General features: G+C 25.9%; 2 protein-coding genes across 4 annotated transcripts; one reads left to right on the top strand and one right to left on the bottom strand.

Moving 5' to 3' along the window:
* Positions 1–26202: 26202 nt before the first annotated feature.
* Positions 26203–47624, top strand: LOC135923040 (vacuolar protein sorting-associated protein 16 homolog). Of its 2 annotated transcripts, none has more exons than XM_065457644.1 (9): positions 26203–26281; positions 31798–31989; positions 32471–32993; positions 36878–37178; positions 38168–39135; positions 39179–39811; positions 44262–44476; positions 46202–46379; positions 46423–47624. In XM_065457644.1, exons 1-9 carry the CDS (start codon positions 26235–26237, stop codon positions 46591–46593), a joined length of 3228 nt encoding a protein of 1075 aa, XP_065313716.1. In that variant the 5' UTR covers positions 26203–26234; the 3' UTR covers positions 46594–47624. The 2 variants fall into 2 exon arrangements, with proteins under 2 accessions (XP_065313716.1, XP_065313717.1); XM_065457645.1 differs by lacking the exon at positions 26203–26281 and adding an exon at positions 26605–26705.
* LOC135923039 (cohesin subunit SA-2-like) lies at positions 46669–66283 on the bottom strand. 2 transcript variants are annotated; one of them, XM_065457642.1, is made up of 26 exons: positions 66175–66283; positions 66072–66135; positions 62362–62502; positions 62146–62319; positions 61900–62101; positions 61703–61854; positions 61588–61661; positions 61422–61545; positions 61278–61376; positions 57568–57720; positions 56750–56902; positions 51450–51564; positions 50955–51064; positions 50784–50873; positions 50651–50740; positions 50399–50602; positions 49943–50353; positions 49776–49880; positions 49534–49731; positions 49098–49420; positions 48904–49053; positions 48621–48856; positions 48447–48540; positions 48259–48372; positions 46779–46869; positions 46669–46734 (listed from the first exon to the last, which is right to left on the bottom strand). In XM_065457642.1, exons 1-26 carry the CDS (start codon positions 66246–66248, stop codon positions 46729–46731), a joined length of 3747 nt encoding a protein of 1248 aa, XP_065313714.1. In that variant the 5' UTR covers positions 66249–66283; the 3' UTR covers positions 46669–46728. The 2 variants fall into 2 exon arrangements, with proteins under 2 accessions (XP_065313714.1, XP_065313715.1); XM_065457643.1 differs by lacking the exons at positions 46669–46734; positions 46779–46869 and adding an exon at positions 47919–48162.
* Positions 66284–72089: the final 5806 nt, after the last annotated feature.

Raw genomic sequence — 72089 nt, 5'->3', positions numbered from 1 at the left:
CAGATGCAACTACATTTGCGGAAATAGTATACATCTATATGTAGTTCAACATTCACAGAGCTATATCATCACAATGTGGGTCGAATCTTTTTCTCTTGATATTTAACGACTCCAATATAAGTGCAAACATTACTTGTGGCAGAACAAAAATGAGCACAAGTGTTTTAGTACCTGAATCCTATAGGTCAATTCTAGATGATTTGAAAGATGGGCATCCATATGCAATTCTAACAGATTCATCTAATAAGGGAAATATTAAAACATTTCCTTCGATCCTTCGCTATTTCAACAAGAATAAGAACATTTCAATAAAACTGTTAAAAAATTTTCCCCGGATAGTGAAAAATCCAACGATGTAGCTAGCCACATAATGGTAAATATAGCTGATTCAGGGTTATCAATGATTTGCATGTCAGCTCTCTGCGCTGATAATGTCTCTGTAAATTTTGACCAAAACCAAAGTTACCGAATAGAGGCAGCACAATAATGAATTAATACCAAATGGCTGTATATGCGATATACTTAGACCTGTGCGCCCTACGCCGAAAACGCCGCCGTTTAAGAAAATCACGCCGACGTGCCACCGATTTTTATATCGACGGCGCATGGCCCGCACAGAAATTTCTTCCTACTCTTTTATTCTAATAATTGGTCAACATCACTCTTGTAATTTTTTAATGTCAATCAGGATTTCGATGAATTTTTATTTTCTACTATTTTAAAATCATAATTATATCGACGTCATTATAGAATTCAATCAATCAACAATCTAAAATTCCAAAAGCTGCCATTATTTACATATTTTTAAAATGGATGCATCTACTTTAATAATTCTATAAATAATTTTAGTATCCTAACTCTGGATAATAAAAAATCCATAGTCTGGAAATTTTTTTCAAAAGAATTATAGAAATTATTACTGCTCTAAGATATAAAACTCAGAGGTTGAATTTGAATTCGAGAAATATCAAAGAAAATGCCTAAGTAAATAGATTTGACATTAGACATGTTAGATCTTTGTAATCTGCAAGTAATAATATATAAGTGTATTCTTTTATTTTTTATTTATATTTATCAAGGTATTGGCTTCTCTTTTAGATCCAAGATTTTAAAAATTGACAATTGTGTCAAAGTATTTAATAGAGTAAGATTGCTCAGCTTCAGAATTTATAATAAAACATTTTAAACTTATAGAGAATGATGATATTCAGGTAGTAAATATAGCTAATGATGATGAAAATGAATTATTAAATTCAAGTTATCAGTGGCGTCCTTAGGAGGAGGTGCGCAGGGGCTCGAGCCCCCTGAAAAGTTTGAATAGCCCCCTGAAGCAAATTTTTTTTTAATGGCTCCTTAATATCCCCTTGAACTAAAAATAATTTTTTTGATAGCCCCCTAAATGATTTCTTTTATAATTCCATTAAGTAATATATAGATTTAATTTTATTATTTCGAAATTAATAAGACTAATTAAATTTATATTAAATGAATACTATTTTATTTATTAGATGATTAATACATATAAATTATATTTTCACTATGTCAGCTTGCAATCAAATTCTGTATTAAAAATATAATATCAATAACTCACTAAATATTAATTTAGCTTTAACAGTTAGAGTTTAATTGATTTTTATTATTTAAATTATTATATAACCCTAATTAAATATATATAATCATATATTATTTGAATTAACAAATTTAATATTGTAATTAGCCTAGTTCAAAATGACTAATAAACTGTACATTTATTTTTAAATTATATTATCATACCTATTCCTAAAAATATTTTCAAGGTCCAAATAAGTATAAGAGATTTCTTTATAAAAAGTTAGTAGACATATATTTTATAATCATCTATATACAGTTGCTTATAAAAAATTATAAAATGCCACTTTTTTAGAGGTATTAGACAGTTATAAAATATATTACAGTTAATATTATAATAAATTTTACTAATAAATGGTTTTGATAATAAACATGGTAACAATTTGCATTCAAGTATTTAACGCCATCTATTTAGTTATAAATAAATTTAAAAATTAAACATTTTATTATTCATCCTGCAATATATGTAATAAATTTAATATCTTTTTGTTGCATGTTCGCTTAAATTGTTATATTATCTTTTTATTCAATGAAATTAACATGTATATATTGAACAAGAATAAATACTATAGAATAAATTGTGTGAGATTGTATTGCATAATTAAGGAGGAATATTGAACAAGAATAAATACTATAGAATAAATTGTGTGTGTTTGTATTGCATAATTAAGGAAAAATATTGAACAAGATGTGGTCTTTTTATTTGATAATATAGTTATACAAAAGAAAACAAGTGGTATTCTAAATGAAAATATATATCAATATATATATGTTTTATCGCCTAGAGATGTATTTATTTACATGTTAATTTCATTGAATAAAAAGATAATATAACAATTTAAGCGAACATGCAACATGCACCACCTCCAAAAAAATATATAAAAGTCTTGAAAACACAACATGGTACAAAAAATGGGGAAGGAAAGAACTCGTTTGGCATGCGGGAGGTAATTCTTATAATGTTAAATGAGTGATAGGGTTAATATTTAATGTTGCAATAATGGTTTCATTATTTAAATGATACCCTATACTTACATTAAGATTAACAAGGAATTATATAAAAAATAATATATATATGGGGATAGTAGGAACTACAATTGGAAAGGGGGAATTATTGTCATTATTATTTCCTAATATTGGAATATAATAAACAATTACAATTGGAAAGGGGAATTATTGTCATTATTTCCTTTTTTTGGAATATAATAAACAATTACATTTGGGAGGGGAATTATTGTCATTATTTCCTTATTTTATAATATAATAAACAATTACAATTGGGAAGGGGGAATTATTGTCATTATTAACTTTTTTTTTGGAATATAATAAACAATTACATTTTGGGAGGGGAATTATTGTCATTATTTCCTTATTTTGGAATATAATAAACAATTACATTTGGGAAGGGGGAATTATTGTCATTATTTGCTTATTTTGGAATATAATAAACAATTACATTTGGGAAGGGGGAATTATTGTCATTATTTCCTTATTTTGTGTTGCATGTGCGCTATTATTTCTTAATATATTATTTAATCGATATTACTTTTTACGCTTAATAATATATTATTGTATTTTTATATACGAAGCCTTTAGCCACAATTTATTTACCATAAATTGATTTACGATAGATATATATATTGAGATTTTATGAAAACGTTTTCAATTGTATCACTTGTTTTTCTTATATTCGATGCTATTTATATATAATAAAATATATTGTTTTTCTTTTGTAAATTAAATTAAATATTTAAAAACGTATAAATTCTCATTCATTAGCCTATATTACATTCTTTGCGACCATTCTACTTCAAATTATTCTAAACTGAACATTTTTCTCCCAGTTCAATATGGTGGAAGATAATAATGATGTAAACATCACGCGTATTTTGGAGTTGTTCAATACAAAACCGGACACACTTGAGTCTTCCAGAGAGTATTTCGATAGACTGAAAGGGTATGGTTTGGGGCTCAATCCAGAATTTTTGTCGGTGCTTTTTATGTTGAATTGTCTTAATGAAAAACTAAAAAAAAGGTTGATTGAAGAAAATACTACAGAGATTAATATTATAGAGGACATTGTGGTTTCAATCGTTGGAGTTTAATAATAATAAAACATATGTAGAGAAAGATTCTTGGAGAAGAGAGGATAGTACCGATTGGCAAGGCGATTCGTCTTGGAAAGATAACAAGCAGACTTTTAAGGCCAACACCAACAACAACAATTATAACAACAGCAGCAACAACAACAACAGCAGCAACAACAACAACAACAACAACAACAACGGCAGCAGCAGCAACAACAACAACAGCAATTACAACAATTTCAAAAAGACGGAGATGATACAAACCCCTTATAATTTAAGGCCAAGAAATAAAATTAATTTTATTAATGATATTATGATTGACCTTCAAGTTAATAATTATGATTTTTCTTTTATGATAGATACTGGTTCTCCGGTGTCATTCTTGCACATTAAAGAGTTTGAGCTTACGAAGGATGAAGTTGTGAATTATATAGAGATAATAGATAGGGTTGTAACTTTTTATAATCCGTTATCTTTTCGAATAGGATTCGGTTGATTGTTCAATGACAATGACCTTGATTATAACCTTAAATTCTACCTTAATTTTAAAAGAATTATTTTGAGAATTAACTTTACGCAACTCCGTTTTTGTCTAAGTGAGCATCAATCAATTATGGCGTGGGGATTTTGTCACTGAGAGGATCAGTAATGTCATTTAATATTTAAATTTTCTAAGGTTAAAATTATTCATTTAGACTATAATGGTTCTTTAATTATAGTTGTTTTCTATGATAATGCGCTTTTCTTATATTTTTTTTTATCACCATCTCCAAATTTTATCATATATTTTAATGATTGTTTTTTTGTTGTTTATGCATTATATTAATTTTATTCCAAATATATTTATTGTTTATTGGACACATATAGTGTGAATTGTACCTATCGATAGTGTAATTTATACCTTTTGTAAGGGTAATTACATAAAAAACTATAATGTACAACTATGGTGCCAATTTCCCTTCCCAATTATAATTGTTTATTATATTCCAAAAAAAAAGAAATAATGAAAATATTATATTCCAAAAAAAGGAAATAATGACAATAATTCCCCTTCCCTATTACAATTGTTTATTATATTCCAAAAAAAAGAAATAATGACAATAATTCCCCTTCCCAATTGTAGTTACTACTATCCCCATATATATATGATTTGTTATATAATTCCTTGTTAATCTTAATGTAAGTATAGGGTATTATTTTGATATCATTATTGTAACATTAAATTTTAACATTATTACGCGTGTAACATTATAAGATTTACCTCCCGCATGTCAAGCGAGCGTTTATTCCCTATAAATTGTAGTTTCTTTCAGTTTTCATTTCAATATTCATTTTTTATATATTTTTTTGGAGGGAGTGCATATTGCATGTGCGGTATTATTTCTTAATATAATTTCTTAATATATTATTTAATCGATATTACTTTTTACGCTTAATAATATATTATTGTATTTTTATATACGAAGCCTTTAGCCACAATTTATTTACCATAAATTGATTTACAATAGATATATATATTGAGATTTTATGAAAACGTTTTCAATTGTATCACTTGTTTTTCTTATATTCGATGCTATTTATATATAATAAAATATATTGTTTTTCTTTTGTAAATTAAATTAAATATTCAAAAACGTATAAATTCTCATTCATTAGCCTATATTACATTCTTTGCGACCATTCTACTTCAAATTATTCTAAATTGAACCTTTTTTCCCCCAGTTCAATATTTTGGAATATAATAAACAATTACAATTGGGAAGGGGGAATTATTGTCATTATTAACAATGTAACTTATTAATCATAAACTAGGAAAAATGGAATATGTATGATGCTTTAATATTTGTAACCAACAATATAAAAGTAAAAAAATATAATGCAATATATTCCTATTGATAATTTCTAATGTGATCAATATGAACAAAGAGAAACTTATCATCTACCTGAATTTCCCAAATGACGTTACTAATTCTCCCAACGACAATCCCCACACGCCATTCTTGATTGGAGCCCACTTTAATAAAGACAGAGTTGCCTAATGTTAATTCTCTGAAATTAATTCTTTTTACATTGGGTCTATTATCACAGTCATCGTCTTTTAAAAAACTCCATTTCCATCTTAACTCCCTTCCGAATAATCTAAAAACAGGTGATGACTTAGTAACCGCATGTTTCGGGTTGCGATAATTTAACAACACATCATCCAAAATGTCATCCCAGCCTCCTAATTTATATATCATATTTTTTGCTAATCGTACAGCTCTTTCAGCCATACCATTTGACGCAGGATGGTCTGCAGGAGTATATATATGTAGAATTCCCTTTTCTTTTAAAAAGTTATTAAAATCAACAGACCTAAAAGCTGGTCCATTATCTGATACCAATTCTACTGGATACCCAAATCTGGAAAAAAGATTAATTAATACCATAATGGTGGTAGTCGCATTAATGTTTTTCACCTTAATAATCTCTAACCAGCGAGAGTACCCATCAATAATTACTAATCCATAAAAATTTTTAATAGGTCCAAAAAAATCAATATAGACTCGGTACCAGGGTTTGTTAGGTTGTACCCAATAATTTTGTTTAAATTTTGGGTTAGGCGCATTGATCATGCACATATTACATCTAAAAATCATTTCTTTAATATCTTTATTGACTCCTGGCCCCCAAAAATATCTTTCCATAGTATCTAACATCCTACACAATCCAATATGTCCCTCATGTAACACACTAAGAAACTTTTTTCTTAACCTTTGAGGAATAATAACTTGTTCGCCCTTAAAAATACAATCATTCTTAATATTCAACAACTTACCGAATGCCTTGTAATCTTTAATCAGCGTATCATTTTCACCTTTTTCCAACACAATTTTTTTTAACTTGGATTAATTCTGAATCTAAAAAGGTTTCTCCTTTAATCAATTCTAAATTTTTAATTATTCTTACATCCTTCATATCATTATTAACATTAACAAAACAAGATATCTCTTAATTAACCTTGATAATCCATCAGGAATGATTTGATCCTTACCCCTCCTATAATTAATGTCAAAATCAAAACCGGCTAAACAAAAAGCCGATTTCTGTAATCTTGGAGACATATTGTAAAGCTTAACAGGATCTACTCCAAACAAATTCACCAGTGGTTAATGGTCCGAAAAAATTTTAAATCATATACCTACTACATATTCTTTCCATTTTTTTACTGCCAAAACAACAGACAATCCTTCTTTTTCAATAATTGAATATCTTTTTTCAGCTCCAGCCCATGCCTTAAATTGGCCTTTCTAAACCATCTTCTTCTCCCTGAAATAAGACTGCACCCATGCCTTTATTGGACGCATCCGTTGAAATAAACAATTCCTTATTTCTATCATAATGTGCAAGAATTGGTGCATTACACAATTTTTCTCTAATTTCGTAAAAACTAGTTCTTTCATTGATTCCCCAACAAAATTTATTATCCCTTTTAAGTAAATCATATAAATTAGCTGCTAATTTAGAAAAATCTCTTATAAATCTAGAATAATAATTCATAAGACCCAACCAAGAATGTAATTCATCCTTATTCTTAAGTTCGGTCATTGTACTTATAGGATCAATTTTTTCTTTGATTGGCAGTATGCCTTTGTCACTTATTAAATAACCTAAATATTTTATACTCTCTTTGTAAAACTCACTTTTTTTTATATTTCCAATCAGCCCAAATTCCAACATTCTTTCAAACACTCTTTTCAATTTATAAAAATGGTCTAACTTATCCTTACCAAAAATTAACAAATCATCTAAATAATAAATGACCCCCTTAATATCAGCAAATATTTCGTCCATAGTCTTCTGGAAATAAACAGTTGATACTGTAAGCCCAAAAGGTAGTCTATTAAATTGAAAAAGACCCTTGTGGGTGGAGACGGTCAGAAATTTGGAAGTTTCTTTAGATACAGGAATCTGCAGATACGCCGATGAGAAATCTATTTTTGAAAAAAACTTTCCATTACCTACTTTAGCAATTATGTCATTAATCCTTGGGAGCGGATATTCGGACCTTTCTAATTGTGGGTTTACAGTAACTCTAAAGTCAGCACAAACTCTCAACGTATTATCTTTATTTTAAACTAACACTAATGGAGTGGCCCATTGTGAAAATCTGACAGGCTTAATTACTCCCTGCTGGCGCCATTGCTCTATAGTGTTTTCTAATTCTTCTTCTAACTCGAAGGGCACTCTCCCGGCCTTCACAAATTTTGGCTTATTTCCAAATTTTTGACTTTTCCAATTCTATCCTTAAAAACACAATCAAATTTATTAATTAGTTTGTTGATGTCACAACTCTCTTCAAAATAACTTTTTTAGTAAATAACGATTGAATGACATAATTTTTATTATAAAATTTATCAGTATCTTTGAAAGGATTGTTAAAAGTTAAAAAATTTACCCTATCTCCTATCTCATTCTTATTAATAATGTTTACATCAACATTGAATTTGATTATGTCAAATTCTTTAATCCAGTCTTGACCACATAGCGGTGGTCCCTCCCCATCCAATACATACAAATTTAAATATTTAATTGTATTCAAATATTTAACCTTAATATTGACCTGACCAACGACTGTGATAGGAAAACCCTCATAAGAGAATAATTTTTTAGAACAATTTTTCAACTCAAATTCTTTATAATTCCCAAATTTTTCAAAATCTTTAATGGGCAAGGATGTCACCGGAGAACCCGTATCTATCAAAAAAAATTTTTTTAGATTATTAAGTTGCATATTAATCAGAAAATTATTAATAAAATTTATCTTATTCCTTGGCCTCAAATTATATGGCGTTTGTATCATATTTTGTTTTGTTGTTGTTGTTATTGTTGTAGTTGTTGGTGTTGGCCTTAAAATCGTGCTTGTTCTCTTTCCAAGACGAATAGCCTTGCCAATCGGCTCTATCCTCTCTTCTCCAAGAATCTTTCTCTACATATGTTTTATTATTATTAATCTCCAACGATTGAAATTTGACAACAATGTCCTCTATAATATTAAGCTCTGTAGTATTTTCTTCTATCAACCTTGTTTTTAGCTTTTCATTACGACAATTCAACATAAATTGCACCGACAAAAATTCAGGATTGAGCCCCGAACCATACCCTTTCAGTCTATTGAGATAATCTCTGGAAGACTCAAGTCTGTCCGGTTTTGTATTGAATAATTTAAATATGCGCGTAATCTTGTTTTTCAACTTTTTTTGTATTAAATCTTTCATCTGTTGATACGATAGGTTATCTATGTTGTCCATAATACTAAGAGTCATATCTTTGTCAATTGTTTCGAACAGTTTGTATTTCTTGGGAGCGAAGATATACCCAAAAACCTAGTTGGCATTCGTAGATTACCTAAGGAAAACGAATGCCTTAACAAATTAATTTTGAAATTTATTATAAAAAACAACATTCCTTTCAAAGCTATGGATAGTAAGGAGTTCCTAAATATATTTTCTTTCATATTCAAGCATGAGAAAATCTGGACAAGATAGACAGCTTGTAAATACATTGAAAAAATGTATAAAATTTCAAAATTACAACTCATAAAAAATTTAAAGAATATTAAAAGTAAATTGGCTATCACAACTGATATGTGGACATACATTAACTCATCGTCTTTTTGTGTAATTACATGCCACTATATCGATAAAAAGTGGAAAATGGAAAGTTGTCTTCTAGATTTAATTCAGCTACCATATCCTCATAGTGGTGAGGAGATATCACAATATATGTTAGAATCTCTCGATGAATTTGAGATCCAGGACAAGATTATCTCCATCACGCATGATAACGCACCAAACATAGTAAACGCTGCTGAAAAAATGATTACACTTTATCATGAAAAATATAAAGCAAGCTTATACAGCCACCGATGTTTAGCCCATATTATAAATTAGATAGTTAAAGAGGGGATTTCAGCCTTAGATAAAAAACTAAATAAAATAACTAATCTTGTAAAGAAGTTACATTCTTCACCAAAACTTTTACAAAGGTACTTGGAGCTCTCAGGAGGAACGAGGATTCCTTTAGATGTAGTAACTAGATGGAACTCTAAATATTTAATGATATCAACAGTAAACAAAGTAAGTTAAACATATTTTTTCATAATGTTTTTTATGTTCTTCTTTTGATAACCTTTTTGAGATATAACATTGCACTGTCTAATAATATATTTAATTTATCTAGAATTTAGATGCAATTAAAATCTAGGAAAAAAATGTATGACAGAGCCTTTCGATATAAGCGTTAGGGAGGAAAAATCTTTAAGTTGAAAATTTGTTAAAACCTTTTTATAAAATAACACTCGAAATATCATCAGATACTACTGCAATTGGAACCGCTGTTTTATTTATAGCAAAGATGGACAAAATTTTAGGGGAGCAAAAATCATCCAGATGATGATATTAAAAATGCGGCAAGTAAAATGTAGATAAAATGTGGAACGTATAAAAACTATCTGAGCACATTCGGCAATTATGTATCTACCATGTTAGATCCGAAAACTAAGATGAAATATATGCCTCATTTTGTAGCAAAGCAGGATTATAATGAAAAATTCAATTTATTATATAAAATCTACGGGTGGCCACACAAAGCAAATGTGTATGACTTCTCTCCAGATGATTTGGAAACACAGCCTTATTCGGTCTGTATGCATCACGAATTGAGAAGTAATTATAAATATTAGGTTATATTAATTTATAATTTTAGAGAAGCTTGTGAATTTCCAGATCTCACAAAAGATGAAATTATAGAATATGTCAAAGAACCGGTTGCACCAGCATCAACTAATATACTTCATTGGTAGGCCAAAAACAGCGATTTTTACCCAACCTTGTCGCTGATAGCTAAGGATTACCTTGCTCAACAAACCTCCAGCGTTCCAAGCAAAAGAGCATTCAGCAAGGCCGTTGATTTTTTGACCAAGAAGCGAAACAGGATGTCACCAACAACATATAAACATTGCATGTGCTTAAATAATTGGGATGTTTCAATATGAAATCATTATATATATATACATTTGTATCTTATTGATTCTATTATAAATCTTGATATTTGTATTATATAGTTATCAATAAATATTTAAAATATAAATAAATATTGTGTAATTTATATATTATTTTGAAGATATTTAGTAATAATTTATTTAATATAAGATGATAGGCCTCTTTTTATTAGATTTTACCTAAGGTTTTATAAATTTAAAATCAAAGATCAAAAACATTTTAATTTATGTTTCTCTATTTTAATAAATAATTTTTATGTAAAGTTAAAATAAAGCTTAACATTGTATTTATTTTAAAATTACCTCAGCTTAGAAAATTCTCAAATATCAAAAATTATGTCTAGCGTAATTTTTACGAGAATATTAAATATAGAATTACTATTCACTCAAATAAATAAGACATTTGAATAACTAAAAAATCTACGCGAATGAATTTTTTATTAATTAAATTTTTATAAATAAAACAATAAAATATGTTACTTTTTTTATTATAATAACTAAATAAAAATATAAAATAAAAAATACAAATCTATTTATTTTAAAAGTACCATGAAAACAAATAATATATTATTAAAAAGAGGAAAAGGGAGTGTTTCGAAGAAGCAAAAAATAAATTCAAATTATATTAATTATTGAAAAAAAAATTTCAGGCATAAATTATTTTCGAGGGATAAAAAATTATCCTGATAAAAAAAGGTCTACATTAAAACCAATGTAAAAAAATCGCCAATATACATCACAGTATGAATAGGTTTTAAGCAGTAACACCCTCCTCCCCCCTTTCGCGATTTTTATAATAAACATCTTGTTGGTATAAAGTGTATCGCTATATTATATTAATTAAATCACGATCTTCCCCATTCCCAATAATTTATTCGTTCTATAGTAGACATAAGTATATAACTCGTGTTCACTACTCAAGTTGGAAGTCTAAAGTAAAAAATAAAAAAAACAAAACAAATGTTTTATTAATTAATAATAACTAATTTCAAATCCTCTTCCTCTGGTCGACGACTCAAGTTCATAGAACTATTCGTCCGCTAGTCGACGACTCAAGTTCATAGAACTATTCGTCCTCTAATCGACTCAAGTATATTATATTTCGTATAAATAACGACTCAAATTGGAAATCTAAAGTTAAAAATAAAAAACAAATGTTTTATTAATAATAACTAATTTAAAATCTTCGTCCTTTAGTACTCAAGTTCATGGAACTATTCGTCCACTAGTCGACGACTCGTTCATAGAACTATTCGTCCTCTAGTCGACTAAATTCATAGAACTATTCGTCCTCTAGTCGACTAAGTTCATAGAACCATTTGTCCTATAGTCGACTAAGTTCATAGAACTATTCGTCCTCTAGTCGACTCAAGTTGATAGACCTGAGTTCACAACTCTAGTCAGTTTTCGGCTAAGTCGACTAGACTTAGTCGATTAACAACATTAGTACTATCTGTGGATGTCGAAATAATTGTGATGAAATGTTTTAACGAATTTAGTTCATCAATTAAAAGAGTTAACTAATTAAAAGAGTTAGTGAAGTGGTCTGACTTTAAATGGTGTGAGTTGTTGCGATATGTACCTACCAGGTGGTTATCATTAATACCTGCCAATGTAGAATTAAAATTTTACGAACTCTTAAAAAAATATTACCTAAATAAAAATTTTAAAAGCTATCCTAAAATTTTTAAAAATTTTTTTGAAGATGAAATGGCAGAAGTTTATTTGGGATAAGTTTCACATGTAGGAAATCTACTTCATGCAGTTAATATTCAGTTGCAATCAGAATATTCTTTATTAAAAAAGATTCACAAAATTATGCTACAACTCTGTTCATCTCTACAGTTAAAAATTGATAATAAATTTTATGGCACTATTGCTAAAAAATATTATATTAAAATGTTCAAATACTATTCGAATTAATACATTTTTAAATGAAGCAGATATTTTTATTAAGACAATTTTAGAATATTTACAATCAAAATTTGATTTTAATAACTCTATTTACAAATATATAAATATTATGACCTAGGAACAGAAACCATCAATTGATGGTTTTTATAATTTAATAAATATATTAAAAATACCGAAAGACATTGATTTTGAGGAGATTGTAATTCTCTCTATTTTTTATGATTCGCCAAAATACTTAAAGTTAGATGGTCTAAAAGCAGAGGAGAAATGGGTAGAATTTTTTCGTAATAACGATAAATCCCCATGCTTGGAAAAAATATACGAGTATGCCTTCTCCTCACCTCATTCTAATGCTTCATCCGAGCGCATTTTTACCCTGATGAGGACTGCCTGGAAAGGAGAGAAATCGGATTGATTTAACAACATTAGAGGCCGAGCTAATGGTTAAACAAATATATAATATGTCATGCCAGGAATTTTATAAATATCTCAACGACGATAAACATTTAGTTCTATTATTTAAATCTCAAATAAAATAGAATTAAGTTTTAGCAATTGCACCATAAAATTTATTGTCAATTTTTAAGTAAAGATGAACACATCTGCAGCATAATTTTGTGAATCTTTGTTAAGATTCTTCTGATTACAACTACACATTAACAGTATGTAGCAGATTTCCTACACGTGAAATCATTCCTAGATATACCTCTGCCATTCATTATTGAAAAAAATTTTCAAAATATTAGGATAGTTTTTATAATCTTTATTTAAGAAATATTTTTTTAAAGGTTTATAAAATTTTAAAATTCTATCGATGGCGGGTATTAAGAATATATCGCAACCAAAATTGTGCTGCCTCGTAAATACATTCTGTTTTTACCAAATTCACTGAGGCATTATCAGATCAGAAAGCTGACATGCAATTTATTGATAATCTCGAATCTGTTATATTTACCATTATGGTTAGCTATGTCTCTAGATTTTTTACTATTTGAGGGAAAAAAATTTAATAGTTTTTTTGAAACAACCTTAATTTTGTTGAAATAGCGGAGGATCAAGGGAAATATTTTAATATTTCCCTTATTAGATGCATCTATTAGAATTGCATATGTATGCCCATCTTTCATATCGTCAAGAATTGACCTCCTGAATTTAGGTCCTAAAACATTGATGATAGCCTTGCTCATTTTTGTTCTACAAGTATAGTTTCCATTTATATTAGAGTCGTTAAATATTACGGGAAAAAGATTCTACCAACATTGTGATGATAAGTATCTCTGTGAATGTTGTACAACAAGATAAGTGATTACAATTGCCGCAACTGTATCTGCATCTGTATTATTTCTTATTTTTGGAGTACCTTATTATGTATTTAAACGTGATAAGTGATAATTAAGCGCCTATCCCTCTAATGTTATATACACACATGGTAGATTTCCAAGTGCGGTCGTTTTGCGGGACATTCGCATAAAAATTAAAATCGCTTTTTTAAATAAAATTTTATCTTGTTTACATTCTTTTATATTTAAAAAAGATCGTTGGTTTTTTTTTTATAAATTATTATATTTTAATAAATCAAGATGTGGGAGTGAAGCCCCCCATAAAATTTTTTTCAGTTGAGTCCCCTGAGATTGTAAAGGCTAGTGATGCCCCTGATGTATATATATGATTTTATAGGTATAAGAACCGATTGCTATGGATCATTCAATTTTAGAGAGCGAAGAAAAAATGCATTTGGGATATCTAACTCCCACGATAATTATTTTAATATTAAAACTTAAAAAATGGCTTTAAATAATTTCACGTTTTGTAAGCCTCTTATTAATTTAATCCTGGAAGGCATAGATAAACGGTATACAGTTCAAATAATGTTTACAATTTATATTTTGATTATCTCTTATTTTTAATAAATTCAAGCACATCTATGAAGATGGATATATACTAACCGCAATAATTCACCCACTATTTAAATTGGATTGGTCCTGGATAAAATTATAGGTCAACAAAGGAATAGTGCTAGAACTTATTTCCAGTCTGAGAACAGATCTTGATAAAGAAAAAGCAGACTTAATTCCTATATCCAACACACAACCAGAATATTTTTTGATAAAGATAAAAAAAATTTTGATGAGGAAGTAAATGAAGATCCTTGTGAAGTTGTTCTATTAAACTTTTTTCATAATTAAGATAATTCTTTAAATATTTGTAACAAATTCCTCGAATCAGAATTTTTATTTATTAAATTAATACAACTCTTCCATCCTCTGTGCTAATTGAACGTGTGTTTAGCATGACAAAGCCGTGTTGAGAACTAATCTTGTTTGTCTATAAATTTTTAAAATCGATTGTTGCTAAAAATAAATAAAAAATTGTTTCATAAAATGTTAACTTATATATAATATATATTATTTTTGTATAATTTTATTTATATTATAATTATATATATGAAAATTTTTTTATAAAAAATCTTATCTTATTATTTATTTTTTCTGTATAGTTTTATTTATATTATATATTGTAGGTTTTGTAGATAATATTTGGTTTTACAAGTAATAACCCGTAACTTTTTTGAATAGGCAGAAACGCGCATTCCTTTTTAAAAAGATAACGAGTAACGGTAACGCGTTCTTATTTTCAGACGTAACGAGTAATGATGTCGCGATATAAACTTTTAATATTATTCTTCTTTCTAAAAATTTGAACTATTTATTACCATTTTTAAAAACTTGAACTATTTATGACCCATTCTTGATTATCAATCCATCTTTAGCACATGTTTAATATCTAACTTTACTAATATTCTTTTTATTACATTTATCACTCCTTTTTTTTTTATATACAACATTATTCAAATATTTCACATTCATAATTTTCTTATCTTTTTTAATCATTGGCAGAATATGTTTCATATCCATAATTTTCATTTCATTTTTTAAAAAAATAAATATCAATATTATCACACTATTCCTCCTTTTCTTTCATTATATTAAAAAAAAATTTATTCATGTTAATTATAATCCCAAAATTTAAATATTAAGCAATCTTTTTTGTCCTGCTTAACGTGAGGTCTTTATTTCCTATGACGGATACCTATACGCCATTTAATGAGTTTTAAGGCTTACAAAATAAAATATATTATTAAAACTGGGTTAATAAAATTAATACCCTCACCATATCCAATGGTCATCAAAAAGAATTCCCAAAAGTAAACTCCCCCAAAATTTTTGTTCAAAAATACACTTATATCACAGTAATATATAATGGTTCATCCATTTATATATCACCAACTTCTAAAATAAACTTAAAAATAATAAACACTTTTAAGCTAATGTTTTACTTTATATCACTTATTTTTAATTTTCTCAATTAAGACAATTGAAGCCTTTTAAACCCACCATGCTTTCTATCTTATCTTTTAATTTTATCAATATTTAACTATTTATTGTAAAATAACTTTTATAAAATTTTTTTTTAAACAAACACACTTTATTGAATTTCAGCCCTCTTCTTTCTTTTTAAATGAGACCAACTTTTTTTTATATTTTTTACAACTCAAAATTAACTATTCTTAATAAATTTATACATTTAAAATTTAATTCTTTTAACTATACAAACTATTAATATTATAATATTAAAATAAAATATTAAACTATATAAAATATTACCATATCAGGGGCGTCGCTAGCCTTTACAATCTCAGGGGGCTCAACTAAAAATAATTTTACTGGGAACGAAGCCCCCCATACCCTCCATTTTGCGGGCCTTCGGCCGGGCTTTATATAATATATAATACTTTTTTAAAATTTATTCTGAATTCCATATTTTGTCATTTATTATATTTTGCATACAAAATAATCTATCATATAAATAATTAAAACCATAGGCTTAGCCAAAGGGGGGGGGGTCAAAGGGTAATTTATCACTTTTTGTGAATATCATTTTAAGCTAATAAAAAATATTCCCCTTAGTCCTCCTACCACTCGACCCCCAAAAATGTATGCATATATCTTAAACAATAATTTGAAAGAAAGAATGTAAAAGTTGATATTTTTTTATAAAACTATTCATCATAATTTATATATTTTTGGAAAAAGGCATTTATATATAAAAAATGTTTTTTAAGAAATGGAATATAAGCCATAGATAAGTTTTAAGACAAAAGTGAAATGTAATGTAATATAATTATTACTAATAGATCCATAAAATTACTAAATAATATAATATATCAAATATAGTTTTTTATAAAGTGTTTTTTATAAAGTGAGTAATTTTAATTTATTTATTATAATAAAAGTAAAATATCATTATAAAACTATTGATAAAATTAAATAAAAAAATTAAAGCACAATACAAACAGTGGAATATTATATGTCGTAGATTTACAGTATAACTAATTTTATCAATTATCATATGACAATCAATTGATTTTTTACCAATATAGCGAATTATATATTTTACAGAAAACTATAAATTATTGGACATTAGAAAATATCTTTTAAAGACATTGTGGGATTATATGAAGATTATTTTTTAATATCATTTATTATTTAAAAAAATAGATGTCGTTAAAGAATTGAATGCAAATTGTTTCTTATATTAATTATCAAAAGCAGGCGCGTACGCAGAAATTTGGTTTGGGGGGGGGGGGATAATAAATTTTTTTAAGAAATATTAGTTATTTAAAAATATTAAGCATAAATTTATTAGGACTAATAACTTTTTTAATACACAATTGTGAATTATAAAAAAATTATATATATAAACCGGCATTGAAAAACTATAAAATAAATGTGAATTATAAAATATAAAATATAACCACCAAATGATCACTTAAATGACCCCAAATTGAAATTTGAATATTTTTAGCCTAATTTATATATGAATAAAAAATTTAAACGTTGGAAATATAAATTAACACACAAAAAGTTTCTTAGGAATAATTGTATTTTGTATATTTTGAGCTAATTTTTTAATTATCACATCCTTGCTTGGCGTTAAATGCCTATGAATATTTAAAAAATCTAATCCATTCAAACTACTTTCAGAAGTTGTAGTGCATAAGTATGTTTTTCAGAGACTTGCAAGCCCGGTCCCCAGGCTGGACCGTATATTAATTTTTTTTTAAAAAATATCCGGGCCGAGCTGTATATTTTAAAACCAAATATTTGAAATCGTCATTATTAGCTATAAAAATCAAAAATAAATATAATGCCGGGCCTGAAAATTTAAAAAAAAAAATCCAGGCCGTGCCCTGCAAATGGTATCTCTGCAGGGCTCTGTTATTCTTCTTAAAAAAGAGAATGTTTTCTCATTAGTTTACTAATGGGAAGAGTTGCTAATATACATATATAACCATTTTAATACATTGGGAGTATAATCTAAAATTTGTTTGAAATAATGCAAAGCATCCATAGCATTTTTTGGGACTGTATCAACCATATTTATTCAGCTAATAAGGCATCATAAGATACTTTAACATCTTCATGATAAAAATTTAACAAATATTTTTTTTTTCTATCACCATCTGAAAAAGGTTGGGAAGACTTTTGTGGAAGTAATATCTACGGATTTGTAAGTGCTGCATTATGAATTAAAAACCATTTATTTATTTGGGTTATAAATGTATCTAAGAGAGGGGACATTTGTTTTATAATACTCTTCTACTGATCCTATATAATTTTGACGATGAGCTTGCTTGCTGCAAGTCGAGAGGGACAAATATTAAACACGTATACCTCTGCTTTTGACTCAACAATAACAGTAAAATATAAATCAATTAGCTCTAATTTCCTTGAGTTCTAATAAAATGCTCTGCGCTATTCTCATCTTCTTAATCAAGACAATGTCGTGTTTTTGAAAAGTATTACATAAAATAGTTATATAATTAAATAAAACATTCTAATGAGAAAAAAAATTTGTAATAAGTATTGAATCCAATAATTTTCTTGCTTCGAAATATTTATTTCAAGCCATTGTGATATTTCAGTAATAGCATTAATAATCGGCTCTTCTAACTTCATAAAAGCCCTTACTGCTTGATGAGAGACTAGATCTCGTTGGACAAGCTTGCAATAGCTTTCTCCCTTTTGGACAAGGAGCAAGGATAATTATTATTTGACTATAAATTTAGTAAATATTACGCCACTAAAATTTGAAAATAATAGGTAAATATTACGCCAAGGAAAACTTGATCGAAATTAATTGATGAAATAAAGTAGATGAATATGAAAAATAAATGTAATTAAATATCTATATGAGATAGGAATAAATATTGATAGATATATAAATTAATATTAACAATAATATTTTAAAAATATAATCCGGCATCTGCATTTTTTGGCTTTGGGAAGGGGGGAGGGTGATTTGTCTCCCTGCCCCCCCCCGATGGGTACGCGTCTGATCAAAAGCATTGGTTAGTAAAATTTATTAAAATTTAACTTATATCTCTAACTGTCAAATATGTCTGTAAAAGTGGAATTTTACCTAGTATTTTGTAACCAATTCTATATAATAGAGGAATATCAACTATATGTCTACTTACTTTTTATAAATAAATTTCTTATACTTGTTTGGAATAAATTATTACCATGCTTTTATATTAGTGTATATATATATATAATTTATTTAATTTTATATAATATAATAAAAATGTATTTCAAATTTGTTCCAGGCTTAAATTTTTTAATAAAAATAACCTCATCTCTTGTAAAAATATTTTATGACTATATATAGACCAAGGTATCCCAGCCAAAGGCAGGGTAAAAGCGGGCCGAAGGCCCACCCAAAATGGGGTCTGGGGGCAAAGATTCCAGTAATTTTTTAATCCCCCCTCCCCTTAGGAAAATCCTGGCTACACCTATGTTTATAATACATCATTCAAGGATGTATTATCTTCTAAATCTACAATGGAGGGCATTATTAAAACCTAGAATTTATATAATATAATTAAATAAATAAACTTGTATGCTCTAAATTTCATTCTAGATAAAATTTAGGAAATTGTTGAAATATAAAATATGGTGGAATGGAAGTTGGTAAAACATGATGTTGATAGATATTTGTGTATCGTGCTAGCGAGGAGCCACTTGTATAATAAATGGGTTATTTGTGATTAATATTTTTTTTGATTTTTTTGCGCATTCATTCTTTCAATTTTTATTTGTGATTAATATTTTTTTGTTTTTTTTTGCGCATTCATTCTTGTGATATATTATAAAAAAAATTGCTATTTTTAAAATTAGAAAAAATTATATTTTTTTTGTTTATTATTAATTAATTAAATAGATATATATATAAAGAAAAAAATAAATAAAATGATTATTGCGTTTTTAAATATTTTTTTAAAAAAATTCAGTCATACGTTTCTATTGGACTTTTAAAATAGTGAAAATATATCAAGTAAAGAACATATTTGACTTTGAAGAACAGTAATTGTAAACATATAATTTTTATATTAGTATTTAGTATTGGACTTTTAAAATAATTTTTTTAAAAAATAATATTTTAATATAATTTCAAAAATTTTATTTATTGCTTTTTAAGTAAAAAATTAATTTTTAAAAGGATCGGGATCGAATATTAAAAAAAAAATGAACTCGATCACGATCCTTAATTTAAGTCACCGGGAAAATTGACAAATTTAGGATCGAATCCAGGATCGGCGATCTCTTTATTCGATCCTTTAACAACTCTGTATATATCAAAATATAAATAAACAAAGGAAAAATCAAAACATATTCTTCCAAAAAATATTGAAAAAAGCCCATAAATATCAATTAAAAATTGACAGATACAACAGTATATCCGATTTACAGCAAGGTTTTGGTAGATCATATTTAAAATAATAGTAATAAAAAATTTGCAACAAAATTCTGATAGATAATATTTTCCACAAAAGATGATATTTTTTTAAAACATTGCGATTTGTCTAATATAAACATTAACCCTTATGGTTGTTGCATAGCTCCAACCTAGTGGCGTCGCTAAGGGGGGGGGCGCAGGGGCTCGAGCCCCCTGGAAAATTTGAATAGCCCCCTGAAGCAAAAATTTTTTTTAAATGGAATCTTAACCCCTTGAACTAAAATTAAATTTTTTGATTGCCCTCTGAAAGATTCCTTTTATAATTCTATTAAGTAAAATATAGATTTAATTTTATTATTTAATAATTAATAAGACTATCTAAATATTTATTAAATGAATACTATTTTAAATATTAGATTAAATTAAATACATATAAATTATATTTTTACTATGTCAGCTAGCAATCAAATTTTGTGTTAAAAATAGAATATAAATATCACTCACTAAATATTAATTTAGCATTAACAGTTGAAGCTTAATTGACTATTATTATTTAAATTATTTTATAACCCTAATTAAATAAATATAATCATTTATTAATTGAAAACTAAAAAATTTAATATTGTAATTAGCAGAGTTCAAAATGACTAATCAACTGTATATTTATTTTTAAATTTTATTATCATACCTATTCCTAAAAATATTTTCAAGGTCCAAATAAGTATAATAAAAAGTAAGTAAGTAGACATCATATATGTTTTTGGTAGACATATAGTTTATAATCCTCTATTATATACAGTTGTTTATAAAATATTAGATAAAATGCCACTTTTATAGACGTATTTGACAGTTATAGTATATTAAGAATTTTACTAATAAATGCTTTTGATAATAAATATAGTAACAATTTGCTTTCAAGTATTTTACGCCATTTATTTAGATATAAATAATTTTAAAAATTAAACATTTTATTATTCATCATACAATAGATGTAATAAATTTGATATCTTTTCTTTTCTTTTTTACGTTAGAAAAGCTATTTTTTTCTTTTTCAATAGTCTGTAAATGTTACTACTTAAAAGAAACGCATTACCGTTACTTGTTACATCTGAAAAATGGACGCGTTACCGTTATTCGTTTACTATTTTACAAAAGGAACACGCGTTACCGACTTTTCAAAAAAGTAACGGGCTACTCGTTACTTAAAAAAATTAAATGTTATATATAATGCAAAAAAATATTTATTTTTTTCCGACAATATATAATAAAATAAAACTATACAAAAAGAACATATAAGATAAGATCTTTTTATAATAAAATTTTCATATATAATTATAATATGAATAAAATTATACAAAAATAATATATTATAAGATAACATCTTTATGTAACAATTTTTTATTTATTTTTAACATTGATTTTCAAAATTTTGATCAGATAAACATGAGCGCTTAGTACTCAACACATCTTTCGCCGTGCTAAACACGTTCAATTGGTGCAGAGGATGGGAGAGTGGTGTTATATTTAATAAACAAAAATTTCAATTCGATGAATTTATTAAAAATATTTAAGGAAATATTTTTATTTTGAAAAAGCTTGAAAGATCATCTTCACAGAGATCTTCATTCATTTCATCATCAAAATTTTTTTATCATTATCTGAAAATATTCTAGTGTGTGTGTTGGATAAAGGAATCAAGCCTGTTCTTCTTTATCAGTATCTTTTCTCAAACTGGAAATAAGTTCCAGCATTCTTCCTTTATTGACCTCTAATTTTATCCAGGGCCAATCCAATTTAAATAGTGGGTGAATTATTGCCGATAGTATATAATCATCATCATAGATGTGTTTAAATCTAGTCAAAATATAAATTATAAGCAATATCTATGGCTTCCAGGATTGAATCAATAAGCGGCTTACAAAACTTAAAATTATTTAAAGCCAATTTTTTTAAGTTTTGATATTATAATGGTTATAATGGGAGTGAGATATCCCAAATGCATATTTTCTTCGCTCTCTAAAATTGAAAGAGCCGTAGCTATCGGTTCCATAACATATGAAATCATATATATATATATCATATTTTAATTAACACTAACCATACAATATTTATCTATGAACGACTTGTTGTTATCTGAAAATCTCTGTAATTCAGATTTGTCGCAAGATTCATTAAATTTTTGATAAATCACCTTAATAAGACTATTAATTTTACAGAGTTATAGAAAGAATTCCATCTTGTTATAACAGGTTTAATCAAATATCTTCCCATATTTTCCTAAAAATGGCTGCACAGTTAGATTGCCCATGTTTATTCCACAAAAGCTTTTATAATGGACATCGTTGAGTGCCTTTTCAGTGTCAATACATAAGATTTAAAGTGTGTGCTGAACAGGAATGATGCTTAGATAAGTATACAATACTATCATTAATATTTTGATCTTCAAATATATAAATAATGGCAGTAGAACTATTTCTTCATCCGAGTCCTCTCCTTCATATACTCTAATAAATTTTTAATAAATATTTTATATAACTTTTTTTACTTGAGGGTTTTTATATAATTTCTAGCATTATAATAAAATTACAATATGATTATAATATGTTCTTTTAGTATTAAAATTTTTATATGCAAAACTTAATTCTAATAAATTCTTAGTCATAATATTTATATGTTTTTTATAAAGGTATTGCATTTGCAATAAAAGTTATTTATATTTTGATAATATACTCATTTGTATTAGTTATAAATATAATTGTTAAATTATATATATTATTTTAAATACCATTAAGAGTAACATGAATACTTAAATTTTATTGTAATCTTATTTTTTAAAAAATATTTATGTATAATAAATTTTTAATTCTGTATAAAATTTATATATTTCAAATTTATTTTATTGTGTATAAAAAATAAATAAAAGTAATTTTATAACAATAAAATATGTTTTTTTTATTGATATTTTTTAAGAAAAAATATAAAGTAACGAGTAAAGTAACGTTTTGCGTTACCATTACTCAAAAATAACGCGTTACCGTTACTCGTTACCTTTAGATGAAGGTAACGAATGGCGTTCCTTTTCTTCAAAAAACAGTTTTGAGTTAAATTTTTAATACAAGTATTTTTGATATTTTTACAAACTACTATTATTTTAAGATATAATATACCAACTATAGGTGGTGCGATAATATATAAAATTTTGTTTCATCTTATCATTCTGCTCCTTATTTTATAGCTCAAGTATGTTTCATTTCTAATATGGCATCCTTGCCGTGTAAATAACTCAAGGCTTCAATATATTTGCAGAATTATTTCTTCCAAAGATTTTTAGTGTTTTTATTTTATCAATTTGTCCAACATAATAAATTCTGATATTAGTTTACATCGTGAGTGTCATGGCTATTACTGCAAATTAATCAGCATCTAATATTTGTGTTGCTATTGTAATTTAAGATTATTACTACAACGGCTGAGAGCATATGATTGCATATTTTAGATAAACAATAATGGTCAACTGTGTAGTCGTTTATATATTATATATCATTTAAAATGGATGATAATCTTTTAGAAATTTAATATCTCACAATAATTTTCTTGATTACTTATCTAGCTGCCATCATGTCATCTAAAAGGAAGCTCTAATTACTTAATAGTTTTTGATTTGGATTGGTCGTTTATACTCTCTTCTTCAAGAATTGTTGATTTGGTTTGGTTCTATAAATTTTTCCTTATTAGTCCATTCTATAAATGTGTAAAATAGTAACAGAGAGTTATATTAGTTTGATAACCTTTTCTCAATGTAAGTTGCTAAGAATTATATTATTGCATTATGTGGTTTTTAAAAACTATTATCAATTGAGGCATATGTATGAATTAATTAATCTTTTTTATCACTTGTATTTCTTTAGACGCAAATTTTTATATCAGCAATCGAATATATTTCATACTGTAATAAGTAGTGATGTTAAACGGCTCATTTTGAGCCGATTTCTAAAAAGACTAATAGAATACTTCATTCAGAAAAATATTATCTAAGCCTGAAGATTTTGCTCATAGAAGGAACAAAGGTCTAGACATATATTATCGGAATCTTGAGGCTTAGGCAATATTTTTCTGGCTAAACTAAAATATTGAGTTAGCCGTTCACTAGTAATAAGTATTAAAAAATTTTATTTTTAGAATTGTCTTGTATTGTTTTAATTATTTATATGCCAGTTTATTTTGTATGCATAATATAATAAATGAGAAAATTAAAATTCAGAATGTTCAGAGTTAACAAATTTAAAAAAAGTATAATATATTAACATAAAACCCGGTCGAAGGCCTGGTAAAAGATGGCCGAAGACCCGCAAATTAGTTTAGCCCCCTGAGATTGTAAAGGCTAGCGACGCCCCTGCTCCAAGCTAGCCCTAAAGCATTGGACATCTTAATATCTTAACTGCGTACTTTAGTAAACATGATAAGAACCTTATTGGCTACTTCGGGCTATTTCGAAGCAGTAATTAACCAAATACAGTGGGCTTAGTATCCAATATTTCTCCTCATCTAATACAAACACTAACCCTAATTTTTGTTGCACAGCTCTAAGCTTGCCCCTAATGCAGTCTTGAACTTAATATCAATTTTTAAGCTGAATCACGTAGTTTGGTAAAAAATAATATACCTATTGGCTGCTTCGTGTTGCTTCACGCTCTCGGGCAACCCTAAGTATTTTTAGATTTTACCAAATATAGTGGGTTTGGTATCTCATAAAATGAGTATATCTCCTCATTCAATATAAACACTAACACTTAACTTTGCATAGCTCCAAGCTAGCTCCTACTTTGGTCCTCAAACTTAATATATGTCCTTAACCTGAACTGCTTATTTTGTCTTATATAATGGCCTAACTTATAATCTATTATTGTGCAAACTAGTTAGGTTTATCGGTACGATTTGAGCCGATTTAAAAACGGCTAGCTCAATATTTTATCCAGAAAAATATCAACGCGAGCTTTGTTTTTGTTTATAAGATGGCAAAAAGTTTGGGTGGACATTTATTAGTGAAATCTCGAGGTTTTGACATTATTTTTTCTGGTTAAAAAATTGAGTTCGTCCTTCAAAAATTGGCTTATATTGAGCCGTTTAACAATACTATAGCCCGCATTTGGATAAAAGCTCATCGTGTCGAGAAATATTGAGCACTTTATTTGTTAGTTTGTTTTCATTTTTTTAAACTGTCTGCGATTCAAAATATATTTTACTGTAAATCAGATATACTATTATATTTTTATAATGTTTGTTAAGGAGATTTTTATTTTAATATTTTTGATTTCATATTGAAAGATTTTTTATTTTTTACAGCTTCAACCCATTTGAAAGATATATTTTGACCTGTTATTTATTGATAAATTGCTTAATAAGTGTTTTTTTTGGAGGTGGAGCCTTATTTGACAATATAATTGGAGGTCATCTTAGGGTTATGCAAACTAGTTAAATTTTCAAATATGTTTTTCCTGAAGAAATATCAATAATTAAAAATATTCTTCAGTTTAGAAATCTTAACTTGATGACAACTATAAATGATTCTAAAATTAAACGAATCATAAATAATTAAAACAAAAGATTTTTAAAATATTAAGTACATCTTAGAAAATAAATTAAAATACTTTTAAACATGTTGCATGGTTTTTAAAGATGATTGATTGAAACAGCCTGAGAGGTTTTTGAAATTCGCAAGTTCAACCCACAACCCATAAAACATATGTTCGATTTATTGCATTACGATCAAGCTTCATAATTTAATGGAAACAACGGATTGGATTCCTTTCAGTTCTGATTTTTACTATAAGTATTATATGATTATATTATCTTTCCCACATCAATATAATATAGTAAAGAAACCCAATTAGCTAAAAATTTTAAAACTCTATGATGATTAATGATCATAAAAATAAATTTATTGAAATTAGTATATGAAATATTTATTTAAATGTGATTTTTTTTCAGATATATGTTATAATAATTTTTTGTAAAATTGTAAGAATTTGGCATAGAAAATCTTGTAATATAATTTAAGAAATCCTTGATTTAATAAATACATTCAGAATTATATTTATATCTTTATTTTAAAAAGTTATATAATATTTAAGCATTTACATGTATTAACCTTGGTGAAAAACTTACTTTTGAAGTATATTTGCATTGTGCAATTTTGCATGACATGTTTATCATTTTAATTGGGCCAATGGTTGTTACATCTTTCAATTAATTCAGTAAATATTGCTCCAGTCCTTATGCTTTTCATAACCTTTTATCTTGTATCTATTTGGTCACATAAGATTTTTTGTAAAGACCCAATTTCTTTAAAATATTTTGTTTTTTCAGCATTTCATTAAAAAAATATGTATTGGATTTGGACATAGTTCTAAATATAAATTTTGGATTGGAATTGATCTTTAAAAAAATTATTGGACCAGTTGATAAATTTTCTAAAATAATTTCTCCAATTAGGTTGGACCTGAAAAATTAGGTTCAATGTAGGGCTTTAGTTTTAACCAATACCCTTTAATAAAAAAAGTCCTTCAACTGCTGCTAGAAGGTAATATAATTAAAATATTCATAACAAAGGCAGGTGAAAACATTAGATGAGGTTAAATTTTATTGGAGGCCTTTAGGTTCACATATTGTAGGTCTTTGGCTATATTATTATAAAAATAATTTTAGGTTTTCACTTTTTTAAAATATAATATGGTTTTTATAAAAATTTTGAATTATTTCATTAACTTCTACTAATTTTTCTTTCAACAAATTATTCTTATATTTATATATTTGTATACATTTTTGTGGAAACAGGGTGGGGATGTATGAGGGGGGGGGGGTTATTAGATTAAAATGATATTTACAAGAACAGACGATTTGCCACAGGGGGGGGCTTGGTTTAGAGGTCCGCAATAGGTAGATTTTTAGCCAATAAGCCTGGCCACTGTTTACTTTAAATTTTTTAACCTCCAACATACACTTATATATATATTTTTTTAAATTAACTCAATTGTCCACCCATTTATTTATAAATTTTCTTTAACCCTACCAACCTTATGTTTAAAAATTGTTTTAGGCTGGTTTGGCTCTTTATTTATTTATTTAAATGTATTTTTAGTTAAATATTATGCAATATTATGAAATAGAATTATTATTTTTAATAATTAAAGTCTGTTCTGCTCCAATGTTGAAATTTTTTAGATAACCCAACCACGTCCGCCCAAATTATGGGTAAGCATGGGTAGGAGAGCTAAATCCTACCCATTGCAGACCTTACCTTAGTTATATGTCTGATTAAAAAATATTTCTTTTATTGTTGCCTTTAGTATTAGAACTATTGTCCTTCCTTCTCCTTTTGTAATCTATTCAGAGGAATTGATAAGAGGAGATAATATTTGAGCATATTCTATAAAAAAAATCACTTTTTTAAACCTGCAAAATTGATTTGATTTTGAAATTATTATATTATCAATTGTTACAGCAATATCAGTCCAATTTGTGCTTACATAGATAGAATACATTAAGTGCTAGCTTTGACATTCTTGAGAAATGTGCGATCAGATTCTTTATTCTGAATTAAATAATGGACCATAGTAATATTTCGTATAAATTTACACTTTTCCATTTTCATTTGTTTTGGAAGAGTTGTCTTTTTTGCTTATTATATTTGTGTAAACAATTTCTACAGAAGTAATTTCAGGTCGAAACACATTGAACCATAGGTATTTTCTATTAAGAATTGTTTAATATAAAATTTTAAATTAGTATAAAATATGAAATTTGAAAAAAATTATATTTCCAAAAATGTATTCCGCCAAAATAGTCAAGGCAATATTTCAAAATTCCTCAAAATACACCTGTTAAGCTACTAACTTAGTTAACAGTAGCTTTTCATGTGGTATTTAGCCACTGCACAACTTTGCTTGTAAATATGATTTTTAGAATATTTGCAGATAATTCCATATCAAATTGATAATTTCTCTATTCTACCTTTTTTATTTTGATAAAATTTTGCACTCAAGATAATATCACTAGCAGGCATCGAATGCAAAATTTTAGCCTCCTAGTCCAAGTACCTAGATTGGTCAAATGACCTTTTTTAAAATATACAATTTAATAAATTGAGAAGCTAATAAATAATGATACTAAAATTAAGAACTAATGGTCATTTTTAGCTCTGCTAAAGACCTTTTATTAAATATTAAAGATTTTTTTTTATAATAATGGTTTATTTTTAGTTATGTGACAAATTACCCCAATGTGTTTTTCTACCTGAATGAGATCTTTTAAAAAATTAAAGGAGTATATTTTTTTTAAATAGATGATGCTTTCTTATAAAATAACTTTTTTTATTTAATGCATAAATAAAAGATTTATCAGTTAATATGAAAGATTTGGACCTATATTTGCCAAATCTAATATTATTTGGCAAATCTTAATTGGACCGTTTTTAAAAATCGCTCCAAATCGAGGTTTTAACAACACTAATTAAAAGATTACAAACATAAATTAAAAACTATGCATATCTCGGGATCGCCACAAGAAAAGCAGTAAATTTTTAATACATAACCATATTGGAATGTTAATATAACTTTAAAATAATTTATCAAATGAAAATATTTTAAAGAAAAGTCAGCATCGGCAAATGAAATAAGCCTATGTTGTGGATCGGTTTTTAACAATTTTTTGCCGATCCGATCCAGAACAAATTTTTTATCGGCTAATTCTAACGTTTCCTTATAATAATTTTGTTTTGTAATAAGTTTTAATTTTATATCGATATTCCAAGATGTTCATGCATAAGAAATTAGCTGCCAATCTAGTGCCAATTCTAAGATGTTCACATTTATAAACAGATCATTTTAATATCGGCAATGAAATCATCCTCTAGAACTTGCCAGTAACAAAATATCTCAACAAAAGACAAATATAAAAAAAATTAAGATTTCCTCAAGTCAACTAACTCTCCAAGAAGCATTTAAAGAGCAAACATGATCATAAACAAAATATATTAAAAAGATCAGAGAATATATTTTAGTTAATTTTCATAAAGAACCTCGCCTAAATAAAAAAATAAATATCTTCCATTGGAAAAATCAAAGTAATTGATAACCCAAATCATATAAATTGTCGGATAATATTTTAGCAGTGCCAGATACAACAGTAGCTTAGAGAGATGTTTCTCAAAAATAAGATTATTTCTCCATATAAAGATGTAATTTGACTAAGGTTAAAATTATAATTGTACAGTATTATACTATTATTTTAAGTAAATAACGTGCAATATTGAGTTAATTGATATTTATTTGTTATAATTTATAAATTCGATATTATTTATAATTTTGAAATTAATAATAAAATAAACGTTTTATGTATGTATTTTTGATGAATTTAAAAAAAAGTGCATCTCTATACAAAATTCGAATGTAAGTTTGTAATAGTTTAAACCGGGTTTTAGAGGTATTAGCCTAACCAATATTATTATTTTTTACGAACCGAATCTGAACTTTTAACTAATATTTTTACCTGAACCGATATTGGTTCAGTTTAGATCCTTACCAAAAAGGGTATATTTTACACAGGCCTAATTTTTTTAAAACTTTATTTGATAAAATTATTCAAGATGTAATGTATTATATTAAGACTATCTAGCCCCTCCTTAATTTGATAATAAATTAATCAGAAATTTATCCTTTATTTGTTGATAGAAAAATCAGAAATCTGCCTATCATATGAAATGTGAATCAGGAATTTACCATTATTTTGATGAAATAATTTAATATTATTTATAGTTCAAATTAAATTTTAAATTTATACTATAAATATTATATTGTAGTCAAAATTAATTTTTATTTGATACCCTTATCAAATTTTTATTTTTTAACCTACCCCTCTCCCGGACCTGATCCAATTCATTAAGACCAAGAGTGAATACTATTATTTTAATCAAAAGATATCTTAATTAGCTTCTATATGATACCCATGTCAATATTTTATGTTGATAAAAATATTCCTGACCCCCCCCCCTCCCTCAGACAACCTTTGGTTTAACCTTGCATAAGAGTATTCCTGCCGATTGGGAGAAGAAAATTATACTTGGGATATGCTAGAAAATATTAAGAATCGGGCGAGAGTAGATGATATGCATTCAATTTTATCGTAAAGAAAAACTTCAAGCAAAGAGAGAAGTTATATTGAGCATTTGTAGATATGTAGAAATACATAACAAGATGCCGCGTTTGGTCACCATAGTCAACTTTAAGAAAGTCAGGCCTGTGAAGATGGAATTGCGCGTTTGCATTAATGTTGACTCAAATAGGTTCGAAGCGTATCTTGAGATTATTAGTACTGGCTATCTTAAAACGGGTATCCAATTTTCGACATATAAGAATTAATCATTCGATTATATATATATTTTTAATAGTTCGAATATTCATTTTACATTTTATTGTTTTCAGAATTTTCATGCATGCACATTTTATCCAAAAACATAAAATTTTCCCGGTTAGAATTAAAATTTGAAATTCAAACTTTGTCTCTTTTTCTATTTATAATATTGTATTATTACAATAATTTTTGTAACCAAATAATTTTGTTTGTAAATAAATTTAAAAAAATATGAAATGTTTGCATCAAATCTGCACAGCACTGTAGTTACAAACCAGGTATATTGATATTCACATTAATTTTAAATATTTTATACACCTCTAATAATATATCATTTCAAAATCAATTATATAATTCACAGTTATTCTCATTAGTAGCGAATTTTTGTAATATTATCCACTGTAAGTCTAAAAAGGTATATTAATGATATCGATACTCGCAAGATACTTTGGAATTCTAAATAGAATAAGCCATCACTACAAAAGATATATATATATAAATAGATATATATATAAATAGATATATATATAAATAGATATATATATATATATATCTAAATCATGATTGTTATTAAAAAGATTTTGGGACTATACGCGTTTTTTCACCCCCTCCCCCCCCCACCCCCACAATGTCAATCCCCTTACCGAGGCTGAAACCAAATTTTTTTAAAAAGGATTTGAACTTTTTTATTTCCTTCTAAACTAATTCCTCTTTTTCTCCTATAACATTAAATTTTTTAAAAGTATTGCCAAAGAAGTGAAGGAATTTTTATATATTAGATAAAAAATAAAAATTGGAATTTTTAAATTTAATTATGGTTTCTTTTTGAGAACACAATTGTTAAATCCATAAGTATTGATATAATTAATTTTATATTAATGTAGTTTTTATACACGTCATTTTTATAAATAAATTTAAATAAAAAATTCCATTTAAAAGGAAAACTGAACATGGACGGATGTGTTGGTCTGATATGATGGATATATCAAATTACATAATAGCTGTTGCTCCATTTGGTGGTCCAATTGCTGTTATTCGAAACGATAAAAAAGTTTTAAAGTTTCAAATTTCTGGATTAAAGCCAAAGATTCATATATTTTCTTCTTTTGGTAAGGAAATTAGCACTATAAAGTATATCAATTTATTTTTTTTTCTTCTAAATAATTTTATATCACATTCAAGATATTAAATTAGAAGTAAGACTAAAGTGAGAGGTTTTGCTCTCAGAAAGATGAAACACTGAAAGGATGCATATACATATATGAGTTTTTATAAGGTCCTCATTTTTGCAAAAGTTTATGGGAATTACTATGGCAGTTTTGGAGGGTGATTAAAGTTGAATAGCATACATAAAATTTGAACTTTCATAAAATTAATTATCTTAAGATTAATTTGATAAGTATCACTATTTAATCTATAAAATTATCCCTTGTTCGAGACGTTTACCTAAATTTTTAATGTATTTTTTTTTCAATTTATTATAAACATTTATTACCTGTTCTTCGCTCAGTATCATATAAGCGCTGAAATGGAGACTTTCATAATTCACTAAGATTAGCAAATTTTAACTTAATTTTATTATTAATATAAATTTATTTTTATATGATGTAAGCTGGAATAATGGGCATTTAATTCATTTAGCCTGGTCGACACCTCATCCTGAAAATTTAATATGTATTCAAGATGATGGAATCGTGTTAGTTTATGATATTTTTGGAATTTTCAAAAAAAACTTTTGTTTATATGATATTCTTATTAACGACATAAAATTAAAGAAGGCATTGGCTTATGAAATTACTGATTGTCATATCATACATTATTCTGCTAAAGAAGTTATTAATTTATATAAGGAAGAATATCATTATACACCCGACACATCTACATATAAATTATTATCAGGTTTAGTTTTATTAATTAGAAACAAAAATCAAGTTCAAACGACTAATAATTATCAGATTTTATATCTGCCTAATATTCATGAACCTAACATTAAAATCAAGATATTTTGTGATGGGTTAAATATATTTCAATCAACAATGATAAACAAGAACTCATATATTATTAATGACTCTCATTCCCAATTTTTGGTTTGTGATTTAGAAAACAAACCTGTTTGGCATTTTTTCCTAAATCAAGTATTTTATTATTTAAATAATTAATAAGGTAAAGCGAACTCACAATCTGTACAATGTTCTATAAATTTTATAAATTACAGATAACCTTGTTAACTCAAGGTGAAATAAAATTATAAAGAAACTATAAAAAGGATCAATTCTTTATCTTTTCAACTTTATTAAATTTTCATTTAAGTAATCTTTCAAAATTAAGATAATATATTATCTATTCAAATAAAAAATTGCCTTACATGTGATGCTTAAAATACAATGCAATATTATTTATACATTAATCAGGGCTGCCGAATCAATTTTCTAAGTTCATAAATATATAGATTATATTATAAAAATATCATAGCGAGGATGAAACTTGGCATTTATCTATAATGACTTAGATATAAAATTAAGTTATTCGTTTCCTTACATTTTTTCTTAAAAAATGCAAAAAATTTATTTTATTATATATATTCTTTTTTTAAAAATTTTTAAATAATTTGAGCCGAGTTTTTAAGATCCACTATTAAACATTTTTATTTTATATTACATTTTGTTGTTGAATTTTATAGTCAAGATTGTATCTAATTAATATTGAATCAATCAAGGTATGTTATCTCTATTATAATTATTTTATTAAGAATATATGTGAATAGTTCCTTTTTTTAGATGAAGATAATTTAACGCTGACCTGGCCCCTGAAACATTTTTAAATAAAGAAAATCAAGGGTACTAAGTAAATACTTTATAAGTATCGATTGTGTACTAATTCAAATATTTCAACCTCGATGTCCAGCAGCTAAAATAAAAAAACATATGAAGGTAAAATTATGAATTAAGATTAAATTCTGATAAAGATATAAGAATTAACGAGGATCTGAATGAAGATTCATGTCAAAATGATCTAATAAAAAGTTATTTTGAAAATAAAGATTATTCTTTAAATATTTAATAAATTCCCCCAATTAAAAATTTTATTTATTAAATATAATACAATCCCCCCCCCCCCCCCATTCTCTTCGCCAATTGAACGTTTGTTTGACACAGCGAAAGCTGTGTTTGAGCACTTAGTTCTCTTGTTTATTTTATCAAAACTTGATAATCAATTGTTGTTAAAAATAAATATAAAATTATTACAAAAAGACTTATTTTATTTATAATATATTATTTTTTTTATCTATGGGGAGAAAAATGTTATTTTTTTTATAAGTAAGTTTCTTTTCCTTTTTTTGAATGGTGACTAACACGTTCACCTTTTCACAAAATAATGAGTAAGGCGTTTCTTTTTTGAAGTAACGTTTACAGCTCTACTTAGATTTTGACGGTTTTGATTTTTTATCGTACGGGAGGCAAAAATTTTATTATGAAATAAAAAAATTTTTAAAAAAAAATGAATATAAGCCCGCTCTGCTCATTTTGCCAGAAAATTGTTTTAACCCTCCTGCCTGGCCTGTAGTTTTAAAAATAATTTGAACGCGTTCCAATATTTATATATAATTTTATTTCGCCTGTTGCATATTTTTAATCTTTATATCAATAATATTTCTCGCATGATAACAGCCTATCACTTGAGACAGGGTATAATAATTTCACGCACTTTTATAAAATTATCATTATATAATTTAATACTTGAATTTTGAATACGTATACTTATACCTAAATTCCTTTTGTTGAAAATCTTATTAAAAGAATAAGATAAATGATTATTGCTCTAAGATATAAAACTGCAGAGGTTGAATTTAAGTTCGAGGAAACTCAAAGAATGCTTAAGTACAATCGATCTAGCATCAGATGCTTGATATTGAAGCACAGATCTTTGGCGATTCTAATGATGATAATAATAATGCCACATATAATAAAACGTTAAAATTAAATGTCCCAACTAAATGTATTTTAATTATGCTTGAATGCCTATCTGGGGAAATTAAATTATAATTAATAACGTTTTGAAAAGAATTGGGAAACACTATCTCAAACTATGAATCAGATCTAGAAGAAGAACTATTAGGTTTTCTTTTAATTTTAAAGAAACGGTTGAATTTCTATCTGCACAAAAAGGCCTATATTAAACTTGTTAATACTTTTTAGAAGTGAAATTGAAAAAATTTTAATGTTAATGATAATAGTTCAGAAATCATTTCCCTAAAGGAAAATATAAAAAAAGCGTTACGATTTCCTGTTTGTGATCTGCAAGTAATAATATATAAGTATGTTCATTTATTTAATTTATTTTTTACTTAAAAATAATCTGTGTTGGATTCTCCTTTAGACCTAAAATGTCAAAAATTAAAAATTGTGTCAATGTATATAATAGAACAAAATTATTCAGCGCTGGAATTTATTATAAAACATCTTAAATGTATGGAGTATGATGATATTAGATAGTAAATATCAGAGACCTGCAGAGGTACCATTTGCACGGTCCGGATTTTGTTAAAAAGAAATTCATGCCCGGCCCGATTTTTTTAAAATATTATATTTATTTTTAATTTTTATGGCTAATAATGACGATTTAAAATTAACGTCATACCCAGCTAGGCCCAGATGTATTAAAAAAATTAAAATACGACCCGGCCCGTGTACTCAGACCGGGCCTGCAGGTCTCTGGTACATATAACGATTGAGAATCATAAAAATATTAAATTCAAATTTGACAAAATTAGCAACTAAACATTATACAATAAGCAAATTATGTTTAAGTCATTTAGAACAGGAATATCATATTCTTATCAGAAAACGCCATAATCTAAATTTCTAGAGAGATAAGTGGATAACTTCCTAATTTTTAGCGGCGCTACATTTTTTCAAAAACACCTGGAGCGCCCGCCCCTCCTTCTTAAAATTGGGGAGCGGTAGCGGTAGCTAGATCCTTTTAGGACTGGAGTGGAGGAGCGCCGCTCCACCTTTAAATTTAATATATAAATTAAATTATTTTTTAAATATTAATAATATTTATTAATTAAAATTCAATAAAAAATGAAATTTTATTTATTTAATTTAAATTTATCCATTATTAAATGTTTATCCGAGTTTTATATTGGTTTTTCATCTAATCATTTTAAATATTAAACATCAAATTTTCCTTTATATTGAAAATTTTTTGGAAAATCTTGTAAGTCATATTAATATTCATTTTATGGATATATAATAAAAAATAGTTTTAGATATTATGGATTTAGAGATCATAGATGAAGAAATCGAATTTCCATTTCCATCATAGAAAAAATATTTTAAACTTCTAAAAGATGTTGATCCAAATGATCAAACAAATTTAAGGGCAAAATGTCTTTTGTGTTTAAATAAAACTATTTAATTTTCAAAAGTGAGCAGCTTCAATCTAAAAAAGCATCTAAATAAAAAATCTTTCTTTTAAATACAAATTAATTTGGAAGATTTTTTTGGATTCCATGAAAACTATTTTTGATAAATTCCCCGAAATAAAAAATATCTTTATAAAATATAATACCCTACTTCCCTCTAGTGCTTCTGTGGAGTGCCTATTTAGTATTGAAAAACATGTCTTAGGGGAGAGGCGTGGATGTTTGTTAGATTCTAATTTAGAAAATTTATTACTTTTAAAAGCTAATAAAAGCTTATAAATATTTTGATAGATCTTTTAATATAAATAAAGCTTTTTGATAAAAAAAATATGATTTTGTTTCGTATACCTTCTAAAAAAAATGAAAATCAAAGGAGCGGTTATGGAGTGGCACTCCATTACTTGGAGCGGGAGTTAGCTCCTTTTAAAAATGTAGTAGCGGGAACGGGAGCTAGCTCCTTTTGAGAATGTAGGAGCGGGAGCTAGCTATTTTTAAAAAGGAGCGTTAACAACTCTGATTACATTGTTTTTTTAATTAAGAATATTTTTTTGATATATATTTATATCATGTTTAAATTATTTATATTTTTAGGATAAAGAACCATTTATTTTGATTTTTAAAGATAAAGAACCGCATCTTTCAATTTATGAATCAAATGGCACTGAGCACAAATTTTTTATTACAAATTCAAAGCCTTTTACATATGTCAAAAAATGCTTGGTTTCTTTTGACTCATCTAATATTCTATTTTTAATGGACAATGATGTATTGTGGATTGGATCCTTAGAGAAAAGTTTTAACACGATTAGGATAATGAAATTGAGGGATATTGATTTAAATAATGATAAATACATCGAAAATACAATAAATTACTCAATCGTTTCGGAAGCAGGTATACGTCATAATAGAAAATTTAATTATTAATTAAAATTTTTAATTGTTTGAATATAATTCTTTGATTGTTTATATAAATTCGTGGTCTTCTTTGGTTTGAGAGATCAAAATTGCCACTATTACTTTTTAATTTCTATGTTATTTCTCTCAGTTTCAAATAAATAATTTAGTTAATTTAATAAAATCCATATATTGAAGGAACTCAACGATGAGTAAGGATGGAGCATAACTTCACATTTTAAGTTTGATAATTTCAAATCATAGCACTTTAAAATCGAAATCCTGAAAATTGTTTTTATCCATTAATATTTATCAGTTTCTAGTCTTAACTTAAAAAAATAATATTTTAACCATTTTACGCCATTTCTTCGATGTGTAAACAACCTTAACGTGCTCCCTAGCTTTATCTTTAATATCTGCCGAAATCCCCAAACTTTCACATGTTTCATTCTTAATAGAATTTGCTTGCAACTCAGAATTCTTGATATTCACTTTTCTTTATGGTTTAGCAATCTTAATATATAAATGCCTTCTTACAAATATCATATAGCCCATGGATTGTAATTTTAAAAAATTTCTTTTATTTAACAGCTTTTATCCTTTCACCTAGGTATTTAATATCTCACACGTCTATTCATGTTATAATGCCTAGCCCAGTAGTGTCACTTTACTTTACAATCTAGTGGGCTTAAAAGAAATTATTTTTAAAATGACCTTTTCTTAGCTAAATTTTCAAAATGACCTTTTTTGGCTTAAAAAATATTGGTTCTTGTTGCTATAGCACCATAAATATGATTATATTGTTTATTTCTTCTACCTAACTCATTGAATCTCCTCGAAAGTGCCTCAATTTCTGAAGCTGATTGTATGAAAAAACGCCAAAAATAAGTGTTCCATATTAGTAATAACTTACTGTAAAATTAATTACTTGATATAGTGTCTTTTCCATATAAATAAATTTTTTTACATAAATTAACATGAAATTAGCTCGAAAAATATTGATACCCGAGTTATGTTGGTGTGGAAATACAAGCATCGCCATTTTACTACCAAATTCACAACATTTACAAATTATAAGTTGGTTACCAACCAAAAATCCGAATTCGATTGAATTTCCGCAACAATCAATTAACATAAATTTGGAAGAATTAGTTTATCCAAATAATATCGAGATATTTAACAATGATAATGATGCGAGTCTTTATAGCGGGATAAAGTTTTTTTGTGAAATAGATGGTTGTCGTGTATTAACTCGTTATTCGAATTATTTAATACACCTTGTTCCTAAAAGTTTAGTCGAAATATATAAAATAGGGAGTGTATCTCCAGCCGCTTTTTTATTAGACTCATCTGAATCTTTCTATTCCTCATCGAAAAATAGGGAAATTAATTTTAAAATTCGTAGATCTGAAGAATATATCGGGGCAATATTAAAAAATTCTAACACAAAAGTCAATGAAAATCCTTTATCAAAAGCTATCATAACATGTATAACAGCAGCATTAGAAGAATATGATATTCGCCTACAGAAAAAAATATTAAAAGCTGCGTCATTTGGTCAGAAATTATTGCCATTTAGTTATAAATTTCGAAATAAAAATTTCTTGTTTTTATCAAATTTTGATCATAAAATTGCCAATTTTTTCTTTCATTCATGTAGATTAATAAGGGTTTTTAATTTGATCAAAAATCCCAACACTATTGGAATTCCATTAACTTATTCACAATTCAAATATATGTGTGATCCTACAATAAATCAAAATGAATTAAGCAATGATAATGAATCGATTGAAATGTTTAAAAATAAAACTAGCTTGGGAGTTGGAATAATTTTAGAAAGAATTATGGAACGTAAGCAGTTTTCAGTTAGCATTGAAATAGCTGAATTCATGTCGTCTGATTATTTATTTAATAATACGACGAGTTACATTCTGGGTAAATGGGCTTGTTATAAAGTATTATTTAATTAATAATCAATTTTCGAATATTTTTCTTTAGGCTAAACAGCTTCAATTGTCAGATATTGATTTGGCCAAGATCATTTCATCGAAATTAGGACCAACTCCTGGAATTCCTTATAGCAAAATTGCTCATCAAGCTTTGCAAGCAGGTCGACCTGAATTAGCACGTCTTTTGTCGGATTTTGAAAATAACATAAACGATAAAATTGAGTTACTTTTAGAAATAGGCGATTTCGATAGAGCTTTAAATCAAATTTGTTTATTCAAAAATGATGATACACCAAATCCACAAATATTGAATTTCAATATTATTGATCGCGTGTCAGACGCAGAACTTATTTATATAATATTTTTAAAAGCCATCAAATATTCTGATCATTTTTTAAGTTCCTCTCCAACTGCTTTAAATAAGCAAAATTTTCTAATGGGACTTATATTAAAAACTTCAATACCAATTAATAATATCTATGCAAAATTTTGTAAAGTCGTATATTTTAAACCCAAAATCAATCATCAAGTTAAGATTGGAGTATTTAGAATGAATTTCGATTTAAATATGCCATTATTGAAATTTTTTTCAAAGAAAGAAGACAACAATAAAATGGCCTTAAATTTATTATACGATTCTTTCAATGAAATGGACATGTTACAAAAAATTACCAAACTTAAGGTAATAAAAACTTTTTCATAATATATTAAATAATGAAAATTTTAACTGACGCATCATATATATCTTTTTTTAAACATTTGTTTTACCTCTGCAAAATATTATCTAACTTTAAGGTTCTCAATTTATAATCTTTTTAAATACCAATATAAAGTATTTTTATATCTTTTTTAAAATTTATGTTTATTTAAATTATTTTATTTAAAAACTCATAAAATTCTATATAATATCCCACTTTATATAAATTGGGCCATTGATGATTTTTTATCATTTAAATGTGAATAAGAATGAATTCATTACATGCATGTCAAATGAGTAAGAAATTGAGATTTTCTGCCGACCTCTTTTTTAATTTCGATAAAAATTAAATAATTAGTTAATTAAAAACTAGATAAATGTAAATATTAAAATTAGGGGTGTACCGATACCACTTTTTGAAGGCCGATCCGATCCGATATTCCAGATATTAGAGTGATATCGGCCGATTACCGATCCGATATCATATCTAATTTTGTATGTAAAGATACCAATGGTTTTAATTTTTAATATACTTTTTATTAGTATAACATCTATAATTTTACTATACCATAATATGTCATTTAAATATATTATAATGATCAGTTATAGTTTATATTCAATTCAATTGCAATTCTAAAAGTATATAAAATATTTTTATTGATAAATTACTTATTTATATAAAAAAATAACTACATAGCAGAATGTTTATTAACTAATTATTACTAAAAAATTAAACATAAAAATGGATTTCGATTTTATTTATAAAATAAATGGTTTTTTAGATTATAACCTTTTTTTTAAATTTTATTTTTGTTAAAAGCGCCATTTTTTATCGGATGGGATAATTTTATATTTGCCGATAAGCGTTATTTTAAAATGGTTGAAATATCGGCCCGATCCGATATAAAATATCGGTACATCCCTAATTAAAATTTATATAAGTCAATAATTGATAATTAGCTAAAAAAAACAAAAATTATGAGTTATGACTGGTTGAAAATTAAATTTTTAAAATGACTATTTTTTTCTCCTAATGCTCGTTTACTATTTTAATAATTTTTTCAATAATTAGCGCTGCTGCTTAATGTTCTTAAAAAATAACGCTTATGATATATAAGGAACGTATAGATGGCGCTATATATGAAATTTTTAATGCAATTTAGCGAAGGTAACGGTCCAGTCTTTGGCCCGAGTCCGGACCAAAATGGTTTCCTTATAAAGAAACCGGTTTAGACTATTATTTAAAAATAATTACGTTTTTACTAAACTAAATTCTTGTTTTATCATTTTATATAAATGATAATGTCTGTGTTGTCTAAAACTGTACTGAAAGGAATTAGAGAGGGGGGGGGGGTAATAGTGCTGATCTATTCCATTTTTCTATTATAAACCATTTAAATATTATTTGATTTATATGTTCAGTATGATATTTATCTAATGGTATTCAGGAAAGTGACCTTGTGCAGGCAGATGGCATTTTAAAATTATGAGTAATTAGATTTTTAAGGATTTTCATCATGAAAGATAAAATTTGATGTTTTATAAATTGCCTATTTAAGCCCCTAATAATTTTTATTTAGAATAAATATTAATTATTTAAAATTACTGTTGACGATACATTAAAATTGGTATTGCAATGCACACATTCTGTTTTTTATTAGGACTTTAAGTAAAATGCTTTTTTGACTCGTTTTCTTTATATATTACAAAATAGGAATGAACTAAAAAAGAGTCATAAAGACTAATTAACTACTTAAGTAATAATATAAAATGTACACAATTTTGGTAAAAAATTATATGAATCTAATAGTAGGGCAATCCTAGATATTAATAAATGACTGATCTGGACTGGAAAAATAAAAAGACCGGCCCGGACTACGGTCCTTGAAAAGGATTGGTCGGTCAATAGGTCTAGTCCTAATGCAATAGCAAGTGTTTTTTATCGCTTGAGACCATTTTAAGGCACCGATTAGGATTTAAAAAAAATAGACATTTGCATTAATTTCTAAACAATAAAAATTAGGCCTTCATTTTTACATTGAAACACACTATCTGTTTTTTATACATTATTAGTGAGGAGATAAAAAAACTCGCTATAAATTGTATTTCTTTACCCCAGTTTGATTTCTAAAGAAATGTATCTGTCAATTTGTAATTTACATTTATGGACGGTTTATCAATATATTTTCGAGGAAAAAAAAATTGACTTTTGATTTGTAGGATTATTAATAAAATGAAATATTTGGATATTGGTATATAATTTAAACATGATTATTTTGACAGTAGTATATAAATATGATTAATTTTCGCCAATCTGGTAGTTTTGAGAAATTATTAGAAATATAGCAAAATTTTAAAAAATAACTCCTACTCCTTATTCATTTTGAAAATAATTTCAAAGACATAGTGTTGTATATTTTAAAATAAATGTTCATAACAGGGCTGAAAACCTGAACCCTCGAGATTTTACTGAATTCTTACTCGACTTTTTTTTAAAAATTTAGGGTTCAGTAATTGTTTTTTATTCTCAATATTAGAAATTTTATTTTGCGAAAATCATTATTGTGAAATTTATATTATATCATGTCAAAATTTTACATGAACCGAACCGTTAAGCCGATATTATTTATCGAGCCTCTAAAATAACAAACGCAGTCTTCATACCAATAATCACCAACACCTTAGTCACTCAAACCAGTGAAACATTATAAAAAGAGTTTAAAAAAGGTGGTACATATCACCCTAGAAAGGAGTGACTTAACAAATTGTACCGGAAGATTATGTAGAATCCTTTTGGGGTCGCCTCTAATCTGTAGCCTTTTTTTGCAAATGGTTTTGATAAAATTAAGGGCCTCATTTTTGAATATGCCTAAAAACTGTTTGTAAGGTCACCCTATTTGTTTTTTATTATCATAAATCAAATTTTTAATATTTATTCTAAATAAGCTCGCATTTTCATGAAGACTATTCTTACACTTATCATAAAACTACGATAAATAAATAAATATAAACATTGTATAATGCTGAAAAATAGCCAGTTATTACAATAAAAATGATTATTCATTGGAAAATATTCCTCATATCCATCTTATAAATTGAAAATTCTATAAACACGATGAAAAGAAAAGCCTCTAAAACAAATGAAAATGCTTGCCAAATATAGACAGCAGACAAAATGTCTACATTTTCCCCCAAATACAGTTCCGAATGAGGATAACATCAAGCGGGCATAATCATAAAATAGAGGTTTCCTCCTATTCCGAACACATTGGAAGAATTAACCGTTTCAGCCCAAATAAAAAATCAGTGGCCATTTCCATGAAATCTTAGCTTATGATAATATCACAGAAACTTACAGCTAGTTATTAATTTATTTTAAAAAATTCTTTTTGTTGTTTTAGTATTTTATTTGAGGATATTTTTCCTATCTTGTTAATTTTCTAAAAATAAAAAAGTGGAGATTTTTTTCCCTAGATTTTATATATCTCATAGACTGAGGAAAAGATATAGCAAAATTTAGCATCGCTTATTAAAAGCTAGGCAAGCAAATTTCCCATCCATTCTATAAATAATACTTGGAATTAACATCCTCCGATAAAAAAAAACTATAAAATCTTTTATGACATCGGCAATATCCTTAAAGATAAGATCCACTGCGCTTATTTTTAAGCCCAATCCCGAACCACCTAAATGATTTTTTTTATAGTTGGAGTCTAATAAGAATTCATATGATGTTAGGATTGAAAATAGTGTTGTTAAACGGCTCATTTTGAGCCGATTTTTTAAAACGGCTAACTCAATATTTTAGCCAGGAAAATATTGCCTAAGCCTCGAGATTTCGATAATATATGCCTAGACCTTTGTTCCTTCTATGAGCAAAATCTTGAGGCTTGCGTAATATTTTTCTGGACGAAATATTGAGTTAGCCGTTTTTAAAAATCGGCTCAAAACGAGCCATTTAACAACACTAATTGAAAATGTTTTAGATCTTCATGATCCATCATTTAAATTAATATACTGCATAACCGATAATCAAAGAAATTTATATTTGTTATACAAGTTTGTCACCCTTCGCTCCCTTCAAACGCCCTTTTTATTATGTTGATTTGACTATTAGACCAAATAGAAATAAATGATGTTCCATTTGAAAAATGAATTCTTTTATCAAATGCTTAAAATTATAAAATTTCATTATCATATTAATTTCGATAAAAAATATATATAAACTATTGTTTATAGTTTATACTGCTTCTTAATATATATATTTTTAATCTCTTTACTATATGATAATCTATCCCATATTAACGGTGATTGTGAGACCGGTATTATTCAGAATTGTTGTAACCTTACTAAAAGATTGGTGATATTTTTATGCATAATAAAATCATATTTAAAATTTTAATTCAATATTTTTTTATTTATAAAAAAATGGTAGAAAGTGAAATTATTATTTACCAAAGACTTCAATGAATTTTATGCTAAACAAATTGATGATCAAATTTTACTGTTAACTGAATTTCCTAAGTTTAAGGAATTATTGCCAGCAAATTATTGTAATTTATCCATATATGATGTTGAAGAATATCTCATAATTAATAAAAATAAATTTTCAGAAGATCTGAGAAGAACTTTTAAGTTATCGGAAAAAAGGTAAAATATAATAATGACATTTTTAATCTAATAGCTATTTTATAAAAACAATCAGTAATTTTTAGAGATAAATGTGAATTGAGATAACCAAAAGTTTCTTATTTATATTTTCTAGCGCAGTTCTTATTTTTAAACATTTTGCCCCTAATATTATGATTATTTTCATATGGAACTACTTAACTGATTTTAAAAACAAATCAAGATTTTAGCCAAAAAATATTAGACCTCGAGATTTGGTCAAAAGAGGACCAAACCTTTCTGTCATCTATATGAAATTTCGAGACTATTTTTTGGTTAAAATCTAATTATTGTAGTCAAAAAATAATATTTTTTTTATAATATAATTTGAAATGAAATCTTTATTAAGGTATCTCTTTACACTTCTAACTTTAAAACGTTGCTAATATAAGTAATATAATCGTTTTTAAAATTAATTGATTAACAATCATTCATACAAATATATCATTATCTATGGCTATTCAATATACTGAATCTATTATCCATGTCTATAATTATCAAAAAAGTGAGGGAGCGGGGGGGGGGTGAACTATTTCTCGATCTGGTAGTTGGTGAAACTCTCTAGAATGTATAACCCTACTAAATTACATTTAAAAATATAGCAGAAAATTATCCAGAAATAAGTTTTATATGAATGATGATTATTTGTATGAACTATATAGATTTGGTAGATGTTTAGCATATATTAAGTCTATAATAAAATTATTAAATAAGTGTTTACAGCAAATATTTTGCCGTATTTCATCTAAAAATTTAATTTAATAAATTTACCCCTACCCCCACTTCAGAAAATTTGGAAGCAAAATGCTCCATACCCACCCTCTCCATTTAAACGCTATGGAGGATAGTATGTAATTAAGCTTAAATGAATGGCCGAGATCATATTTTATCTATTTTACATCTTATTCTAATTTATTTATTTTTATCAGATTCAGTGATTTGAATATAAACAAATATTCCTAAAATTTCATTCTACTTTACAACATTCGATGTCTCATTATTTTTATGAAATTCTTAGTTTTTTATTTCATTTTTCCCAGTATAATAATATTTGATAAGTATAGGTAAATAATAGAATATGTAAAGTAAAAGAATAATTCTTAAAAAATCATGATTTTATAACTAATAATGAATTTGTTTAGTGATAGAGGTCATTACGTGTACTAAATGCTTTTTGCAAATTTCTCATAACGAGTGATGCTTATAAGGTAATAGATGTGTCCCCTTTATGATACAATATTTCTTTGAGAACCTCTTGGACGAGGCTAACCAGTCCATGGAAAGTTTTTTGGCCTGTAAAATAATTTTAGTCGCCTGGCCAGCAATAAATTTTTTTATAAAGGTAAAAGACATAAATTTGCCTAATTCTAACATTTAAATATTTTTGCACAGTCCGCAGATTGGGCCAAATTTGACCACAATGTAACATTAATATAATTAGAATATGGCATTTTAATAATATCTAATCCACAAGGTGGCATTTATTGTTATTCAATATCTGCATCTTTGAAAAATTAGACAATTTAAGTAAAATTAATTATAAAGAATTTATTTTACTTGTAAGTTAATTTAAAGAATATACTTATATTACTAACAATAAAGAAAATATGCTTCCTGGTAAATGAATTATAAGCATTAAAATATTGATTTTTATTTGTTCACCTTGCAAAATAGTAATGTTTTTTATAATGAAATTTAAAAATTAAGATATTATTGGATGAAATTAAATGCATTGGCTAAAATAAACGAATGGAAGGAAATTGAAAAATTTGATAAAGAAAAAAGATCTCCACTTGGGTATGAACCTTTTGTAAACATATGTTTAAAATGGCGCAACAAGCACGAAGCAATTAAATATATATCAAAGCTTCCTTTAAAAAAAAAGGTTTATATAATCAAATGTTTCTATATGATTTTTTGAAACATAGGCAAAATATTATTTAAGGGTGGGATTATATGAAGAAGCTAGTGATTGCGCCTTTCAGGCAAAAAATTTTGAGGATTTAGATTATATATTAGATAGATATGGTGCAGGAGAAGATGGAAGAAAATTAAAAGAAAAAATTCAAATTTATAAAACAAAATTATTAAAAAATTAATGTTTATTTTTATTTATACACATATAATTAATAAATACAATAAAAGATATTGATAACAATATTATTTACTTGAATAACATATTTAAAAATATATGTATGTAGTTTCTATGTTTTAATGTAAATAATCAAGTTTTCTTACATCTATGATAGATATAAAAATATTATATTGATAATACTACTTTTACCATAAATGGTGGAATTTGATCTAATGAATCATTATGATGAGACATATCAGTGTTCATAACAAAAGATGTTAAATTGTTTAGGTTGTTATTGCTAAATTACATATTAATTATTCATATATATAATATGTTGAATTCCATATCAAATCAACGAAAATTCTACCCAACTTCACTTCGATTTTTATTAAAAATTTATATGATGGTATAATATATATATAAAGTATAAAATTTTAATTTCATTAAACTTTCTGAAGATATGGACATCTTTAAAAGGCAAAAATTCCAAATTTTAAATAGCTCAAAAAATTAATTAATTAAAGCCATGATAGTCCTTTATAGCGTTGTGCAGATTTGATGAAAAACATTTCCACAATATAATATTACGTGAAAATTAATATAGTGAATATCAGCTTATTACCAAATGGGGTTACATACAAAAATTAACGAATAAACCATCCATCTAATTGTTCTCCGCAAAACGATGTTATTCAATATTTTCTACTTTATCTTCACCAATAAATAATATTTTTCTATTTTGAGAAAAGTGAAGATTGGAGCTGCCTATTTCCGTTTTAGCCAAAAAATATTGTGTTCTGCTACAAACACTCCCAATGAGTGTTTTATGTGCTGGAACAACCTTAAACTCAAGAAGATCTTCCTGTGAAAATCGAAGTTAAAGATCCTAAGTATAATATAGATTTATAAAAAAATTTGAAAGAAATGCAACCAATTATGGTTTTTGGTATATTCACTATATTAATTTTCATGTCATTTTAAAGGGCTATTATCAAGCTATATAATAAAATTTAAATTTTGACTTGAGCTAAATTATTTTTTGAGATATTTAAAATTAAATGGTTTATTTTGGAATTTTTGGCAATAAATATTAATTCAAATATCCCTAATAATGCAAATATCTTTTGTTACACAAAAATGTCAATCAGAATAACTGTTATTGATATGTCTTTTTTATATGTTCATTATTATTTTTTAGTAAATATTTTTTCTAATATAAACAATTGTATCATCTTTTTTCGATATCAATCATGCAAATTATTTTTATATAATCACAATAATTTATAAATTCGATTGTAATAATTAAAAAATTTTTTTATATGTATACAAATTAAATAAAATGCAACTTTATATGAAATTGATTAGAAAATGGGGGTTAAATATACTTTTATTTAAGGTGGCTATATTAATAAATACATAATTTATAATTGTTTTTATAGTATATAAGCTCAAATTATTAATTTTCTTTTAGTTAGGCTCAGGTCGGATCTAAAAATATGTACTCAGGCTTGGATCGAGCAAATTTTTTTAAAAAAATTCGGGTATGGGTTGGGTAAGGACCTCGAAAAAATCACTTTGCAGGCTTCTAATACTAACATAAAAAAAATTTAAATTAGAGGAGTTGGTTTGAGAATAGTTTTTTTTGATTAATTTAATATGAAATACAACATATATAGTTTTTATAAACTTTTGAAAAAGTGAGCTATTCTGTAATTGGTTTTGCTGTTGAGTTTCTGATAATCTCAATCTCGTACTAGATCCTGCAGCCTCTTCGATGGGTAAATTTGTATTACCTAAAAACCTTAAAATAAAATAAGAATTAATATATAACAATCAAATATTTAATTCCTAATCACAAATATAATATATTTAAACATGTTTAAATCTTTTTCTCCTATTTCAGCCATTTCTTCTTCATGTTCATATATTGGGTGCAATTCAGAAGGTATAATTGACTGTGCAAAGGAATCTAAATAAAGTTATTTTATATTTTTACATATTGTATTATAAATAAAAATGCGTGATTAAGATATATTTTTATCTCATTACCCATTATTGTATTTTGTAAATGAGAATTATTTGCAAGTGAGTAATTTGGTTGATTTAAAGCTAGAGGGGAATTGTGAATATATTGCTGTGATATATTATGATTGGATCTGATTTTTGTGTGAGATTCGATATCTATATTTTGTAATAGACTATTTCGATAATTAAATAAAGGTTGCCATTCGTCACCTTTATAACTCAATGTACCAGGTGATAAATGCCTATCCAAAAATGTCAACCTTAAAAAAATAAAAAATTAAAGAGACTATATGTTTAAAAATTATACACGGTACGTTTGTCTTGCTTCATAAGTTTATTAGAAAACTCACCGACTACATCCAAAAAATATAAATTGTGTGGAGGCGACAAGTAATTTTGATTTTGCACAGTTTCCATATTATTTAGTGTTGAAGATAAGGAGAATATAATACCTTCTCTAATTAATTTATAAATCATGTCTATAAATATACTTTATTAAACTTGTGTATCAAAGCTATAGCCTCCCTATTTTTTATTTGATCCAATCCAAATGATAAACAAAATCTTCTCCCTAATTCTTTTAATGATGAGAATCCTTCATGCCATGAATTCGTTTTAATTAAATTTAAGACATTGATATTGCCTGATGCTTCTGTAGATTGTAAATTGTTGTGCGAAGTCAACAATTCATTTTGAGATAGTTTAAACATATCTTTAAAATGATATTGCAGTGCTGTAATCATCACTTTGGCACAGCTAACTTTATTAATTTCCCGAGCTTTACCAATTGTCATTTTTATAATGTCTCCATAATCTGTATAAAACTATGAAAAAACAAATATGATAATACAATTATTATTACTTTTATTAATAATATTTTATAATGATTGTCAAATGTCAATTATATCTAAGCATTAATTAAATTAAAGTTAATTACTTTAGTGTAGTTCCGAAATATATCAACTGCATTTTGAATACTAATCACATTATATATTATTAATTTGCAAAAAGATGCCAAAAAATTTCTTCCTTTTCTTAATTGCTCAATCTTCCCATGGCCGCCGACTGTGAATTCCTCTTCGTTTTCAGAAATATTGATAAATACTTTTTCTATAATGAAACTGTTCAATTGGGTCTATTCAAATATTTAATGTATCTATTTAGGTCTAAAATATTTACGATCAAATTTTTGTCAGGCTCAAATATAATGTGTTCTAATGTTGGGTTAATATATGATATGTGTCGATTGAAAGCAATTAACAAATCACAGATTGATAAATATATCTTAAAAAAAATTTATATTTAAAATACAAAAATGTAATTCTTATACATAAAAAAATACTTACATCTTCCTCTAAATATGAACCTGCATACATCAATTCTTGACCAAAAGTAATATAATCACACAGGCGAGATTTTAGAGTTTTTATTGATTCTATCATAGCTGCCGATAAATTGTTTATATCGTGACTTTCTAAATTATTTTTATCTTCGATAGAGGCTTTTTTTGATGTCATGGCCACATTGTTAATATTATTAAGGTACCAAAGAAGATGAAAATGTGCGCAAGATAAAGCTTTACAGAGAATATCTTGAGATATTGGAAATTTTCTATTCACATCACATCCATATTTTAAAATTGTAATTAAATAATCCCATAAATCCCAATTCGTAATATCGTGAAATTCATTAAATGAACTTAATCTTTTTAAACTTGATAATAAAGCAAATATTTGATCTTCATCCGGTTCTTCCTTCTATGATATACTAATTAATAAAAAATTAATAAAATTTTATATAACTTCTTGCATAAACTCTTCATAAGTAATTTTAAATCTTTCAACTAAATTGTCAATCAAAGTGCTCTTAGATATTCTGCATCTGCCATTGATTGAGTTTTCCTCCAAACATAATAACTCATAAGTTTTTGCACAAGTGCTTAAAACGTCTGGATTCATATGTTTTAGCATGATTTCTTCTGCATATTTCAAAAAATATTCCAGGTACTGCAAGATAACAAATATATGCCAATATTTTAAAATAATTATTATAACCTTTTCACATCTATTAGATGTATATAAATCCAAATCAAAATATTGTGGAATTAACATTAGATTCGAAATTTTTTCAGGATCAGCTATATACTATAATTTAAGTTAATTTTGTATGCGAGTTATTTATATTCACTTTAGCCAAAAGGCTTGGCAATGCTATAATAAAGTGTTCTGTCAATTTGCTCCGTTCCTCTTGGAGTAACTTGTTTTCTTTTGCCGATAGCTTATTTATATATAAATCGTCATATTTATTTCATTATAAAGTATAATCTAAAATCGTTGATATGTATAATTATCAAGTTACATGTCCCTTTTTCGATGTTGTCCTACCGACTGGTGCCTCTCCCGTCGCAGCTTGTTTAACACAGCAAGTCATAATTTCAATCAAACTGGTTTCTTGATTATTATCTAAAGCTATATTAATATTTGTGATTAAATTCATTTGAAATAAATATTTAAAATAAAATAAACACTTTTTATAACGTTCTTTGGGGGATCAAAAAATAAGAACGGGGGTAGTAATGTACAAGAACTAAACAAGCACCTTGATAAAAAAAATAATCTAAGATAATAGTATGTACACAAATATATCTCTTGAGCAAATTCATAGATTAGTCCTAAAAATGAAAAGGTTATAGACGTTTTTGCTATTTTACCCAACCTGCCGTATAACACCTATCTCCCTATCTATAATAAAAATTATTACTTGAGTAAATTTTTTTCAACGCATTCTTAGGATTTTGCTACCTCCAAAGCAACCCGAAATCTATGAACTTAATATTATAAAAGTATAAGAAACCTTCTTCTCCTCTACCAGGTTCTTCGATAAGCAAATCAGTCATACATTCCCAATCTTTAATCATATCATTAGTTTCAATCAAACTATCAACAAGATAGGCACCATGTTCATGTAGCTAAATTAATAAAATTATAATTTTAGTTTTCAAATTTTTAGATTCCTTTTTAAATAAAAAATATTCTATATGTGGTCACATTCAAACTTAGCAGGGGCATGAAGCCCTATCGTTTAAAAATGAGCGAGAGATTATCAGCCATCTCTGACTATCCAAATCAATATTTTTGTTTGAGACAAAACAGAGGAAAATAAATATGTAGATATAATCTATTTTCTACTCATCCACGGTTCCTATTATTAAAAATATTTATTTGTATAATTCATAATTTTTTAAAAAATCATTAGTAAATAAATAGAATTTAACACTTTGGTTCCCAATTTCAAGGTTATTATTTTTTTAAAAGAGTATTATAATAAAGTGAATTCTGATTTAAATTTTGAAATTCACAATTTGTTATAACCTAACAATGGAAATCATTCTATTTAATTTATTATAAAAATAAATTGTAAAAAAAGTTGGAATATCTTCTGTCAAATTTAAATTTTTTTTTTATTGGATAAGAACCAGACTCAACGTCTACATGACAGGATTTTCACTGGATGCAAACCCCCTTCAAAAACCTTTGCCTACCCCCCTAAAAAAATTATGCCACCTTCGGTGGCGGTGTCTCTTTATCATTATTTACACCTATTTATTTATTGATACTCTTTTCAAAGAATTTATAAAGGATAACTTAAATTAATCTATCTCTACTACTAACTATCGATATTTTGTGAATATAAAAAATTTATTTTTTAGATAATAAATTCAATAAAAACCTCCATTATTTACAATGAATTAATTATTATGGCATTATAAGCTTGCTGAAATTATAAACCTTTTAAATTACATTTAAAAGGATAGTTTATTTGGAAAACAATGTGTATGATTGTTTGCAATATATAGATTTGGTCGATGAATTGTATTATAATAATATTATAATAAAAGTATTAATTTTTACAGCAATAAATTTTGTCCTATTTCATCTCAAAATTTAATAGATAACTCCCCAAAAAATTTATCCTACCCCCTACCCCCTCAAAAAAGAATGCAAATGTTCCTACCCCCCCCCCCTTTATGTAGACGCTGTCCAGACTAAAAAAATTCTGATAGGGTTCTATATTATATTTAAAATGAAAAGCTCCAAAAGTTGTATTCAACTGTAAGTGCCATTGAATAATAAAAATGTAGTTTTAGAATAATTAAAGTCAGTTTTTTAATTAATTAATTGCTGTTTTTCTTCAATAGAAATTAATTCGTATTAAATTTTATTAAGGTAAGATAAGTATAATATATATTTTTTAATATATATAATAAAATCAATATCTTGCTAATAACTCTACACTGTTGGTTAGCTGATCCCTTCCAAGTTTGAATAAAAAATAATACATGTTTCAAGACATACTAGAAATATGAGTAATAAGCAGTGGAATAGCGATGGGAGGGGTTTTAAACTATAGAATAATATTTTTAATATTGAGTTAGCTGAATGTGAATATTAAAAGTTTTCTGATATATATTTCTGGAAAGATATCATTATTGAATATAATAAATTATTTAATATTGATATACCAACAAATAAATGTGTAAGAAAGATAGTTTAGGGTGTAATTAAAAACTATAAGTAGGTGAATTGATAATGTATAATACTGCTAAAATCGTTAAAATTATTTCAAGAATCTTTTATATTAAATTATAAAAAATTTATCCAGTATTAAAAAATAGCATGTAAAATATTTATATAATAAAAAATGTATTTAAATTTTAGAACATAATTGTTTTATTTTCAATAATAAAAATATTTTTATGAAAATCATTTTTTATTTAGTGTATCCTTTTATGTAAATTTAAAAATTTACAATTCTGGACACCAAACCCTGAACTCGACTTTGATTCAGAGATTTTTCATTGAACCCAACAAATCCTTTTTTATAGAAGGAGGGTTCACAGCCCTGTTTATAATAAACCAATCACATTCAACTTTAATTTAAAAATAAGTAAAATGATTTAAATATGATTTCTTAAGCCTTTAAAGAAAAAATTAGAGGATTGTATAAAACTACCTATATATTTGCTTTAATAGAGAATTCAACTTATTTTCTGGCACCAATAGAAAACATCCTACCTCTTTAATCATCATATTTATTGCATAAAATAATTTTAAAAAAAGTATAATATATAAATCTCAAATTTATCGCATAAAATAATTTTAAAAAAAAGTATAATATATAAATTTCAAATTTTGTGCTAATTTAATTAGAAGTGCCATGATGATATTATATTGTTAAAAACTTAATATTTAGATAAAAATAAAAAGATATATGATTTTTAAGACGTGACCAAAGGCCCTTTAATGGTGCTCTGGGGGCAAAGTCCCAGATTTTTATAGGTGCCGATCCCCCAACCCCCAAGGAAAATATCTAGCTACGCCATTGGTAATGTCATATTTGTCATATTATTATTATTATTTATTTTTAAAAATTATTTTGATTAATATTTATCAAATATATAAATAGTCGCCTGATCTCGTGTAAAACTCGTGATCTCCAAAAGTATAAAAGGGACTAGATTTTATAATTATGATGACTTTTAGTTTTTTAAAATATATTTAATCAATAAAATTTGAAGTTGAAAATTTATTAATTTTAGTTTTAGAGTTGTGTTGGGTAAATTGAATGAGTTATAAAATGGCTGTACTACTGGTAGAGTTTTTTATAGTATATTCACAATAAAGATTAGAGTTTTTTTTATAGTGTATAATTATCAAAGGTAATAAGCCTCAAAAAACATCAGATAACACAATGTTGGGATATAATATTTAAATAGAATGAACGATAAAAATAGTATTAAATATATTTGTCAAAAATAAATTGGTCAAGACTCGTGGCTTCCAATAATATTGTTTGATCATAAAATAAAAAAAAACATTTTGATTTATAAAAAAAGAAAATGGGTCATATTCCAATTACGAAACAGTAATAAACTAAAAAAGTTTAATAAAACACCACGATGTACCCTATAATATTCTAAATTCATAATAACTAAATATAATAATATCAAAAGTTGTATAAAATTAATAAAATATAAAAGAGCATTATAGTGCGAAATTGAACGTTGCAACGCAGCGTTTCAAAACGCAAACAATGCATTCGTTCAAATTGAGAACATTTCCATTTTTCATTTTAAATTATTTTTTAAAAGACAAACTTGCTTGCGTTTTAAAAATTTTTAAATTTTGAAGTGATAAAATTCTTCTAAATTGTAAGAATAATAATTATTAAATGATATAATAATAATTTTAAGATATGGAACGATGAAATAAGCAAAAGATTTGGAGAAATCCTGGACTACCATAAAAAAAGTTTCATTGTTATGGAACATTTATCAGTTATTGTTTACAGGTATAAATATATAAGAATGTTAAATATAATAATATAATTAGACTAGCATTGGAATTGACAAACTTCAAGGATAAGCTGAATAAGGAGAAAATAGGAAATCCTGCTTATTATTTATTTTATTGGTAAGTTGATAATAACTACTTAGAAAATAAAGAGTAGAGCTGTGCCAACCCTCAAATTTTGTTCTGATATTACTACAAAGCCTATACAATACTGATCCAAAATTTATATTGACTTTATTTACCATCTATATTTAAATAAATCCCACAAAATATTTTAATATTCATAAAAAATTATAAGTGTATATTCTCAAAAAGTTAATTTTAAATATTTGAAATGTTAATTTTCATGTGAAACCTAAAGTACTAAATGCTAATAGGTTAATAAATTTTGGAAGAAAAGCCATCTGGGATGCAGTAAAGCTAATTTTTATATTTATATTTTATTTAGACTTTTTATGAATAGCCTTGTAGAGTCTAGACAACCAAATGCTGTTAAAAACTGAGGTTTTAAAATTTCTATACTATCTGAAGACAAATGGTACCTTACCAACACTTACAAATGAATCTGCATTGACATATTTAATAGCATTATATAAATTATTTATTTATTATATATTTTATATTAATTTTTATATTGACATTAGATTCTTTTAATAAAATTTTTATATATTATATTTGTCTCTATTTTCATAATTTAATTTTTCTTAACATTCAAATTATATTAGTGTTCAAATTATATTAGTGTTCAAATTAACATTTAATAGAAATTAAAAGATATATCAATATAATTTTTCTTAATATTCAATTAATTTAGTTATATCATTTAATTACTATGGTTGATATTGAGAATCTATTTATAGAAGCAACAGATAAATCTTATTTAGGTATAGTTTTCACACTATAAAATAATTAAATTATATGTCTTAAATTCTATGAAAATTTCAATTGTATCGTAAAATAGAGTTAATATTATTTTAAGTTTGAGGTTCATTTACCAAGCTTTAAAATAGCTCAATGGGCTACATCTTGAATAGTGTCCAAATTAACATGCAATAAAAATTAAGGGATATATCAAATAAATTTTACTTTCAATTAATTTAGTTATATCACTTAATTACTATGGTTGATATTGGAAAACTATTTATAGAAGCAACAGATAAATCTCATTTAGATATAGTTTTTACATTATAAAATATTTAAATTATTCTTAAATTCTATGAAAATTTTAATTGTATCAAAGAGAATACAATTAATATTATTTTAATTTGAGGTTCATTCCCCAAGCTTTAAAATAGCTCAATGGGCTACATCTAGAATCATGTCCAAATTAACATGCAAGAAATTAAGGGATATATCAAATAAATTTTTCTTAATATTCAATTAATTTATATCATTTTAGAGATTAATGGATATATCAATTAAATTTTTCTTAATATTCAATTTATTTATATCATTTAATAACATGATCTCTATAAAAATTAAATATGTAAACATAATTTAGTATAAAATATTATCAAAAATAAATTTTATACAATAATAAATATTTAATAATTTATAAAATTGTCTCTAAGAATTTTTGATTCCATTGAATATGATTTATTTTCCCTGCTAGGTAAGAAAGGTCTTGTGGTGATTATTTGTTTTAAATTTAAATGCTTATTATTGAAAAAATAAAACTTAACGCATCAATTTAAACATGGCTGCGTTTACGTTTTTTTATATGCGTTTTGAAACGCTGCGTTGCAACGTTCAATTTGTGCGCACTATAATATGGCTATAAAAATTATTATAAAATTTAACTTCGCTCTCAATAAAGAATTGAACAAGATCTCGTACGAGTGGTGTATTGGGTAACCTTTTCTTGCCCCTTTTTGTCTTAATTGATTTTCCCATGGCTTCTTCATCTAATGTAAATAGTCTTTCCTTTAGAAATTCCCCTGCTGCTTGAGCAACCTTAATATAATGAATTAGTTAATTTACATAGTCTAAAATATAAATATAACCTTGTATATTATTATTATGATTAATTGTTGTTATATTATTATGATTAGTTGTAAAGAATAAATATTATGGCTTAAGGCGATAAAATATGAGATCAGGCCGATATTCTCAAAAAAAAATCCCATATTAAATTCAATTTATTTGTAATGTTTATAATTATATTAAAAGAAAAATATGTTATATCTGCAATAAGAAAAGGATTTTAAGATGTCTAGTAGTTATTTTCATAGTGTTAGGTTAAATTATGATTTTTGCCAAAAAATTATCTAAGCTTGGAGATTTTGTCAAAAGGGATAGGAAAACAATTTATCGTATTTCAGATTGATAAAAGAAGGAGAGAATATATGTAATAAATTTATTAGTTATATCTACTTAAATAAAAAAAACAATTGAATGGGAAATTTTTTTACATAGTCTAAAATACAAACCTGCATATTATTATTATAATGAACTGTCATTATTATTACAATTAGTTGTAAAATATATATAGGTAAAAATAATTAAATAAATCATTCAAAATAGACAATATAATCAATAATAAATTAAAGCAATAAAAAGTGTAATATATATATTAGAGCTATAGTTAAAATTCATTTATCACATAAACATCAACTTACTTGTCTGTGTATGGAGTAAACCAACTCATAAACATGTTCACAATCTCTATCGGTTAAAATTTCTCGATGAAATTTAAGAATGTTATTGATCAACTTTACAGCCTGAACAGCAACTTCATATTCCTTGTCCAGAGTCATAGCTATTATGCGATCCTTTACAATCAAAATTTGTAAAAGTTTACTTGATATATTTTCATTATTAAATTTTCTACTTGTCTAGTTCTAAATTAAACAGATAGAATATGCAATTTCGGATTTAGAAGAATGTTTTCCTTTTTAGAGTGTCTAAAAGATTTATAGTATGTGTAAAACCTTTTGGAGCCTTTAAATGATGCTACATTTTAAGGTTATACAGTAAACCCAGGGATACGTTTAACTATAACAAACATTCGGTTCAGATAAAAAAAAGAGTTTAGACTCAGGTTCAGTTAACAGAATAATATAAGTTCGGTTTGAACGTTTAAATAAAAACTGATAATGAAAAACTACTGCAATATTGATTATCTTTAAACTTTCGTTTAAGAGAAAAAAAATAAAAAGCTAAGTTATAACTGAATTTATTATTCGTATTCATATGAATACTTCAAAAAAGAACCTTACTCATTACGTTACGTTTGAAAAAAGGAATACGTTACCATTGCTCGTTACCTTCTGAGAAAAAAAACACGTTGCTATTCAAAAATAATACCGCGTTACTTGTTATTTAAAAAATACTAAATATTATATATTAATTTTCTTTTTTTCTCCATAGATAATAAAAATCAAATTATACAAAAATAATATTTTATAAGATAAAATAAGTTCTTTTTATAATAATTCTTATTTTTAACAATTGATTATCAAAATTTTGATCCGATAAACAAGAGCGCTTAGCTCAATATAGCTCTAGCTGTGCTAAACATACGTTCAACTGGCGTATGAGAGGATTGTATTATATTTAATAAATAAAAATTTTAATTGGGTAAATTTATTAAATATATTTAAAGTTTCAAAAAAACTTATTAGATCATCTTCATAAGAATCTTTATCAGAATTTAATTTAATTCATGTTTTTTTAGATTTGATCTGCTGGTCATCATGGTTGAAATATTTGATCTACTTATAGGGTGTAGACTTAGTACCCATAATTTTCTTCATTTGTGTAAAAAATGTGTTATACTGGAGCCATGGGGTGTTAAATAAATATCATCTGAAGAAAAAACTACTATTCATGTATTCTTTATAAAATAAATACATCTATACATGGAACTCATTACACCCTGTAGACTTAACCTAAATATTTTTTTTACTTAGTTTTTTATAGGGCCTTGCCGATATTTAATATCGAATCGGATTGGCACTAAATAACTTCATAATAATAAATTAATGAGAAGAACTAAAATAACCATAATCCGTAGTATATTTCGGAAAAGCAGCGTCGCCAAGATTTATGGTGTCAAAACTAAAGGCAAAAAAAATTTCGAAAACCAACTCCTCTTACTGCTTAAAAACACGGACAAATCTATAAGGTACACAAAGTACACAGGAAGTCAAAGACTCGAATAGGCGTCAAATTTTTTTCTTTCGATAGACCTTTAGAGATTTTACCTATAATATGATATATTATATTTATTTTTTACTATAGACTGTGTCCTAAATATAAAAAATATAAATAAAAAAAATTTTTAATTTTGAAGAAAAAAATAACATAAGGTATTTTTAATGTAAAAATAAAATAGTGGTCTAAATCATTTTTCGCCAGTTACAAAAATTCATTTTTTTAAAAAAATAATATAAATTAATAAATTTGAATAAAAAAATTTTGGAAATTTATTTATTTGGGTAATTTTTACAAAAAAACTAGTAAAATTAAAATATTCGCATTTTATTCTCGTTATTTTGATTTTTTCCTTCCTTTTTGTACAATTTAATACTATACTTTATTATATTCAGGTAACAAAAGATAAACTATAATACAAATAAAAAATATAATAAGAATATACATTAAATGTTTAAAAAAATACATTTTCAAAACACAATTTACTATCATCAACCCTTTCAACATCATTATCATCTGATAAGCTATTTTCTTCCAAAATTCTATTGCTTTTAAGGACAATTGCTGATTTCAATATTCTCCTAAGTTTCCAATAATCCAAGTAGCATCTAAAAATAATATTGAGATACCATGACCAATCTCAATATTATCAAGGTTAGTGTTGTTAAGCAGCTCGATTTGAGCTGATTTTTTAAAACGGCTAACTCAATATTTCAGCCAGAAATGTCTGACTCAAGATTTCATTAATAGATCTTAACCTTTGTGCCATCTATCAGCATCGCTTGGGTAAAAATTTTCAAGATATATATTTAAGTTAGCCGTTTGTAAAAATCGGCTCAAATCGAGCCGTTTAACAACACTAATCAAGGTTATTCTCCATAAATCTGAGATCCAATATATTTACAAAAAATGGATTTCTTTGCAGCAAAAATTTTCTTCTCTTTTGAGATTTCTTATTAAACATTGCGTCAGGTATTTCAGAAAGTGTTGCTTTGTTAGATTTAATTGGGAAAAGGTGTATTGCCAAATAAAATAGACTTACTATTAAATGTGAGCTACGAGAATATTTTGAATGAATGTTTCCATGCTCTTTTAATAATTTTTAAAAAATTGGGAATATTCCCTTTCAATAAATTCCTAGGGAATATACCCGGGTTTAACAACCCTACAAATAATTAAATTATAAAAAAATTAATAATTATTTAGCGAGTTATAACCAAACCATAGGTGTCAGCATTTTGCTAAGAGGGGAACACTATTAGGCGGGATTTTCCCCCATATGAAGTAGGTTCACTTATTGTAGGTCATTAGCTATATTATTCTTTATTAAAATAATTTTGGGGTTTCGCTTATTTCAACCTTTTTTATTTTTATGATCTCTTTATTTATATTAAAAAATAGCATGATATATAAATCTATATTAAAATAACATTTTTCTTTCACATTCCTTTTTTGAAGTGATATATTGTATATATTTTTGGGGGATAAGAGGGTGGGGTGAGTGTAGGAGGAAAATTTTTATTAGCTTAAAATGATATTTAAGAGAACAGACAAATTTGCAATGGGGAGATTTCCCCTTCCCCCCACCCCCTTGGTTGCATATAGTGTTTTTAAAAAGTCCGATTTGGGTATTTTTAAAAACGGCGCGGTTATAATTTTAACCAACCAAAAAAATATTGTGTAAACCTGGAGATTTTGCTAACAGATGGCAGGAAGATTTAAACCTCAATTTGCCAAATCTCAATACATTATGGCTAAAATCTTAATCAGGTCGTTTTTAAAAATCGACCCAAAGATAATTTTTTAATATTAGTTACATGCCTGAACCAAACATTAACAATTAGGAGGACTATTTAACTAACACAGGTGGAAGTTAACTGAAATATTTTAATTTTAGTAAAGTATATATGGGAAACAATAAATGTTACACGTTTTATATTAGAAACTAAAAAATATAAACTTATTAATGAAATGATTAAAATAATTGATAATGATCAAGATTTATCATAGATAAAAAATTTTATAAAGCCAGATATTATTGACTGTTTAAAGGTTTCAGACTCCTAAAGATTTAATGGTAATAGCTATTATTATCTTGAGTTCCATAATGTTAACCACAAGAAAAAAAAATTTAACTATAAATAGAAAAATAATTGAATTTTAAAAAATTAACCTTAAATTTATTTGTAAATAGCTCTAATCGGACTGTAAGTTCTTCTGAAGCATATAAAGGCTGGAGTGATAATAGACATTTCAATCTAACTTCTCCAACCTGGTAAATAAATTTATATGAAATTGTATAGGATATTATATTAACTTTATCATATAGGGTCCAACCAATATATTTTAAATAGCTATCATCTAAAAACATCTTAGGAAATTTTTTCATCCATATACCTATTTCCTGCATGCATAAAGCTCTAACATCAGGAATTGTATCACTGTAAAATAAATTTAAAATAAATCACATAAATGACATATACCGATATCGATGTACAAAAATACTTCTAAATATATAGCTCAATTGTGTACATACATCATTCATGTTTTCTTCAGTCTAAATAATATTAAATGAAACTAATTTGCAAAATATTATACCTCTTGTTTTTTTTGAGTAAGCATTTCCAATCTTTCTGTAGGTCTTTTTCCTTGACATTTTTGTTTCTCTGTTTCAAATTGCCGGATTGTGTAATCAATATTTGTGTTTATATTTAATACTACATCAACAAGGGCTGACATTATCTTCAAAGCTATATATAGCATAAATTACATAAAATTTAAAAAAATTTAAAAACCAGTTAAAGTTGATGTATGTCTGAAAGCTCTAACTTGGGAATCAGCCAATCCAATTAAAAAATGCAGTATGTTATCAATAACATAGGGGTCGAATATAATACTATATTGACATTGTTTTATTAATATCTGAACAAAGTCACAAAAGTTTATTCTAAAACGCTTGAAAATCCCTCCACTAATAATAGGGTAATCACCACTATCCTATTTTATTATGTTAAACAACTTAATGATTGAATAAAAAAAACCTCATCAAATTGCTCAGTCATCTTCCTTATAATATCAGAATGTTCCATAGTAGTTTGCATTTCTTGTGTAATTTTCCCTTTGCAGCCTGAGGAGTCAACAAAAAATTGCATTAAGTTGCCTACTGCTACCATTTTATCTTTTTTACACTTTTCAATCCATTCATCAACAACTGCCTGAAATTGGTATTTTATTAAAAAAGAGATAGGATGAAATACTTGAAATGAACTCCTTCCTTGTTTAACAATTTCAAAAAGAGATGAGGCAGGATCAACTGGTAGAGAATTTTGTTTTCTTGGACGACCTGGTCCCGACCTATTTAAAATACGTTTACCAGTACTTCCCATGACTGGAGTATCCTATTATGTATAAATTATATACATTACACTATACAAAGTTTTGGTAGTTTCCTTTATATTATAAAATAATTACAAATATAAGTTTTGATTGACAACTTTTCAAACTTCCAACATAACATGATTACCTTAAAAGAAAAAGAAAATGATCACAGTCCAAGGATTATATTTATATCAGGGATCTATAACAAAGGCATGTTTGTGTTCCTATTTTGTCCTGACCAAAAATTATGTTCTATTCCTATTACACTTTTAGAACATTCCTAAAAAATTTCTAATTTAATTTCCATTTTATCTATATATAATTTTTATTCATTAATCTTTAAAATATAAACAAGTAATTAGATCTATGTATTGACATTCTCTATTATACTATCATTTATATTGGGGTAAATTTATTTTATTATAAAAATTTAAGACTTTTTATGAAAAATAATGTGTTTTTGAATTTAAAAGTAAGTAATTTATTAGATAAAAACATGATTCTTCACTCTCTATTATAAATTTTTATTTATAGATCAAATTTGATAAATATTTATTTTATTATTAAAATTTAAGGTTTTTTTATGAAGAAATCTATTTTTGGTAAAAAAAATATGTCTTCAAAATTAAATTTAAATATAAGATATATAATTACTAATAAAAACGTGATTTTTTTTTATTAAATTTGCTATCCAGATACAGGCGCGTAACCAATGGGGGGGGATCCCCCCATCGCTAATTTGACTGTTTTCATAAATATCATTTTAAGTTAATAAAAATTACCCCCCCCCTCCAATCAAAATTTTACAAATATTTGAATATCAATTTTCCAACATAAAACTTATTTTTTATAAATAAATTTTATTAAGATTTCCTTTCCTTGTGAGTACATTAACATTATTCAAAAATATTAATAAAATGGAAAAATTTTAAGTCAAAGAGATTGAAATCAAATGGTAATTTATTTTATTATTACATATAATTATTTTATTAAATTCAAAATTATTAGTAAGTTAGAATTAATAAGTATTTTTAATATTAATTATTAATAAATATCTATTATTTTTTAAATATTTTATTTTTACTTCGATTTTGTAGAACAGAAGAAATAGAAATACAAAAGTTAAATAAGTCTGAGCATGAAAAAAAGTAATGTGTCGTCAGAAGAGATATCATTATTGAATTCAATTGATCAATCAGAGTTTATCATTGCTGCTAGTTGTATCAATAAATTATTTTCTTATAGCTCACTACTTTGTAGAAATTTACAAAAACCAAATTTTGATTTGGTTCTTGTTATTGATTTGGCGGAAAATATATATGAACAGGTAGATACAATAAGAATGAATGTAGATAAATATTTTCATAATATTTATATAGATGTTGAATCGAAGGCTAAATTTTATGATATAACACTAATTAAACCTCATTTAGCACCTGGACAATTATTGAGATGTAAAATAAATATTGGCTCAACTGAAAAATATTATAAAATATCCACTTTCTTCCCATTCTTAAATACTTTTTTATCGCAAATAAAAGTACAGTTTTTAGATAAAAAACAAGTTTTTAGCAATCTTCAAGTTTTAATACCCAAAGATCCATCTTTGTTTTCTAATGCCACTATTGATAAAATGAAATATTTAGCAAAATTTTATTCCTATGATATTGGTACTGAAATAAATTTAATCAGTGAATTTAAATTGTGGTATAAATATTTACTACATTTAGCTATTTTACCCGAGCATGCTATTGATGCGCTCAATCGGTGTAAAGAAACCTTGGCTCAAATTCCTAATATTTTGAAGTTGTTTTATATTCTACCATGTTTGCCTATTATAACATGTACGAATGAAAGGACTTTCCAACTTAAGAAGGTTGAAAACATATTTATAAAGTACTACTTCCGAATCTCGGCTAAATGGGTTAGCTCTGTTAAATATCCACAGAGATTTGGTTCCAACGACAAACAAAATTCTTGATGAATTGGCAACATTCCCACGAAATTAAAAATCACATTATAATTATAGTATTTAATAAAAAATTTTGTATAATATTGTATTTGATAAGAAGTTTAAAAAACTTGTTTTTTAAATAATTTTCTAGTCAATATTTTATAGTGTTGTTAAACGCCTTGTTTTGAGCTGATTTTTAAAAACGGCTAACTCAGTTATTTATCCAGAAAAATATTATGCAAGCCTGAAAATTTTGCTCATAAAGCAAAGGTCTAGACATATAGTTTCAAAATATCGAGGCTTAATTAATATTTTTCTGGCAACAATATTGAGTTAGCCATTTTTAAAAATAGGCTCAAAACGAGCTGTTTAAAAACATTAATATTTTATACACACTACTATTAGTATTTTCAATAAAAAAATTGAGAATTTAAGCTGAGGCTAGTTTTTAAAGCAAATTTTATAAAAAAAATGACATTAAACTTTATTTCAACTTTACATTTAAAAAACTTTATTAAATATAAAAATAATAAAAAATAGGCTTGTAATATCCATTAGCACAAATTAGTAAATAATAGTTACAAATAGAAATATAATTATTATTAAATTATGAATAATTTAATGGAATAGCTAAAACATAAGACCCAGCCAAAGGCCGGGGAAAAGCTGGCAGAAGGCCAGATAAGTAGGGTTTGGGGGTGAAGCCCCCACCCCCCCCAAAAAAAAAATCCACCCCCCCCCCCTCCATAAGAAAATCCTGGATACGCCACTGTCCAGATATTTTATATTATTAAGCATCATTATATATTTATGACGATATTCTTTTTTTTATAAGGAAAGCATATTTTACACTGAAGATTCAAAAATATGGATTAATTTCAAAAAATACATCCAGCATAAATAAAATTTGTTTTTATAATGAAGATTGAATTACAAGCTACTGCAAAATATAATTTTGAACACAGCACTAGCTATTAGGTGAAATATTTACATTTCTAAATGAGATATAGTTATATTTTTGTGGGAAAATAACTGTAACAGTTATTTTTAAAATATGCAAATAATTTAACACATTCACAATCTTTATATGATTTCCCAAATTTAAAATGGCTGTTTATAAAATTCTCATTTAAAATAAGTGTTCATCTATAAAGTTTAAGCATATTTAGTCCAGGGGCTTATAATTGGAGAAAAGCAAACATATCTTTTAGATATGATTTGTTTATTGTTAATAAAATCCAAATTTCTATAAAAAGTAAATATTCTATTGTGTTATTTATATATTTTTTACATCCAAATAAATATTTTTTAAAGCATTCATTTTTTTATTTAATTTTTATTCATTTAATCATTAAAATTTGTAAATTAATTAAAAGGATTAAAAAATTATATGGGTGAGGAATCACAAAATAAGATTTGTCTAGCTTTATAAACGCTGAGACTGCATGATAATATGAAATCTAACATGTTAATAATTATAATTAAATATATAAAAATAACACTAAATGTTTAATCATAGCAAATGGGAAAATATAAATTTAAAGAATTAGAAATGAGTTCTAAAATTTATCCATTATAAAAAATAACTAATGATATTTTTTAATGTTAAATGATAATGTAAGATTTTTTAATTACTTCTTTGGTTCTTTTTTTGCCACGTTTAGATATTTCATTATCATCAATTAATATGTCATCATTCCTAAAAAAAATAATTATATTTAAACAATAGACAACTTACAATAAATTATCGCCCATTTCATCATCACTAATGTTATTTGGATTTTTTTTTCGAGTTCGTGAAAGTGAATCCATTTTTTAGGCGCTTGAAAAATATTTTTGTGTTTTACTAAATACTGACATCGTGATATTATGCATCAATGACATGCATATATAATGCTACAGGATATAATTTGATAGTTTAAAATCATATACGGTAGAGCTTAAAGGGGGCAGTTTGGATAGTAATGAAATGGAAGAGAGTTGGGAGGAGTATCGTGGTTATTTTTTTAAATTTTATATTTAGACCCCCCCCGTCCCCCTTTAATTGAAAATAGCAGTGGCGTCGCTAGGGAGGAAAGGGCGCGCAGGGGCTCAAGCCTCCTAAAAAATTTGAATAGCCCGCTGAAGCAAAAAAATTTTTTTTAATGGAATCTTAACCCTTGAACTATAAATAAATTTTTTTGATTGCCCCTGAAAGATTTATTTTATAAATCTATTAAGTAAAATATAGATTTAATTCTTTTTTTATTATTTAAAAATTATTAAGACTATAAATATTTATTAAATGAATACTATTTTAATTATTAAATTAAATTAATACATATAAATTATATTTTAACTATGCCAGCTAGCAATCAAATTTTGTGTTAAAATAGAATATAAATATCACTCACTAAATAAATTTAGCATTAACAGTTGAAGCTTAATTGAATATTATTATTTAAATTATTTAATAACCCTAATTAAAAAAATATAATCATTTATTAATAAACTAAAAAATGTAATATTGTAATTAGCAGAGTTCAAAATGACAAATCAACTGTATATTTATTTTTAAATTTTATTATCATATCTATTCCTAAAAATATTTTCAAGGTCTAAATAAGTATAAGAGATTTATTTATAAAAAAAGTTAGCAGACACGTTTATAATCCTCTACTATATACAGTTGTTTATAAAATATTAGATAAATGCCACTTTTATAGACGTATTTGACAGTTATATAATATATTGTTAATATTATAATAAATTTTATTAATAAATGGTTTTGATAATAAATATATTAACAATTTGCATTTAAGTATATAACGCCCTCTATTTAGTTATAAATAATTTTAAAAATTAAACATTTTATTATTCACCCTAATAGATGTAATAAATTTGATATCTTTTCTTTTTTTACGTTAGGATTTTCTTAAAAAAACAGTTTTGAGTTAAATTTTTAATACAAGTATATTTTTAATATTTTTACAAACTATATTATTTTAAGATAATACCAACTAGAGGTGGTGCGATAATATATAAAATCTTAAATGTTTCATCATATCTATCTGGTCCTTATTTTATAGTGTTTCATTTCTAATATGGCATCCTTTAATATACATAATCATTAGACATAGGGATAGCAATTTCATTAAGGTATGATGCAGTTAATTTTATATACATATATAAAATAATACTGTTCCTAGATGTCAATTTTTAGATTCCTAAAATTAAAACTATTTTATATTTTTGTCTTTTAATATTTTACATTTGTTGTCAATTTTAAAATTGACTCAGAATATTTGGTAATATCATCAATATTTTCTTTCAACCATATATATTGTTTGACATATAGTAGATCCTTATTTTCCAGTACCTTTTAATGTTACGATCTAAGTTATTGTAATATATTTATTGTATGGTTTAAGAAAAAATTGACAGATATTCCAAGAGAAATTGCAGAGATTATTAGTAGTGTAATATTTTGAAGAATAAAATAAAGAATTAAATAATTTTGTAAAAATTGTCCACTTACTAATACTTTAATTACCATTGAAACTTTCATATTCTGATTGTATTTTTAAATGCATTGTGACTTTTTATATATTTTATTTCAGTTCTCAACTACCAAAATTATTATGGTCTTTGGCAGCAACGTCTAAATGAGCGGGAGGGGTAGGAACAGTTTGCATCCTATTTTTATGAGAAGGTAGGGGGTAAGCTGCTTTAATGGGGGTAGGATAAATTTTTTGGGGGGTTATCTATTAAATTTTGAGATGAAATAGGACAAAATTTTTTGCTGTAAAAATTATACTTTTATTATAGTATTATTATAATACAATTCATCGACCAAATCTATATATAGCAAACAATCATACACATTGTTTTCCAAATAAACTATCCTTTTAAATGTAATTTAAAAGGTTTAGATATTTTAGCAAGCTTATAATGCCATAATAATTAATTTATTGTAAATAATGGAGGTTTTAATTAAATTTATTATCTAAAAAATAAATTCTTTATATTCATAAAATATAGATAGTTGTTAGAGAGATTTAATTTAAGTTATCCTTTATAAATCTTTGAAAAGAGTATCAATAAATAAATAAGTGAAAATAATGAGAAAGAGACACCACCGCCGAAGGCGACGATTTTTTAGGGGGGTAGGCAAGGATTTTTGAAGGGGGTTTGCATCCAGTGAAAATCCTGTCACGTAGACCCTGTTTGGCAGGTTTAAGAAAATTTTCCCAAGTGCGTGGACCTGGCTTGGAAATTTTTTTAATATTAGGCATAGGTGTAATATTTAACACAGAATATTTATATGGCCCTCAGGTAAAAGCTAATTTAAATATTATTTTTATTCAAAAAATAGTATTCACTCTTAGTCTAAATGGGTTGGCCTTGGTCTGAAGTAGGGGTGAGCTGGGTTAAGATAGAATAAAAAATTGATATGGTTTTTAGAGATTTACCTATCTCCAGGTTTGGGAAAAAATTTTGAAAATTACTATGGGTTGGACAGGCTTGAGAAATTTTTTTATAAAATTATTATGAGTTGGACTGGGCTTGGAAAATATTTTTTATAAATTATATTGGGCTCGGCATAGGGAAAATTATGAGCTTGGACGTTCGATAATTTTTTTATTATTAACTATGGGTCAGACATTGGTCTAAAACAAATTATTTTGCAAGCCTGGGCTCAGCCTGATCAAAAAACCAAGGCCCATGAAAATCTGATTTTTATTGTATTTTAAAATTCATTATGATTATTTAAATGTTTTATTTCAGTTCTCAACTACCAAAATTATTATGATCTTTCATTCAGCTTAGATAAATTTTTCAAAATTTTTATGACTTTGTCTTTACCTGGGAATTTTTTTTAATATTAAATATTATGTATAAATTATCAGTAAATTTAACATATTGGCATTATCAAGTAAAAGCTTTAAATTTATTCTTACTCAAACCATAGTATTTAGTCTTAGTTTTAATAGATTGAACCTGGCCTGAAGAGGGCAGGGGATAAAAAGAATTAAATTTGATATAATTTTCAAATAACAGGTAACATCTAGCATAAATATAAGAAGAAAATTCTCATTCCCCGTCATTTTTGACGGGCTATCTACTAGTAGATAATATATCATTTAAAATGAATCTTTTAGAAATTTAATATCTTACAATAATATTCTCGATTACTTGCCTAGCTACCATCATGTCATCTAAAAGGAAGCTCTAACGAGTTAATATTTTTATTATTTGGAAAGGTCGTTTATACTTTAATCTTCAAGAATTGTTGATTTGTTTTAGGCCTATAAATTTTTCCTTATTAGTCCGTTCTATAAATAAAATGGTAACAGAGAGTTATATTAGTTTGATAAACTTTTGTCAATGTAAGTTGCTAAGAATTATATTATTGCATTATGTGGTTTTTAAATACAAATATCAATTGAGGCATATGTATGAATTAATTAATCTATTTTATCACTTGAATTCTTTAGGCGCAAATTTTTTTTATATCAGAAATAGAAAATATTTTATACTATAATAAATAGATTTTGTATTAAAAAATATTATTTTTAGAAATGTCTTGTATTGTTTTAATTATTTATAAGCCAGTTTATTTAGTATGCATAATATAATAAATGACAAAATATGAAATTCAGAATAATTGTTCAGATCTAACAAATTTTAAAAATGTATAATATATAATATATAATAAAACCCGGCCGAAGGCCCCTAAATTCGGGTTTATATGGGGCGAAGCCCCCCAATAATTTTCTTTTAGTTGAGCCCCCAAGGCTAGCGACGCCCCTTAAAAATAGTTTATTTTTATGAATTATTATTTAGAATATTCTTTTTACATATTAAAAATATTAATTTTATTTTAAAATTTATAAGAAAGAAGATATTTGAAGTAAATTATCATTATTATTCTTTTATTATTAATATAAGATGTTTTTAGCAGCAACGTCCCAACTAAATTTCGGGGAATATTTAGTATCAGTTGTGTAGAGAAAGGAAGGGGAGGGGTGTGATAAAACTATACCCATTAAAAATTTTATAGTGTAAAATTATATTCATAGATACGTTATGTATCGCTAACTCAGGTAATTACTATGTCATGTCATGGGAGGTTAAATTTGATCGCCATACGCCAAATATCAAGGAAAAAAATATAATTTTTTATACATACTAATACGATAAAACTAATTGATAAATTTTACACAGATGTTAATACGAGTTAAGATATATATACGTTAATAACAAATTAAAATGTATGCAAATTTTATTTTTCATATATTTTATTTCCACAAAATTGATAATTCTTAAATTATCACTATAATTTATAAGGGTCAAGTTAGCAATAAAGATTTAAATTTGATAAAACCTTAATAACAAGGATGCCAAATTACTTGATATAAGTATTACTTAATTTCTTGAAATATTTTATAAAATATATAAATAATGAGAAAATATAATAAGATTAGATTTATCTTGGAAGTTATTTTTAACTAACAAGCAAGTTGAATTTTAGCTTAATAATATACATGTATATATTTAAAAAATCTTTACAACTTTTTATTCTTCATAAATTTGTGAATTTTCATAAATAAGACGGTTAATATATAAAATCAAAAGCTCTTAGTTAGAATGTATCCTAGGTCAAATTATCTTAATTCCATATATTTAGTCGGTCTTTTAGTAAGAACTATTAAGGCGAGTAGTATGCGGAAAATAATTCCCTGGAAAAAATATCCTATGAAAGATTATTCCCTTAAAAATAATTCCCCAAGAAAAAAATCCTAGGAAAATAATTAACTGGAAAAAAATTCCCATATAAAATTATTCCCTGGAAAAAATTTCCCTGAAATAAATTCCTTTTTAGAATTTAAATTAAATATAGGAGAAAATTAATCCCCGGAAAAAAAACTAGAAAAAAATTGCCCGAATAACTTTTCTAAATTGTCAAAATAACCCAGCCGTTAAAATAATGAAAATATTACTAAAAAATTATATTCAGTATTTTCTTAATGTTGAGTATTTATTCTCTACGCTTGAGGATTATTTCTGCTTTAAATCTAAGTGATATAGGGCAATCTTAAAATATGAGAATTGATAAATCGGTTGGTAGCTTTGATACTTTATAATTTAGTATATCGCATAAAAGTATAGATTTGTGACATCTTAGAAAGAAAACATGACAGATTGTTATAGAAATAAATGAAAATTATGGAAGAGGTTTTACAATTTAAAATTGAAAAAAAGTGAAAACAAATCTTTTCCTAGGATGATTTCCATAGTCTACTTTTCATCTATATTTCAATAGATATTATGAAAACAGATCATTTAACCACATTATATTTACATAGAAGAGAGGGGGGGGTATTTCAAACCCACACGCCACTAAGGTTAAAAAGATATATATAACATTAAATATGAATATTAGACCACTATTCTGCTCCAACGTTTATATCAATCTGAATCCCGGACAAAAATAACAAAATGGGAATTTTTTATGTTAATCCGGTTAATACTCTTGATTTTAAAAATTGTATCTGATTATAAATCTTCAAAAAAGTATTGATCCAAATCACTGATTTCAAAGGTTTATAAATGTTATAATTTTAATTATATTTACTTCATTAAGAAAGCACAGGAAGTACTATAATCTCA

This window comes from Gordionus sp. m RMFG-2023, chromosome 1 (genome assembly GCF_954871325.1).
Source record: "Gordionus sp. m RMFG-2023 chromosome 1, tfGorSpeb1-WG-v2, whole genome shotgun sequence".
Classification (NCBI taxonomy): Eukaryota; Metazoa; Nematomorpha; class Gordioida; order Chordodea; family Parachordodidae; genus Gordionus; species Gordionus sp. m RMFG-2023.
The sequence above is the reverse complement of the archived record's forward strand: the minus strand, read 5'-3'. Positions and strand labels throughout refer to the sequence as shown.

What these genes read in the sequence shown, in the direction of transcription:
- LOC135923039 (XM_065457642.1), bottom strand. Translation starts at nt 66,248, where the DNA reads ATGGATTCACTTTCACGAACTCGAAAAAAAAATCCAAATAACATTAGT. An exon ending in AAGGAAGGAGTTCATTTCAA is followed by an intron (nt 62,320 to 62,361) that starts GTATTTCATCCT and finishes TACCAATTTCAG; the next exon opens with GCAGTTGTTGATGAATGGAT. An exon ending in AAGCAAGACAAACGTACCGT is followed by an intron (nt 48,857 to 48,903) that starts GTATAATTTTTA and finishes TATTTTTTTAAG; the next exon opens with GTTGACATTTTTGGATAGGC.
- LOC135923040 (XM_065457644.1), top strand. Translation starts at nt 26,235, where the DNA reads ATGGAAACAACGGATTGGATTCCTTTCAGTTCTGATTTTTACTATAA. An exon ending in GTAAATGGGCTTGTTATAAA is followed by an intron (nt 39,136 to 39,178) that starts GTATTATTTAAT and finishes ATTTTTCTTTAG; the next exon opens with GCTAAACAGCTTCAATTGTC. An exon ending in TTTAAGTTATCGGAAAAAAG is followed by an intron (nt 44,477 to 46,201) that starts GTAAAATATAAT and finishes TTAAAAATTAAG; the next exon opens with ATATTATTGGATGAAATTAA.